This window comes from Phyllobates terribilis, unplaced genomic scaffold, assembly GCF_046119375.1.
Source record: "Phyllobates terribilis strain yellow unplaced genomic scaffold, ASM4611937v1 Scaffold_1__5_contigs__length_1240528914, whole genome shotgun sequence".
Classification (NCBI taxonomy): domain Eukaryota; kingdom Metazoa; phylum Chordata; class Amphibia; order Anura; family Dendrobatidae; genus Phyllobates; species Phyllobates terribilis.
Genome location: NW_027362761.1, coordinates 442,020,949 through 442,092,503, shown reverse-complemented (window position 1 = coordinate 442,092,503; position 71,555 = coordinate 442,020,949). Strand labels below are relative to the sequence as shown.

The 71,555-nt window shown below is 48.8% G+C and overlaps 1 protein-coding gene across 1 annotated transcript; it reads left to right on the top strand.

The window, feature by feature from the left end:
• The first annotated feature begins 31,347 nt into the window (after positions 1–31,347).
• Positions 31,348–61,709, top strand: LOC141267540 (uncharacterized). Its single transcript, XM_073680261.1, has 4 exons — positions 31,348–31,481; positions 39,072–39,286; positions 39,688–40,586; positions 61,641–61,709. Exons 1-4 carry the CDS (start codon positions 31,348–31,350, stop codon positions 61,707–61,709), a joined length of 1,317 nt encoding a protein of 438 aa, XP_073536362.1.
• The last annotated feature ends 9,846 nt before the right edge of the window (positions 61,710–71,555 follow it).

Sequence of the window (71,555 nt, the reverse complement as noted above, 5' to 3'; positions counted from 1 at the left end):
CCTGGCAGGAGGACATGAAGAGCGAGGACAGCAGCACACAGGGGGAGGGAGGCAGAGCACCCTAACAGGCAGGAAGAAGCAGTGTGGTGGCCGCAGACAGAAGGCTGGCAACCGTTCCCCGCTACACCAACACGAAGGGAGTTGCCAGTACAACTGTTAGGTCTTCCCGAGTCGGGTTGTTTTTAAAGACTCTGCTGATAACCCCAAAAAGGCCATTTGCACCACCTGCCAGGCCAGCATCAGCAGGGGTAGCAAAACTAGCAGCCTGGCCACCACCAGCATGATCAGGCACATGGCAGCAAAGCACCTGACTTTGTCGGCCGAACTCCAGGGTCCAGGAACAGTGTCTACAGGTGGCACCATTGCTTCTTCTGCTGTTGTGCATGCAAGCCAATCCCCTGTCCATGGTGCATGAGAAGATGCCTCTTGCCCTGCACTTGTCGTTGTGCACTCTCAAGTAGCAGCATCAGGAACCATGTCCATGTCCTTGTCTTAGCGCAGCGTTCAGTTGTCCATACCCCAGTCCTTGGAACACAAGCACAAATATGCAGCCAACACCGCACAGGCCACACTACTAAATTCTCACATTTCACAACTGCTTGCATTCGAAATGTTGCCTCTTAGGCTCGTGGAGACGGAAGCATTCCGCAACCTGATGGAGGCGGACATCCCTTGGTACTCAGTCCCCAGCCGCCACTATTTCTCCCGGTGTGCCGTCCCCGCATTACACAAGCACGTGTCCCAAAACATTAGCCATGCCCTCAACAACGCAGTTACCGGGAATGTCCACCTAACTACGGACACGTGGACAAGTGCTTGTGGGCAGGGACAGTACATCTCGCTGATGGCACACTGGGTTAACATAGTGGAAGCTGGGACCCAGTCGGACCTTGGGAGGGAACACTTCCTCCCGACGCCAAGGATTGCGGGCCCTAGGTCAATAAGCGTTGCTCCCACAGTCTACAGCTCCTGCACCTCATCCTCCTCAGCCTCCACCTACTCTTCAGCCTCCATCTCCGAAATGACCACATCAGTCACAAGCTGGAAGCACTGCATCACTGCCTCGGCCAAGCAGCAACAGGCTGTGCTGAAGATAATATGCTTAGGTGACAAACCACACAATGCTGAAGAGTTGTGGACAGCTCTGAAAGAGCAGGCAGATCTGTGGCTCAAACCGCTGAACCTACAGCCAGGCATGGTCGTGTGTGACAATGACCGGAACCTGGTGGCGGCTCTGAGGTGAGGCGAGCTCACCCACGTACCATGCCTGGCCCATGTGCTTAACCTCATGGTTCAGCGGTTTCTCAAATCCTACCAGGAGCTGCCGGATCTGCTTGTTAAAGTACGCCTCCTGTGTGCCCATTGTAGAAAGTCACCTACAGCTTTCGCCGCCCTTGCCGTGTTTCAGCAGCGTTTGCAGCTTCCGTCTCACAGACTGGTGTGTGATGTCCCCAAGCGTTGGAAATCTACACTGCAGATGTTGGGAAGGATTTGTGAGCAGAAGAGGGCATTTTTTGAGTAACAGCATCAACAAGGCCGTCGGTATTAAGTTCAGACTCCACACATAAGACCTCAGGAGTGGACATGGATGTCAGACATATGTACCATCCTTCAAAACTTTGAGGACTCCACCAAGATGGTGAGCGGCGATGATGCCATAATTAGCATCACCATCCCGCTTCTCTGTCTTCTGAAACACTCTCTGCTCACAATCAAAGAGGATGCATTGCAGGCGGAGCACGATGAGATGGAGCAAGGAACCATACAGGGTGATTACACACAGCCAAGCCTCATCTCATCCCAACATGTTTTGGGTGACAATGAGGAAGAGGAGGAGGAGGAAGTAGAGGAGATAGTTTAATGCACTATAGATGGTAATACCTGCACAGCTGTCATACCGTCTGCTCAGCGTGGATGGCCAGAAGACAGAGAGGAGGAGGAGAGCATGATCAGTCATCCTCTTGGTGAGGACACGGAAGGTTTGCCTGTTAGTAGTCTGGCACGCATGGCTGAGTTTATGTTACGCTGCCTTTCCCATAACCCTCTCGTTCACAAAATTTTGGGTGACAGTCATTACTGGTTGGTGACACTTCAAGACCCATGCTACAAGGAGAACTTTATATCTCTTATTCCTGAGGTGGACAGGTCTACAAAAATGGGGCTGTACCAGAAGGCCCTTGTTGAAGAACTGTTAAAAAAATTACCATCTGAAAACGCTGGCGGCAGAGGGCACACTTCTTTGGACAAGCAAGGAGTACAGGCGAGAGAGACACAACTTCCATCCAGCAGAGGCAGGGGAACACTGTCAAAGTACTGGGAGAATTTTCTCAGATCCTCCCATGACCCAGGCCATGAGGCGTGGGGTACTCTCACAAGGAGTGCAAAGTTTGGGAATATGCTGAAGGAGTACCTTGCCGACCGTAGCAACGTCCTCCGTGATTCCTCTGTGCCTTATAATTATTGGGTATCCAAGCTGGATACGTGGAATGAACTGGCTCTCTATGCCTTGGAGGTCCTGGCCTGCCCTGCCGCCAGCGTTTTATCAGAGCGGGTTTTAAGTGCCGTTGGTGGAATTATAACTGATAAGCGCATCCGCCTGTCAACTGAAAATGCTGACAGGCTGACTCTTATGAAAATGAAAAAGGGCTGGATTGGGCCAGACTTCTCAATACCACCGATGGATAGCAGCGTAACATAAACTCAAATCCAGTGTCTTTTTTTGGGAGGTGTATTCCCATGCACCTTTTCACACCCAGACCTGGGTATGCGCTTCCTGATTTTTGCTATTTGCTCTTGACCTCCTCCATCTCCTCATCCTCCACCACCATATCACCAGGGTGACCGTGGTCCGTGACGCAACACCCACATCATTTTTTTAAAGGGTGTTTATGATGCCGTAAAAAAAAAATTTATACAGTATGTTCATGTATACCCCCCAGGGGTAAATGTTTGTCAGCCCATACACTTAGTGCATGGGCATTACAAGTATAGGAGGCCCGCTCCTTTCTAATGGGAACATTTTTTTATGAGGCCCTCCTCCACGTCTCTTCCAAGGGGCATTGAAGTGCCTCCAAATTTTTAGCAGCCCTTGCATTCACTGCATAGGCCAACACTATGGGAGACTCTCTCCTATATAATGGGAATTTGTCGTTATTGTGGCCCTGTTCTGTGTGTCTTTAAATTCTTAGTTGGGTTTTTCCTAAAATTGGTCAGCCGTTGGACTCACTGCATACCCTATAACTGTATAGCAGACTCTCTCCTTTCTAATGGGAATTTGTCGTTACTGTGGCCCTGCTCTATGTGTCTTTAAATTCTTAATGGGGTTTTTCCTAAAATTGGTCAGCCATTGGATTCACTGCATACCCTATAACTGTATAGCAGACTCTCTCCTTTCTTATGGGAATTTGTCGTTACTGTGGCCCTGCTCTATGTGTCTTTAAATTCTTTGTGGGGTTTTTCCTAAAATTGGTCAGCAGTTGGACTCACTGCACACCCTATAACTGTATAGCAGAGTCTCTCCTTTCTAATGGGAATTTGTCTTTACTGTGGCCCTGCTCTATGTGTCTTTAAATTCTTAGTGGGGTTTTTCCCAAATTTTGTCAGCCCTTGCAGTCACAGCAAGGGCATTACCACTATAGGAGACCCGCTCCTTTATAATGGGAACATTTTTTTTACTGAGACCCTCCTCTATGTCTCTTCAAAGGGGTATTGGGTGGCGTCCAAATTTTGGCAGCCCTTGCAGTCACTGGATATGCATTAACAGTATAGGAGACCCACTTGTTAATAATGGGAACAACAAAGCATAGCCGTCTGATGGCTCTCTAACAATAGTGAGGGCCGACTGCTGGCCTTTTAAGAAAAGTAAGGGCCGTCTGATGGCCCTATAAAAATAGGCTTTATGACTTTCAGAGTCCCTCCATCATAAATAAAACAGGATGTGTCTGATGATGTGTCACACACCACATTGCCAGATAAGGTTGTAAAATGTTAAAATGACATTTCTCGGTGAATGCATTTGTCTTTAAAAATAACGTAAAAAAAACCAAAACAATAGGATCTTTCTTTAGTATAAAAAACAGCATCACCAATTAACCTCAATGTAATCACATTGTTCAGCTCCTGCACCTCCTCCTCCATCCCCGAAATGACCACATCAGTCACAAGCTGACAGCACTGCAGCACTGCCTTGGCCAAGCGGCAATAGGCTGTGCTGAAGATAACATGCTTAATGCTTAATTGACAAGCCGCTCAGTGCTGCAGAGTTGTTGAAAGCTGTAACACAGCAGCCTGATCTGTGGCTCTCACCGCTGAACATACAGCCAGGCATGGTCGTGTGTGACAATGGGGGGAACCTGGTGACAGAGAAATGACAGCCGGGGTAGATACGGTTTCCACATTCACGTGTCCATGTGTTTGTGGGTAGGCGGTCCTTCCCAGTAAGTGCGCTGGGGAGGGCATGGGTAATGTTGTGGGACCCGTGCTTGTAGAATGCGGAAACGACACTGGGAGAAACAGTGGTGGCTGGGGACCGAGTATGGACACCCAGTCGCCGCCGGCATGAGGTTATGAAAAGCTTCCGCCTCCGCGAGCCTAAAAGGCCACATTTCAAGTGAAAGCAGCTTTAGAGGACTTCCTGGGAGAAATGACAGCTGGGTAGATATGGTTTCCCAAGTCCTTTAACCAAGCTAAAGAATATGGCTGTGATGAAATACAACTCAGCAAAAAAAGCTATGGCCTTTCTCTATACCGTCCCTGGCCACATTCACCTGTCCACGTGTTTGTGGTTAGGTGGTCCTTCCCAGTAAGTGCACTGGGGAAGGCACGGGTAATGTGGGACCCATGCTTGTGGAAGGCGGAGACGACACCGGGAGAAACAGTGGCGGCTGGGGTCCGAGTATGGACACCTGGCCGCCGCCGGCATGAGGTTATGAAAAGCTTCCGCCTCCACGAGCCTAAAAGTACACATTTCAAGTGAAAGCAGCTTTAGGCTATGTGCCCATGATGCAGAAATGCCCGGGATTTTTCCTGAGCGTTTCTGCATCTCCCTGGCAGAAAAAAACACATGTGGATTGTACATGTGTTTTTCCTGCCAGGGACATGCGGATGTGAAGCGTTGTTCACATGCATTTCCGGTTGTCAAGCGCTTTCCAAGCGATTTTAGCATCACTTGGAAAGTGCTTGTCAGATTGGTCACACTATATAAATCCATGCAAACAGCATGGATTTATATAGTGTGACCGAAAGAATGGTCAAAAATAAAAAAATAAATCTATACTTACCTTCCGATGGCCCCCGGAGTCTTACTTCGCTCCGTCCTGGCTGCCGGCAGAACGCGGTACACTGAAGGACCTGCCGTCACATGACTATGATGTCAGCGCAGGTCCTTCAGTCCACTGCGATCTGCCAGCAAGGGAGGATGAGCGCCACGGGGGCCATCAGAAGGTAAATATAACATTTATTTTTTATTTTACTATTTTTTTCACAGGTTCTATGGTACCCGGGTCCGGAGGAGAGTCTCCTGTCCTCTAGACCCGGGTACCATCCGCACATTGAAAGGAGTGGAATGCGCATCTACATATGCAATGATGCCGGCATGAGGCTGTGAAAAGCTTCCGCCTCCATGAGCCTAAAAGGCCCCATTGCAAGTGCAAGCAGCTGCCCAGAAATCTGGCAGTTTAGTGTTGCAGCCTGCGGGTGGGTGGCTGGCTGCATACTTGCGCTTGCATTCCATGTAACAGAAAACTTAGCAGATGGTGGCCTCTATCATCATCATGGCCTCACCTTGGCACTATGAACTCTCCTGAAGGAGAAGCCAGGGCCCACCGGAGGAGTCTGCAGTTCTCTGGTGGGCCCGTCCAACCCTGCAGAGAAGCAGCCCTGGCTAAGAAAAGTATGGGGGAAGGTTCCCGGATACTCTGTGGCTGCTTTTTTAAAGTGGATCGGACATGCTTATCTTATTTCTTAAACCACATTGCAGATCAGGCCATTGTCCAACTCTGTATTCATGAAATTAAATTCGCAAAGAAAGATGTTTGTGTGTCAAAGCACCACCGACAAGTGCGAGTTGATGTTGGATGGGCTGCCATTGCTTCTGCAACAAGCTGCATTAGAGGACTTCCTGGGAGAAATGACACCCAGGGTAGATATGGTTTCCCTCTATGCCAGTCCTTTCACCAAGCTAAATACAACTCTCAGAAAAAATAGCTGTGGACTGTCTCCGTATCGTCCCTGGCCACATTCACCTGTCCACGTGTTTGTGGTTAGGCGGTCCTTCCCAGTAAGTGCACTAGGGAGGGCACATATTAAGTGAAAGCAGCGTTAGAGGACTTCCTGGGAAAAATGACAGCAGGGTAGATATGGTTTCCCAAGTCCTTTCACCGAGTGAAAAAATATGGCTGTGGTGAAATACAACTCAGCAAAAAAAGCTGTGGACTGGCTCCGTACCATCCCTGGTCACATTCACCTGTCCACGTGTTTGTGGTTAGGCGGTCCTTCCCAGTAAGTGCACTGGGGAGGGCACGGGTAATGTTGTGGGACCCGTGCTTGTGGAAGGCGGAGACGATACCGGGAGAAACAGTGGCGACTGGGGACCAAGTATGGACTCCCGGCCGCCGCCGGCATGAGGTTATGAAAAGCTTCCGCCTCCACGAGACTAAAAGGCCACATTTGAAGTGCAAGCAGCTGTCAAAAATTTGGCAGTATAGTATTGCAGCCTGTGGGTGGGTGGGTGGGTGGCTGGCTGCATACTTGCGTTTGCATTCCAAGGAATGGGGTAGGGACAACTGAATGCTGCACTGGGACAAGGACGTGGACAGTGATTGTTGCAAGTCTGCAACGACATGTGCATGGCGGGAGGCATCTTCGCATGCGCCAAGGATTACTTATGATGGGCACACTTTTAGGCAGTGACCTGGGAGTCAGAAATGCTTCCAGAGGTCTTCCCCATGCTGTTCCCATGTCTTTTCAGCACTGTATGCATGTGTCTGATGATGTGTCACACACCACATGGCCAGATAAGGTTGTAAAATGTTAAAATGAAATTTCCTGGTGAATGCATTTGTCTTGGTTGAAAGCAATACAAAAGTGCAAAAACGCATCAAAAACGCTACATGTGAACATAACCCAAGGTGTGGAGGAGCATTTTTGTTTGTGACTATTTATTTTGCCTTTTATACAAGTCATTACCCTGAAAAGGATGTTCCTTAACATATTTCCCAGGAAAATCCATTTTGGTTTCATTTTTGTATATTTTATTGTGAGTCCGTAAAAGTGGCGTAATACTCTGACAACATTGTTGACAGCAGTGACCTGGGAGTCAGAAATGCTTCCAGTGGTCTTCCCCATGCTGTTCCCATGTCATTTGAGCACTGTTCCCATCGATTTGGGCAATTTTTAGGCCCTCTGCAGACCGGCGGGGGGAGCCGCCTGAAAAATGCTCGGGTTTCCCATAGACTTACATTGGGCTCGTTGCTCAGGTCGAGCACCCGATTATTCCAATTGCTCGACCCGAGCAATGAGTACCCGAGCATTTTAGTGCTAGCTCATCACTAATGGGCACTACTGTTAGAATCTATGTTGTTTTACTTTTCGGCCATCTTTTTGTGATTTGCAGGCTTCTTGTCTTTTCCTCTGGTGCTGGGTGTCTTGGTCACGTGATCTCCTCACTCTTTATTACTCAGCACCTGTCTCCCATTCCCTGCTAAACATCAGGGTTGTTTCGCTTGTGCTCTGGCTAAGTTGTCTTGTTAGTTCTTTGTGCTTAGGACAATTGATATCCAGGGACTTCTTGTACCACCAGTTTTGTTTCCTTTTATCTTTGTTTCTGCAACTTATTCTTCTTTGAGGAGGTCCATACAGAGGTTTTTGGGGTTTGCCAATTATTACTGGAAATTCATAAAGAATTTCTCTGTCATCGCTAAACCCATTACTGATCTCACCAAGAAGGGTGCTAATACAGTCCAATGGTCCACTGAGGCTATTAAAGCTTTTGAGCAACTCAAGGAGAGGTTCAGCTCTGCTCCTGTTCTTATCCAGATGGATGAGACCAAGTCATTTTTGGTTGAGGTGGATGCCTCATCAATAGGCGTAGGGACAGTTCTGTCCCAGGAGGGGGAGGATGGGATGCATCCCTGTGCTTTCTTTTAAAAAAAAAATTCTGAGACAGAGCTCAACTATGATGTTGGGGATCGTGAGTTGTTGGCTATTAAACTCGGGTTCGAGCGTTGGCGACATTTTTTAGAGGGGGCTCGACATCCTATACAGGTTTTCACTGATCATAAGAATTTGATTTATCTGGACGCAGCTAAACGTTTGAATGCCCGTCAGGTTGGTTGGGCACTCCTTTTTGCCCGGTTCAATTTTTCCGTAACCTTTGTCCCGAGGACAAAGAATGTTAAGGCTGACGCTTTGTCTCATAGTTTTTCTCCAGCGGTGAATGCTGAGAGGGAGGAGTGTATTTTGCAGAGAGGGGTGGTGGTGGCCGCATTGGATTCTGAGTTAGAGAATTGCATCCTAGGAGCTCAGAGTGCGGCACCAACTAACACTCCGTGTGGTAAATTGTTTGTGCCTAGAGCCTTGAGGAGAGCGTTGTTTGTTGAATGTCATGAGTCTCGGTTAGCGGGTCACCCAGGGATTTCGGAAACTAGGAAGTCTATCAGTCTGAGTTTCTGGTGGCCAGGGTGGCAAAGGGAAGTCATCAAGTGGGTGCGTCAGTGTTCTGTGTGGGCTAGGTCGAAGGCCTCTCACGCTCTGGCTACGGGGTTGCTGTGCCTCTTGGAAGTTCCTAGTTCACCGTGGATGCACCTTGCCATGGATTTTATCACCAATCTGCCTGTATCGGAGGGTTTTTCTGTCATCTGGGTTGTTGTGGACCGGTTTAGTAAAATGTGGCATCTGGTTCCGTTCAACAAGTTACGTTGCGCCAAGACTCTTGCTAAGGCTTTTGTGAAGGAGATTGTCAGGCTCCATGGTGTTCCCAAGGTCATTGTTTCCGATAGAGAACCACAGTTTGTGGCTCGCTTTTGGCCTGCTTTTTGTGACGGATTGAAAATTAATTTGTCATTCTCGTCGGGATATCATCCAGAGTCCAATGGACAGACTGAAAGGAAGAATCAGGATGTCGAGCAGTTTTTGAGATGTTTTGTGGCAGACAATCAGGAAATGTGGTCAGAATTTCTACGACTTGCAGAGTTTGCCCTTAATCATACTTCTTCCTCGGCTGGGTGTTCTCCTTTTTTTGTTGTACTGGCAGGCATCCATCTTTTGGTCCATTTTCCAAATTTGGGGCTGCTGTACCGGAGGAGGACAATTTTTCTGGTGATTTGGAGAGGGTTTGGACCAGTGTATGCATGAATCTTAAAGAGGCTAACAGGGGATCGAAAAGGTATTTTGACAAAAAAAGAAAGGAGTCCTTGTTTGCTGTTGAGGACATGGTTTGGTTGTCCTCTAGGAATCTTCATTTGAAAATTCCTTCTAAAAAACTGGGGCCTAAATATGTGGGTCCTTTCAAAGTGCTTCAGGTTGTCAACTGGGCAGCGGTGGAAGATTAATTCTGTGTTTCATGCGTTGTTACTTAAGAAGGCCGACATGCCTGATAAGCAGGCGAAGCCTACTGTTCCTCCTGTTGATGAGGACGGTGAATTTGAGATTTCTCGCATTTTCAATTCCAGGTGGCATAGAGGGAGATTACAGTATCTTATGTCCTGGAGAGGTTTTCGGCCCCGAGGATAATTCCTGGGTGAAGACCGAGGATGTCTCGGGCTCAAGGCTAATTAAAGCTTTTCACAGGAGATTTCCTGGTAAGGCTCGGCCTAGAGGATCCGGAGGATCCTCGTAAAAAGGGAGGTACTGTTAGAATCTATGTTGTTTTACTTTTCGGCCATCTTTTTGTGGTTTGCTGGCTTCTAGTCTATTCCTCTGGTGCTGGGTGTCTTGGTCACGTGATCTCCTCACTTTTTATTACTCAGCACCTGTCTCCCATTCCCCGCTGGACATCAGTGTTGTTTCGCTTGTGCTCTGGCTAAGTTGCCTTGTTAGTTCTTTGTGCTCAGGACAATTGATATCCCGGGACTTACTTTTCTTTGAGGAGGTCTCCTGTTTTTGCTCCCAGTCCTTAGATCTTTTATTGACACCCTTTCCCCTTCTTTCAGGTCTTCGTTTGTGTTCAGTATAGGAGTGTCGGTGGGGCTATTCACAAGAAATAGAGCACCCATCCCAGCATAGGGTTTAAGCTGAGTTTCAGTGCAGGGACAGCTTTTCCCTCCTAATCCTTAGTTCTAAGTTGCAGAACATAGCAGTATGTCCAGCACCGTTTAAAAAAGGAAAAAAAAAAACGTTTTTTTTTTTTCTCCTCCCCTCTTCCTGGGTTTTCTTCAGTATGAGTACCATCCAGGAGCTTGCTCAATGCTTGCAAGGGTTGACTCTGGAGGTTACCGGTCTTCAGCAGTACGTGAGTAAATACCCTGCAGAACGCTATGAAGAACCTAAGGTAGGATTACCTGAGTGTTTCTCGGGGAAACGACAGGATTTTTTTTCATTTAAAAATGCTTGCTTGTATTTTCGGCTCAGACCTAGATCTTCTGGGAGTGAACTACAGCATGTAGGGATTATTATGTCTCTCTTGCGTAAAGAACCTAAAATCTGGGTGTTTTCCTTGTCTCCTGATGATCTTTGTTTGAGGTCTGTGGAGGCATTTTTTGATGCCATGGGTTTGCTGTATGATGATCCTGATCGGGTTACATCAGCTGAGGCAGAGCTCAGTCGTCTCAAACAGGGTTCTCTTGATGCTGAGAGTTATTGCACCCTGTTCAGATGATGGTCTGCAGAGGTCAGGTGGAATGACCCTCAAGTTTCAGTTTCTGGCAGGCTTGAGTGAAAGGGTTAAAGATTTGCTCATTGCATTCCCTGCACCTGATACTTTGCAAGTTGCCATGCAGTTAGCTATCCATGTGGATAGAAGGTTGAGGGCCAGACAGAATGAGGAGAAGTTCCCTGTATTGCTGGATTCTGTTTCTCAAGTATTCCTGCCGACAATGCGGAACCTATGCAGGTGGGGGCAATGTCATCCCGTTCCAAGGAGAGGGACAGGAGGTTCTCTGAGGGACTTTGCTTGTAGTGCGGAAAGGCTGATCATTTTTTTAAGCAATGCGAGGTTTGCTTAAGGAAAGAAAAAAAAGTGGTCAGTAGAAATAACCCTCCCGTTCGAATTGCGTTTATACGTTCTGCTGGGGTGTTTTTTCCTGGTAATACCACCTGTCAGGGTCGTTCGATTGAGTTTCAGGTGGATTGTGGTTCTGCACTTAATTTGATTGATCAACAATTTCTTGAAAAGTATAAGTTCGGTTCTGAAACTTTGTCGTCTCCTTTTCCTGTGGTGGCGATTGATAATACTGCCCTGGAGCATGGCAGCATTCTTCGAAAGGTCACTGGGTTTCTGCTTACTATGAATATGGAACATCAGGAGCAGATTGACTTATTTGTACTTGCTAAATTGCCTTTCCCGGTCGTCCTGGGGTTGCCCTGGTTAAAAGTGCATAATCCTTTGCTGGACTAGTCGTCTGGTTCCATAAGATCCTGGGGTCAGGGGTGTTATGGTAAGTGTTGTAATGTTCACATTGCGGCTGTTGTGAAGGGGGAGTTACCTGAACCCATTCAGAATTTTTGGAGGGTTTTTTCGGAGGTGGAGGCGAAAGCTTTACCACCTCATAGAGATTACGATTGTGCTATTGACTTCGTTCCTGATGCTAAACTCCCTAAGAGTCGGTTGTTTAATCTGACAATTCCCGAGAGGGAGGCTTTGAAAGAATACCTTCAGACTAGTTTAGCTGCAGGTCACATAAGACCCTCTAAGTCTCATGTGGCGGTTGGGTTCTTTTTTGTCAAAAAGAAGGATGGGGGTCTTAGGCCATGTCTGGAATTCGTGAGATTAATAAGATCACTGTGCGCATTCCTTACCCGTTACCACTTATTCCGGATTTGTCTAACCAATTGACCAGAGCTAAATGGTTTTCTAAGATTGACCTCCGTGGGCCATATAATTTCCTGTGGGTGAAGGACGGAGATGAATGGAATACAGCTTTTAACACCCCGGAAGGTCATTTTGAGTGTTTGGTGATGCCTTTTGGGCTTACTAACGCTCCTAAATTTTTTCAAAATTTCATCAATGACATTCTGAGGCCCCTGATCGGTAGGAGTGTTATTGTTTATCTGGATGACATTTTGATTTATTCATCGGATCTTGAGTCTCATTGGCAGAGAGTCCGCGAAGTTCTTCAGATACTGAGAGATAACACACTCTTTGCTAAATTGGAGAAGTGTCAGTTTGCTGTCCAGAAAATTCGTTTTTTGGGTTACTTTGTCTCTTGTGATGGTTTTGAGATGGACCCGGTGAAAGTTCAGGCTGTGCTGGAGTGGCCGAGGCCTGAGGGTTTGAAGTACGTACAGAGGTTTTTGGGGTTTGCCAATTATTACTGGAAATTCCTAAAGAATTTCTCTGTCATCGCTAAACCCATTACTGATCTCACCAAGAAGGGTGCTAATACAGTCCAATGGTCCACTGAGGCTATTAAAGCGTTTGAGCATCTCAAGGAGAGGTTCGGCTCTGCTCCTGTTCTTGTCCAGATGGATGAGACCAAGTCATTTTTGGTTGAGGTGGATGCCTCATCAATAGGCGTAGGGGCAGTTCTGTCCAAGGAGGGGGAGGATGGAGTGCATCCCTGTGCTTTCTTTTAAAAAAAAAATTCTGAGACAGAGCTCAACTATGATGTTGGGGATCGTGAGTTGTTGGCTATTAAACTCGGGTTCGAGCATTGGCGACATTTTTTAGAGGGGGCTCGACATCCTATACAGGTTTTCACTGATCATAAGAATTTGATTTATCTGGACGCAGCTAATCGTTTGAATGCCCGTCAGGCTGGGTGGGCACTGTTTTTTGCCCGGTTCAATTTTTCCGTAACCTTTGTCCCGAGGACAAAGAATGTTAAGGCTGACGCTTTGTCTCATTGTTTTTCTCCAGCGGTGAATGCTGAGAGGGAGGAGTGTATTTTGCAGAGAGGGGTGGTGGTGGCCGCATTGGATTCTGAGTTAGAGAATAGCATCCTAGGAGCTCAGAGTGCGGCACCAACTAACACTTCGTGTGGTAAATTGTTTGTGCCTAGAGCCTTGAGGAGAGCGTTGTTTGTAGTGTTGAGCCACCTCCGTAGTGTTCGGGTTCGGTTCGGTTCGTCGAACACCGGGATGTTCGAGGAACTGTTCGTCGAACTGTTCGTCGAACACCTTAGAACACCGTCGAACACCGTTAAAACCAACGGCAGGCAAACAAAAACACATAGAAACACATAGAAAACACATTCAAACGTGTCCAAAAGCTGACAAACTGCTCAGAAGACGCTCTCTTTAAAAAAGCCGGCCGGCAATTCAGCAGCGGCATACACCGGTACCCGACAATTTAGACAAGAAGGAATAGAGCATCACACATAGATTAGATAGATATAAACATGTCAGTCACACAAATAAGAAGCACAGTGACAGTGTTGCTTACTGTACTTGTCATTTAGTGTAAAGGATTTATTAAAAAAAATAATAGTGTTTTCATGCACCGTCTCTTTAAAAAATCCGGCCGGCAATTCAGCAGCGGTACCCGACAATTTATAACAGAAAGAATAGAGCATCACACATAGATAGATATAAACATGCCAATCACATATATAATAAGTACAGTGACAGTGTTGGTTACTGTACTTGTCAATTAGTGTAAAGGATTTCTTTAAAAAAATAATAGTGTTTTCATGCACCGTCTCTTTAAAAAAGCCGGCCGGCAATTCAGCCTCGGTACCCGACAATTTAGAACAGAAAGATAGAGCATCACACATAGATTAGATAGATAGAAACATGTCAGTCACATATATAAGAAGTACAGTGATAGTGTTGATCACTGTACTTGTCATTTAGTGTTAAAATAAAGGATTTATTAAAAAAAAATTGGCGTGGGGTTCCCCGTAATTTTAGTCTCTAGCGGAGGTTAAGCAGACGGCTGGGGCAGATGTTTGAAGCCTGGGAAGGGGGTAATACCCACGGAGCTTCCCAGGCTACTAATATCAGCCCCCAGCTGAATACCTAGCCTTTACTAGCTATTAAAATGGGGGACCCCCCAAAAAAAATGACATGGGGTCCCCCCTATTTAAATAGCTAGCAAAGGCTAAGCAGACAGCTGGGGGCTGATATTAATAGCCCAGGAAGGGTGCCATGAATATTGGCCCCCTCCCAGGCTAGAAGCACCAGCCGTCAGCTGTCCCAGAAATGGCGCATCCGTAGGATGCGCCAATTCTGGCACTTAGCCTCGCTCTTCCCACTGCCCTGTAGCGGTGGCAGTGGGGTAATAGGGCTGGGGTTGATGTCAGCTTATAATGCCAGCTGACATCAAGCCCAGGTTAGCAATGGAGAGGCGTCTATAAGACACCCCCATTACTAACCCCATAGTCAAAGTTAAAAGAAAACACAAACACCCAGAATAAAGTCCTTTAATTGAAATAAACACACAATTCTTTATTGTTCTAAATTAAACCATACATACCATCACGCCCATTCCAGCTGAAGCCAACGATCTCCTGCAATAAAAGTAAAATAATAAACCAACATCATCCTTACCTCTCCATGGTTCCCACCACAGCTTCAGCTCTGCTACATCGAGATGACAGGCTGGACCACAGCAGAACGCTGCCATCCAGCCTGTCATCCCGCAGACACTGAGAAGCGCAGGCTTGCTTGCGCTCCTCAGTGTCTGGCTGTGACGGCATAAAGATGAGCCGAGGTCATGTCCAATGAGCTCGGCTCACCTCATGCACGTCACTGACAGTGTGGGAGAATTCTCACGCTGAAGCGCTGAGTGCAGGAGAATTTTCCCACGCTGTCAGTGACGTGCATGAGGCTGATATTTAAATTTGGCGCACAAATCGGTGATTGGTCGCGGGCAGCGTCCGCAACCAATCAGCACAGTAGTGTTTAACTTTGGCGGCAAGATCAGTGATTGGTCGCGGTCAAGACGGCGACCAATCACCGATTTGTGCGGCACATTTAAATAGCGGCCGCGACCAATTGGATGTCAGCGCCGCTCCCCGGTCCTCCCTTCACGCCCTAGCCGCATGGATGTCAGCGGCGCTGCCTGTGCGGATACTTCCGCTGCGAGAACCCAGGACATGAGCGGGCGCTCGGAGCAGAAGTATCCCGACCCGCAGCGCCGCTCCCCGGTCCTCCCTTCACACCCTAGCCGCTGATGTCCCCACAGTATCCGCATGGTGTTACAAAGGTCCGGACATTTGTGTTAAAAATCGCTGATTGGTCGCAGGCGCTGCCCGCGACCAATCACCGATTTGGGCGCCAAATTTAAATATCGGCCGCGATCAATCACCCATCTTGGCTCCACATTTAAACACCGCTGTACTGATTGGTCGTGGACGCTATTTAAATGTGGCGTCAAAATCGGTGATTGGTCGCGCCCAGCGTCGGCGACCAATCAGCACAGCGGTGTTTAAATGTGGAGCCAAGATCGGTGATTGGTTGCGGCCGATATTTAAATTTGGCGCCCAAATCGGTGATTGGTCGCGGGCAGCGCCAGCGACCAATCACCGATTTTTAACACAAATGTCCGGATCTTTGTAACACCATGCGGATACTGTGGGGAGATCAGCGGCTAGGGTGTCAAGGGAGGACCGGGGAGCGGAGCTGCGGGTCGGGATACATCTGCTGCGAGCAGTCGCTCATCTCCCGGCTTCTCGCAGCGGAAGTATCCGACCAGGCAGCGGCGCTCCCCGGTCCTCACCAATACGATTCGCTGATTGGTCGCGCTCTCCGCACGCGACCAATCAGTGATCTTGGCACTAAAGTTAAACACCGCTCTGCTGATTGGTCGCGGAAACTGCCCGCGACCAATCACCGACTTGGGCGCCACATTTAAATAGCGGACGCGACCAATCAGTGAGATTGGCGCCAAATTTAAACAACGCTCTGCTGATTGGTCGCGGACTCCAGCCGCGACTAATCAGCGAGATTGGCACCAAATTTAAACCCCGCTCTGCTAATTGGTCGCGGATGCCGGCCGCGACTAATCAGCATTATTGGCGCCAAATTTAAACACCGCTCTGCTGATTGATCGCGGTCGCCGTCCGCAACCAATCAGCACTATTGGCGCCAAATTTAAACCCTGCTCGGCTGATTGGTCACGGTTGCCGGCCGCGACCAATCAGCAGTATTGGCGCCAAATTTAAACCCCGCTCTGCTGATGGGTCACGGTTGCCGGCCGCAACCAATCAGCGATTTTGGCGCCAAATTGAAACACCGCTCTGCTGATTGGTCGCGGCCGGCGATTGCGACCAATCAGCATTATTGGCGCCAAATTTAAACCCCGCTCTGCTGATTGGTCGCGACCGCCGGCCGCGACTAATCAACATTGTTGCCGCCAAATTTAAACACCGCCCTGCTGAATGGTCGCTGTCGTGACCAATCACCGTTATTGGCGCCAAATTTAAACACCGCTTTGCTGATTGGTCGCAACCGCAACCAATCAGCATTATTGGCGCAAAATTTAAACACCGCTTTGCTGATTGGTCGCGACCGCGACCAATCAGCATTATTGGCGCAAAATTTAAACCCCGCTCTGCTGATTAGTCGCAACCGCCGGCCGTGACCAATCAGCGATATAGTCGCCAAATTTCAACACCGCTTTGCTGATTGGTCGCGGTTGCTGGCCGCGACCAGTCAGCGATTTTGGCGCCAAATTTAAACACCGCTCTGCTGATTGCGCCGGGTCTGCCGCATACATATTCTAGAATACCCGATGCGTTAGAATCGGGCCACCATCTGATTTCATGAAATAATTTAAAAAAAAATTGACGTGGGGCTTCGCACTATATTTGTGTCCAGCCAGGTACAGCAGGCAGGAACGGGCTGCCCCCAACCACCAGCTGCCTATTTGTACCTGGTTGGACACAACAATATAGGGAAGCCCTTTTTTTCTTAATTATTTCATGAATTTCATGAAATAATTAAAAAAAAAAATACGTGGGGCTTCGCCCTATTTTTGTGTCCAGCCAGGTACAACTAGGCAGCTGGGGGCTGGAATCTGCAGCGCAGGGAGGCCCAAGCTTTCTGGGTCCCCCCCCGCTGCAAATTGCAGTCCGCAGCCACCCCGGAAAATGGCGCGTTCATAGAAGCGCCATCTTCTGGCGCTGTACCCAACTCATCCAGGGCCCTGGTGCGGTGGCTCACTGGGTAATAAAGGGGTTAGGGCCAGCTTGGCATTATAAGCTGGCCCTAAGCCCGAAATTCATGGGGTCACGCCAATATTAGACATGACCGCCATGAATTTCTAGTAAAGTATTTAAAAAAAACACAACACCCATAATAAAGTCCTTTAATTGAAATAAACACACAATTCTTTATTGTTCTAAATTAAACCATACTTACCGTCACGCCCATTCCAGCTGAAGCCAATGTCTTCTGCAATAAAAGTAAAATAATAAAGCAACCTCATCCTTACCTTTCCATGGTTCCCACGACAGCTTCAGCTCTGCTACATCGAGATGACAGGCTGGACCACAGCAGAACGCTGCCATTCAGCCTGTCATCCCGCAGACACTGAGAAGGGCAGGCATGCTTGCGCTCCTCAGTGTCTCGCTGTGACGGCATAAAGATGAGACGAGTTCATGTCCAATGATCTCAGCTCACCTCATGCACGTCACTGACAGCGTGGGAAAATTCTCCTGCACTCAGCGCTACAGCGTGAGAATTCTCCCACGCTGTCAGTGACGTGCATGAGGTGAGCTGAGATCATTGGACATGAATGAGCTCACCTCATGCACGTCACTGACAGCGTGGGAAAATTCTCACGCTGTAGCGCTGAGTGCAGGAGAATTTTCCAACGCTGTCAGTGACGTGCATGAGGTGAGCTGAGTTCATTGGACATGAACTCGTCTCATCTTTATGCCGTCACAGCGAGACACTGAGGAGCGCAAGCATACCTGCGCTTCTCAGTGTCCGCGGCATGGCAAGCTGGATGGCAGCGTTCTGCTGCGATCCAGCCTGTCATCTCGATGTAGCAGAGCTGAGGCTGTCGTGGGAACCATGGAAAGGTAAGGATGATGTTGCTTTATTATTTTACTTTTATTGCAGGAGATCGTTGGCTTCAGCTGGAATGGGCGTGGTGGTAAGTATGGTTTAATTTAGAACAATAAAGGAATGTGTCTTTATTTCAATTAAAGGAGTTTATTCTGGGTGTTTGTGTTTTCTTTTAACTTTGACTATGGGATTAGTAATGGGGGTGTCTTATAGACGCCTCTCCATTACTAACCTGGGCTTATAAGCAGACATCAACCCCAGCCCTATTACCCCACTGCCACCGCTACAGGGCAGTGGGAAGAGCGAGGCTAAGTGCCAGAATTAGCGCATCCTATGGATGCGCCAGTTCTGGGGCGGCTAACGGCTGGTGTTTCTAGCCTGGGAGGGGGCCAATATTCATGGCACCCTTCCTGGGCTATTAATATCAGCCCCCAGCTGTCTGCCTAGCCTTTGCTAGCTATTAAAATAGGGGGGACCCCACGTCATTTTTTTGGGGGGGTCCCCCATTTTAATATCTAGTAAAGGCTAGGTATTCAGCTGGGGGCTGATATTAGTAGCCTGGGAAGCTCCATGGGTATTACCCCCTTCCCAGGCTTCAAACATCTGCCCCAGCCATCTGCTTAACCTCCGTTAGAGACTAAAATTACGGGGACCCCCACGCCAATTTTTTTTTAAATAAATCCTTTATTTTAACACTAAATGACAAGTACAGTAAGCAACACTGTCACTGTACTTCATATATATGTGACTGACATGTTTCTATCTATCTAATCTATGTGTGATGCTCTATTCCTTCTATTCTAAATTGTCGGGTACAGATGCTGAATTGCCGGCCGGCTTTTTTAAAGAGACAGTGCATGAAAACACTATTATTTTTTTTAATAAATCCTTTACACTAAATGACAAGTACAGTAAGCAACACTGTCACTGTACTTCATATATGTGACTGACATGTTTCTATCTATCTAATCTATGTGTGATTCTCTATTCTTTCTATTCTAAATTGTCGGGTACCGCTGCTGAATTGCCGGCCGGCTTTTTTAAAGAGACGGTGCATGAAAACACTGTTATTTTTTTTGATAAATCCTTTACACTAAATGACAAGTACAGTAAGCAACACTGTCACTGTACTTCATATATGTGACTGACATGTTTCTATCTATCTAATCTATGTGTGATTCTCTATTCTTTCTATTCTAAATTGTCGGGTACCGCTGCTGAATTGCCGGCCGGCTTTTTTAAAGAGATGGTGCATGAGAACACTATTATTTTTTTTGATAAATCCTTTACACTAAATGACAAGTACAGTAAGCAACACTGTCACTGTACTTCGTATATATGTGGCTGACTTGTTTCTATCTATCTAATCTATGTGTGATGCTCTATTCTTTCTGTTCTAAATTGTCGGGTACCGGTCTATGCCGCTGCTGAATTGCCGCTTTTCATGTTTCACTGTTGGCACTGTTCCCATCGATTTGGGCAATCACTGTAATGCCACAACCACCATGGCTGTGGCATTACAGTGAGTGGCAGGCAATCCCTGCATGATTGGTGCTCAAAATAGCGCCAGACATGCAGGACACGCTTTTGGTGCACGAACAGTTATCGAACATAACCTCGAACAGCCGAATTTTTTGCAAGTCGTTCGGGTTCGTCAAACAACTCGAACACCGCCCAAAACAGCTCGAATTTGAGATTGGCGAACAGTTCTAGTCGAACACCGCTCATCTCTAGTTGTTTGTTGAATGTCATGAGTCTCGGTTAGCGGGTCACCCAGGGATTTCGGAAACTAGGAAGTCTATCAGTCTGAGTTTCTGGTGGCCAGGGTGGCAAAGGGATGTCATCAAGTGGGTGCGTCAGTGTTCTGTGCGTGCTAGGTCGAAGGCCTCTCACGCTCTGGCTACGGGGTTGCTGTGCCTCTTGGAAGTTCCTAGTTCACCGTGGATGCACCTTGCCATGGATTATATCACCAATCTGCCTGTATCGGAGGGTTTTTCTGTCATCTGGGTTGTTGTGGACCGGTTTAGTAAAATGTGGCATCTGGTTCCGTTCAACAAGTTACGTTGCGCCAAGACTCTTGCTAAGGCTTTTGTGAAGGAGATTGTCAGGCTCCATGGTGTTCCAAGGTCATTGTTTCCGATAGAGAACCACAGTTTGTGGCTCGCTTTTGGCCTGCTTTTTGTGACGGATTGAAAATTCATTTGTCATTCTCGTCGGGATATCATCCAGAGTCCAATGGACAGACTGAAAGGAAGAATCAGGATGTCGAGCAGTTTTTGAGATGTTTTGTGGCAGACAATCAGGAAATGTGGTCAGAATTTCTACGACTTGCAGAGTTTGCCCTTAATCATACTTCTTCCTCGGCTGGGTGTTCTCCTTTCTTTGTTGTGCTGGCAGGCATCCATCTTTTGGTCTATTTTCCAAAGTTGGGGCTGCTGTACCGGAGGAGGGCAATTTTTCTGGTGATTTGGAGAGGGTTTGGACCAGTGTATGCATGAATCTTAAAGAGGCTAACAGGGGATCAAAAAGGTATTTTGACAAAAAAAGAAAGGAGTCCTTGTTTGCTGTTGAGGACATGGTTTGGTTGTCCTCTAGGAATCTTCATTTGAAAATTCCTTCTAAAAAACTGGGGCCTAAATTTGTGGGTCCTTTCAAAGTGCTTCAGGTTGTCAACTGGGCAGCGGTGAGGTTGGGCATTCTCTCATCCTGGAAGATTAATTCTGTGTTTCATGCGTTGTTACTTAAGAAGGCCGACATGCCTGATAAGCAGGTGAAGCCTACTGTTCCTCCTGTTGATGAGGACGGTGAATTTGTGATTTCTCGCATTTTGGATTCCAGGTGGCATAGAGGGAGATTACAGTATCTTGTGTCCTGCAGAGGTTTTCGGCCCCGAGGATAATCCCTGGGTGAAGACCGAGGATGTCTCGGGCTCAAGGCTAATTAAGGCTTTTCACAGGAGATTTCCTGGTAAGGCTCGGCCTAGAGGATCCGGAGGATCCTTGTAAAAAGGGAGGTACTGTTAGAATCTATGTTGTTTTACTTTTCGCCCATCTTTTTGTGGTTTGCTGGCTTCTAGTCTATTCCTCTGGTGCTGGGTGTCTTGGTCACGTGATCTCCTCACTTTTTATTACTCAGCACCTGTCTCCCATTCCCCGCTGGACATCAGTGTTGTTTCGCTTGTGCTCTGGCTAAGTTGCCTTGTTAGTTCTTTGTGCTTAGGACAATTGATATCCTGGGACTTACTTTTCTTTGAGGAGGTCTCCTGTTTTTGCTCCCAGTCCTTAGATCTTTTAGTGACACCCTTTCCCCTTCTTTCAGGTCTTCGTTTGAGTTCAGTGCAGGAGTGTCGGTGGGGCTATTCACAAGGAATAGGGCACCCATTCCAGCGTAGGGTTTAAGCTGAGTCTCAGTGCAGAGACAGCTTTTCCCTCCTATTCCTTAGTTCTAAGTTGCAGAACATAACAAATACAATATACTGGGCACTATGATTTACTGAACACTACAATGTCATCTTTGCATTTTCTGCTCGTTTCTGGAAAACACTTATAGAGTCAAAATCGTCACCTGTTAATGAATTCCCAAAAGGGTATAATTTCCAAATTGGAGTAGATTGAGGAAGAATTCTGCTCTAATGGCACGTTGGGGGCTTTGTATATGGAGTCCACAAACTATTCTGCAAAAATTTACTCCCCAAGGTTCAAATAGAGCTCTTTCCCTCCTGAGTCTCGCTGTGTGGCCAAACAGCCACATATGAGGTATTGCCACGTTCACGAGAAATTGAGTAACAAATTAAGCAGTCATTTTAATCTATTTCCCCTTGTGAAAATGTAAAATCTTTGGCTAAAACAACATTATAGTGGTAAAAATTTATTTATTTTTCTTCACCATTTTCTTCACCACTCATATAACATTCGGTGAAACACATGTGTTGTCAATATGCTCACTGCACCACTAAATGATTTAATTAAGAGGAGAAGTTTATAAAATAGGATCACTTATGAGGGTATTGCTGTCTTTATACCACAGAGGCTCTGCCAATGTGACATGGCACCCACAAACCATTCCAGGCAAAATGCACAATGATATGGCGCTCCTTCCTTTCTGAGCTTTGTAGTTTTTGACAACAAGTGGGGTATTGCCGTACTCAGGAGACATTGCTTAACAAATTTTGTGGTCCATTTTCTCATATAATCCATTTTGAAAATTAAAAACTTGTTGCTAAAACAACATTTTAGTGGAAAAAATTTAACTTTTCATTTTCACAGCCCAATGTTACACAATTCTGAGATGTACCTGTGGGTTTAAAATGCCCACTACAACCCTGGAGGAATTCTTTCAGAGGTGTAGCTTCAAAAGTGGGGTCATTTGTGGTGGTTTTTGCTGTTATGGAACTTTGGCAGTTCTCCAAATGTGATATGGCGTCTACAAACTATTCCAGACAATTTTGGACTTCAGAAATCAAATAGCACTTCTTCCCTTGCAAGCCCTGCTGTTTGCCTAAACAAGAGTTTCTGAGCACATATTGGGTACCCCTATAGTCTGGAGAAAGTGCACAACACATTATGATGTCCATTTTCTCGTGTTAAAAAAAAAAAAATTTGCGGCCAAAACAACATTTCTGGGTAAAAAATGTCATTTTTTCATTTTCACGGTCCAATATTTTAAAATTCCACGAAGTGCTTGGGGGTTCACGATGCTCACCTCTAAATAATTTCCTTGAGGGGTTTAGTTCCCCAAAAAGTTGGGGCTAAAGCAAAAGTTTTGTGGGAAAAAGTAAAATTTTAATTTTTTCCTTCCTCATTGTTTTAATTCCTGTGATGGAAATAAAGGGTTAATACACTTCTTGAATGTGGTTTTGAGTTTTTAAAATTATGTCACTTTTTGGTATTTTCTGTCATATAGCCCTTTAAAGTCAATTCGAATGTGCTGTGGTCCCTAAAAATATAGGTTTTAAAAATTTTGTTGGAAAAATGGAAAATTGCTGATAAACTTTTAACCCTTCTAACTTCCTAGCAAAAATATTATGTTTAAAAAATTATGCTAATGTAAAATAGACATGTGGGATATGTTATTTATTAACTACTAGATGGTGGCCCGATTCTAACACATCGGGTATTCTAGAATATGTATGCGGCCAACCGGGCACGACTAATCAGCGAAGCAGTGTTTAAATCTCCCGACGGCAAGTGTGAAGGGAGGACTGGGGAGCGAGGCCGCCGGTCGGGGTACTTCTGCTGCGAGCAGCCGGGAGATGACCGGCTAGCACCGGTCATCTCCCGGCTGCGTCGCCGCTAATATCCCGACGGTGGCCTGCGTGTTTCAAATCCGGCGCCAATTCGCAGTCGGGCTGCGCCAGTCGCTGATTGGTCGCGACCAGTCAGAGTAGCGGTGTTTTAAATTTCACACCAATATCGCTGATTGGTCGCGGCCGGACGGGTGCGACCAATCAGCGAAGCGTGTTTCAAATCCGGCGCCAATTCGCGGCTGGACTGTGCTTGTTGCTGATTGGTGGCGGCCGCCGGCCGCGACCAATCGGGACAGCGGTGTTTTAAATTTCGCACCAATATCGCTGATTGGTCGCGGCCTGTGCGGGCACTTCCACTGCGAGCAGCCGGGAGATGACCGGCTGGCGCCGGTCATCTCCCGGCTGCATCGCCGCTGACCTCCATGCGGCTACCATCGGGAGATCAGTGGCTAGGGCCGCTGATCTCCCGAGGGCAAGTGTGAAGGGAGGACCGGGGAGCGGCGCCGCCTAGGCCGCTTGTCAGGGAGATGACCGGCTGCATCGCCGCTGACCTCCGTGCGGCAGATGAGCCGCTAACGGCCGCCATCTTGTTCTGAAATCCCACGTCGCTGATTGGTCGCGGCCGGACTAATCAGCGACGCGGGATTTCCTGGACGGACAGACAGATGGGATAAGCCGATTATATAGTAGATTTTGTGTGGTATAACTATCTGGTTTAAGGGCATTAAAATGTAAAGCTTGAATTTTTTGTCCAATTTTTGATATTTTCATAAATAAACGCAAATCATATCTACCAAAATTTTCCATTTGCATGAAGTACAACCTGTCACAAATAAGAGAATTACTGGGATATGTTGAAGTATTCCAGAGTTATTACCACATAAATTGATACTGGTCATATTTGAAAAAAGAAGGGTCAGACATTAACGTATAAAGTGGCTCGGACATTAAAGGTTAAATTGCTGTAACCGGCAATTTGGATTAAAATGTGTATGTGTGCATAACTCCATTGGTAGACTAGTTATTCACTAGGTGATCATTTGTTCAATAATTGTTCAACCGTCAGCCTACTTCTATTAAATGTGTGTGGTCAACTTTAGCTTTGTTAACCTACAGTATGTTTATATCTCGCTCTAAATATATTGGATGTCTTTGACAAACTCAATCTAGGGTATTGTTATAAATTATTTATGACTGATTACTTCACTTACTTCATTAATGATTATTTCAAACATTCTCTTGTACATTTATTAAATTGTTTTTTATGATAGTATATACTATTACGTATTCTTACACCAGTTGTCCTACCAATTCTATTTTTGCCTCTTTTTTTAATCTAACTATAATGTGATTAGGATGGGAAAGTGAGAATGGAGAAGTTGTGTAAAATTCCCATCCACTTATCCCCACAGAAGCCCTTTTAAATACATTATGGGGCCAAATCATCAAAGCTATTATGTAAGAAAAATGGTGTCAAAGCTTTGAAAAATGGCAAAATGTTTGCGCAACATGGATATGGGTAGAAATGTAGTGACTTTTGCAATTTTCACGCCACTTTTAATCATCTCCGCCAAAATGGGCTGAGCTGGAGAGGAGCCCATTCAAATAATTAAAAGTGATAGCGTTTTTTTTCACCAGAAATGCTACACCAGTCCTTGACTGGAGTATCCATTTCTGGTGCGGCACACAGATGCACACTCCATTTAGAAGATGTACCGAATTTATTATGTGGAATGTTCATCTTAATGAATTTAGCACCTCTATCAAGACTGCCATAGCATAAGTGGGCACTACGCCAGTCTTGATGAATGGACCTCTATAGCTTCATTTTTTTCTTTTTACAAAATAAAGCTTGTGTATATGTGTATGTATAGAAATGCTAAGTTACATACATAGTAAATACAAGACTTTTATATATGAAATTGCTAAAAAATTATGTGTACAGTAATTATGAATAGATGGCTATGTCCTATTGCACAATAATTGTATATTAGGTGGCGCGACATCACAGCTAGAAAAGTAATTTTTTGTTAATTTGTGGAAGTATCTTTGGATCTACTTGTAACAAATAACGCGGTCACTGTGATGACTTTCTCAGTTGGAGACAATTATATGGTGACATTTGCAGCTGTGCTTTTTTAAACGGCACCTTCAATGACAAGTGTTTGTTATTTCATGAAGTTTTCAAGCCTCATGTTGCGTTTCTTTGGAATACTTCTGAAGATACTCTTATGACATGTCTAATAATTATGAGCTTGGCAGTCTTTTACATTATTTTGAGGTATTTTCTTTTCTCTTTTTTGTTGGTCATCAAGTTTTGAGGTAGTTTTACTTTGTAATGTTAAAGAATTTGCCAAAAATATGACATACAGTAAATGCTGAAAAGGCCTTAAGTCGAGAATGAAAAGATAGCTCACAATTTACTAATGAATGTACATGACAAAAAATGTCACAACCATTTGTGTATAGCTATTATTAATTCTATTCTACTTTATTGGGTATCCTTTCTTTAGAAATCTATGTTGTGTAGTCTTATTCTGCTCTTTGAATTCAGGTGTATATGCTATCTACTCTGGTTATATACTGTAAAAGCACAACACAAAATGACACTTGTAATGACTACTGCTGCCTTAGGATTGTTCAACCCCTTTATGACAAGCATCTTTAGTACTAATTGGAGAATCCTTTGGTTGTAAGACTGGGTGTCAACGAGCACTGATGTTTCTGTTTACACAGTAAGTCACTTAAAGGGAACCTGTTATGTAATTTCATGCATCTAAACTGCCCCCAGTGCGTCGTTAGTGATGCAATGTGCATCACTAACACGTTATTTTCATTAAAAACGGTGCTCTAATCATGTCCCAAAAGCACTTTATATAGTTGTATCGTACCGGCTCGTTTAGACATAGGGTGTGCTTAATTTTCGTTCAGACATGGGAGTCACCGCCCACTCAATTTGATTGATTGTCCCGGAAGAGCCGACGTTACTGGAAATCGCTGTAAAATCCCATGATTGTGCAGAGTGGAGTTTTAAGTTGCGCTTGTGCAGTGTTGAGCTCGGGCAGCAGCGCTTGCGCAGTGTGTAGCTTGGAGCTGTGCTTGCACAGTGTCGAGCAGGGAGCTGCAGGTAATGGCGCAAGCGAGGGGAGCTGCTCATCACGGCGCATGCGCAGCTCCCTGACCGACACTGCGAAAGTGCGGCTTCACACTACGCAGGGCGCAAGCGCGGCTACCCGATCTCAACACTGCGCAAGCGAGGCTTCACGCTCCACACTGCTCAAGTGTGGGATTTTACAATGGTTTTGAGTGACAGCGACGCTTCCAGGACAATCAATCAAATTGAGTTGGTGGTGACGCTCATGACTGAACAAAAATTAAGCACACCCCTATGACCAAACGAACAGGTGCGATATAACTATGTAAAGTCTATACACAGTGCTTTTGGACATGATTAGAGTGCCGTTTTTAACTAAAATAACGTGTTAGTGATGCACATTAGCTCATTAACAACGCACTGGGGGACAGTTTAGATTCTTGAAATGACATGACATTTTCCCTTTAGGCTATGTGCACACTATGCATTTTTGATGCATTTTTGCAGCGTTTTATCTGCTCAGAAATGCACCAAAAATGCAAAGTAATCCGTCTGCCATCTAATGCATTGACAATCATAGTGTGCTGTCCACATGATGTAAAAATTTTCGCTCAGGATTGTCATCGCATTAAAATACGCAACATGTCCATTCTTTTTAGCGTTTATGCAGTGCAAAAACGCACAAAGAATGGTACCCGGGCCAGGGAAGAAGACTGCTTCTCCCATCATCTGACAGCCGCTCCTGCTTATAACAGCGAGAGTGGCGCGGCTGAAGGGAGAAGTAGTCTCCTCAGCCGAGCTGGGGCTGTGCACGGTGTAAAAAAAAAAAGTAAAAATCTATTTAAAATAAAAAATCACCTTTCTCGCCTGTCCCCTGGCGACCCGATCATCCCTGCGCCCAGCGGTACACTGACAGGAGTGCGCTCGATCCCGGCAGTGTAGCTAACTGTGTTGCCAGCTGAGGTCAGGTGAGTTCATCAGCGAATGTTCCCACGCAGTACTGATGCAGTATGAGGTCACCAGGGCTGATCAGCTGATCTTCAGCTGATAAACTCACGTGACCTCATCCAGCAGCACAGCAATGTACACTGACAGGCGTTATTACACTTCTGTCTGTGTACAGTGCTGTCTTCTACAGCAGTCACATCAGTGATTGATGTGGCTGCTGTCGAAGTGACCCGGTTCGCCGTGGGACAATCTGGATTATATCGTGAGGGCGGACAGGTGAGGGATATGGTTGTTTTTATTTTTGTTTTTTTTCAGCAGACGAGGGTGTCGGGGATTGGGAGAACAATAAAAAATTATTAAAACCATGTGTCATTTTATTTCAATATAAACTTTATTCTGGCTGTATCTTTATTGAAAAAGCGAACATGAACCCCAGTCCTATTACCCTACTCGCCACTGCTACACGGCAGCGGAAAGAGCAGAGGCTAAGCGCCAGATTTGGCGCATCTTAAGGATGCGTCATTTCTGTGACTGCTGAGGTTGTGATATTATTAGCCTTGAAGGGGGCTAGTATCCATGGCCACTTCCCTGGCTATTAACATCAGCCTGCAGCTGTCTGTTTAGCCTTTTCTGGTTAGATATTATAGGGGGACCCTACATAAATTTTTTTCTGGGGTCCCCTTGTAATCTAGCACGTAAGGGCTAAGCAAACAGTTGTGAGCTCTTATTAATAGCCAGGAAACGTTTATGGCTAATGGCCCGTTTCCCGGCTACTAGTATTAGCTTCCAGCGGTCGGCTTTCCCTCTGCTTGTTATAAAAATGATGTGGGAGCCCATGCCATTTTTTTTTTAAACTTTAGGCTATGTGTCCATGATCCGGACGTAGCAGCGCTTTGGTCACAGCATATATTTGCTGCGTCCAAAACGTTGCATTCTATTGCACGCAGGTAAATCCACGTGCTCACTGAACCATGCGTATTTACCACATTCAATACATTCTAGTGATCAAATTTCTGTTGCAGAGACTAGCAACTCTGCAAGAGAATTTGACATGCTGTGGTCCTGAAAGATGCGCAGCTTGTCAGTGTCCGTGGGTGATCCACAGCCTCAAATGCACTCATAGTGGACATGGAATTTCTAGACATACCATCCACTATGCTGTAACATCTGGACACTGTAGGTTTGACGCTGCAGAAACATGCAGTTTCAAACCTGCAGTGGCTCCTGATCGTGGTCACATACCCAAACTCACCCACAGCATGTCAATTTCTGTAGCGGAGACGCTAGTCTCCACTGCAGATTTTGACCGATTGAAGTGTCATTATATTCGATTGATCCGCATGCATTGATAACAAAAGTGTGGCATTAGAACACAGCAAAAATACGCTGCTTCCAAAGCGCTGCTTGCAGCTGATCATGGAGAAGTTGTGGCTAACAAAACAGATGTGAGCTGTTATTAATAGCCAGGGAACATGTTTGCCTAATGGCAGCTTCCTAGGCTAAAAATAGCATCTCTCAGCTGTCCTAGAAATTACATGAATGGAAATGCTAATGAGATCGGGTGTATGGGATTAGCTGACACCTAGCCCTTTTGTTTGGTTATGACAAGGTGTCAATTAGACTCTTTCATTACTAAAAGCTAATTAAAGTAAAGAGTTAAATAAACATACAAAGAGTAAACACTTTATTTGAAATACAACAGACACATTCATTTAATCATTTAAATTAACCAATTTACTGAGCCCAGGCCTGATGGTAATCCAAGGGTTAAAGCAATGTCCCAAGTTTCTTTTCTCAAATATCTTTATTTAGCTCCAAAAAGCATTCATTGATGTACAAAAATGCATCTAAAAAACGCATTAAAAAACGCATCGAAAAACACATCAAAAATGCGTCAAAATCGTGGCAAAATGTGCTTTTGTTCCACAGCATTTTTCCTGCCAAGAGATGCAGAAATGCTGCAGAAATTTTTGCAATCAAATCCTGAACGTGCGCACATAGCCTTAAAGTCTCCAAGTTCAATCTCCAAAATGTACACAATTACTGATACAAAAGTACAAGAAAAGTCAGCTCCAGTAAGATCAAAAACATTTAAATAAGCCACAGAAATTTGGGGAATCTGTTCTGTGGAGCAATGAAACAAACTTTTCTAGCTTTTAGATCAGAGGTATGTTTGGAGCAGGAAGTATAATGCATACGCCAAACACTCTGTCTACAAAGAAGCAGGATGGTGGTTCAGTGATGCTCTGGGGGTTTTGCTTCTACTGGCATTGGAAACCCTCAGCTAGTGGAAGGCAAGATGGATTCAATTAAGTACCAGGAGAACTTATGAGAAAACTGCATGCCTTCTGTAAGGAAGCTGAAACCTAGCTACATTGGACTTTCCAACAGGACAATAATCTCAGGCATAGCTCAAGGTCAACAAGTGGCTCTCACAGTTGCCTGACATGAATCCCATAAAATGTCTTTGGTGAGATTTGAAGATGGTGGTTGCAGCACACAGGCACAATAATATTAGTGAACTGTACATAAGGCTGTCATCAAGGCGGGGGAGGGGGACTGGACTATTGGTAAGGGCCTCTATCCTCAGAGAGGCACCCTGCCAAACCCTACACAGCTGCAGGATTAATAGGCTGTTCAGCCAATGGGCTGCCTGACATTGCAAACCAGAAGCTGCACTGTTAATGGTAGTTTTGCCTTATTAGTGCAGTTTCTGATGTTAGAAGGGAGGAAGAACTTCTGGTGACATCATAGTTACTTGACCAGAGGTCCTTCACCCAGCAAGTCTGCAGAGGAACTAAAGAGGAGAAGAGTGCCTGGGGTAGCTGAAGAAGAGCAGACAGCCTGGTGTGTTCTCAAAAGTGAAGACTAGAATGGAGTTGCTAGAAATAGGGTCTCAGTTTGAAGTCAGTATTCTATCCTGTTCAATACAGCAACTTCATTATAGCATCTAACATGTCCTCTACACCCACCCGGTGTGTATGTGTGTGAGTGTGTGTATGTGTGTGTGTATTTGTAAGGGGGTAGACCAGGGTGTAAGTACTTTCAGAACAAGGGATCTGGAACTGCTGGGGCCATGCCTCTGGTTGCAGGGGGAAGACAGACTGCGAGCACAGGAGTCAGGTGACCGGAAAGCTGGAGGCATGTACAGAGACAGAGCTCAGGGGTCAGGTGACCGGGGAGCTGGGGGGGTGTCTAGGAAGAGGGAGAAAAAGGAGTTTTGCTCGGGAAAGCAGGGAATTGACAGTTGGAGTCAAGCCCAACTAAAGGGAGAAGAGAGGCAGGGTCTGTGGAGCCAAGCAAGTGAGGTGCAGTGTTATGGACTAGGGGCTCAACGGGTCAAACCGGAGACTGCCCGTTGCCGCCAGGAGACGGAGCATTATTTAGGCGGGGAAGCCATAAGAAAACAACACCGGGGTGAATGGTCCAGTCTCAAGAAGACCCCTGCACTGACACCAGAGATACCCGGATCAATTGCCCCAGTTAGGGAAAGAATTGAATTCAGGCCCCACCCTGCAGGAGAGTTCCATAGAGAAGTGAGGCAGCCCCACACAGACAGAGACACGACCTGCTGGAAGTGTGGAGGCGCAGGACATTACGCCAGGGACTGTGCTAGCCAAGGGCGGCCCCTGTCGCAGCAGCTGTTAAACTAACAGGCTCCGTGTTTGGGGGACACAGCCCAGAGCCTAAGTAAGGGGAAAGAAATAGAGGAAGTCCCAAGGACCTAGTTTCCACCAGACCGACTGTTTGGGCTGAAATAAGTGGTCGGGCTGTTTACTGCCTGATTGACATGGGATCCCAGGTGACTACGATGACAGAAGCCTACTTTAAACATCGATTTCCAGAGATAGTCGGCCTGAATGGGGACCAGTAATTATACTCACAGCAGCTAATCAATTATCCATCCCGATCGCAGGGGTGGTATGGATGAAGATCCGAGAGTGTGGAAAAGATGTGGGACAAAAAAGGGGTCATCTTGGTCACAGGGGGAAATGGAAGTGGACCCCCAGTGACCCTCAGAATGAATGTGCTGAAAGAGATCTGGCAAATCCTGATTAATGAGCTGAAGGAGATTCCTCTAGACCGGTGGGACCCACGAACCTCCCAAAGGAGGCTCAGGAGACGTCGAGTGAAGGGAAGGTCTTGGGGAAAATAATAGTACCAGCAGCTACGGCGCTCACCTTACTGCCAGGACAAACTGTACTCACGTTACCCGCACGGGCCTGCACATGTCTTGAGGGGGTCGAAGTTCAGATAGAACCAACATTGATGGACAAAGTACCCCCCGGACTCCTGGTGGTTCGGACACTGGCCAAAGTCCAGGGAGGCAACGTTATAGTGCCGTGCGTTAACCTGGACGAAGGTCATCTCACACTCCCTCCCAGGGCGGAAATAGCCCAGATTCTTGGAATGCCAGAGAAGTTGGTGCGACCTGATGTGGTACAGCTGTCCGCTGTATGAGGAGACCCCTGGACTCTGCCGTGCTGCCGGAATCCCACCGTGCTAGTGCAAATGGGGGACGAAGAATCCTAGAACAAATGCGGGCTGAATTGACAGGACTTTCACCTCGACAGGTGCAGCAGGTTGAGGAGATACTGGAGCAGAAATAGGAAATCTTTGCTCGCCACGAAGATGATTTTGGTTGCACCAAAGCCATTACTCACAAGATTCCCACGCGGAGCGCTGCCCCAGAGCGGGAGAGATACCGGCAGATACCTCCCAGATGTATAACGAGGTTAAGGAGATGCTAGCCCATATGTTACAGAATGGTGTGATATGGGAGAGTCAGAGTCCGTGGGCAGCCCCTATTGTCCTGGCCAAGAAGAAATTTGGGACCCTACGGTTCTGTGTGGACTATAGATGACTGAATGCCTGGACAGTATGAGACTCTTACCCACTACCCCGAATCTAAGAGTCCCTGTCGGCCTTAGGGAAGGCAAGATGCTTCTCGTCCTTGGATCTGGTGAGCGGGTATTGGCAAGTGCCCGTGGCCGAACATGACCGTGCGAAGATGGCGTTCATATTACCCATAGGACTGTTCGAGTTCAATCGGATGCCCTTCGGCCTAACGCCCCCGGGACGTTCCAGCATGTGATGGAGAGGTGCTTGGGTGATTTGAACTTCGAGGCGACATGGATTTATCTTGACGACATAATTGTCTATGCCGCAACCTTCAAAGAGCACCTCCAGTGACTGGAGCAAGTACTGAGTCGCCTACAGAGTCATGGCCTAAAAGGTGAAGCCCCAGAAGTGCCACCTGTTCCGCAAACAGATTGAATATCTCGGTCATACTGTGTCCGGTGAAGGAGTCAGGCCCACCCGGGAAAAGGTGGCCGCTGTACAGGAGTGGCCTACCCCGAAGACAGTGAAGGACGTTCGGGCCTTCCTGGGACTTGTCGGGTACTACCGAAGATTCGTGAAGAACTTCACCCGCATAGCCAACCCATTGCTGGAGCTACTTAAGGGAGTGCCGGCAGGCTCCAAGAATCAGGTGATTCGGTGGGGAAGCAGCCAGGAAGAGGCCTTCTGTGCCCTAAAAATGGCCCTGACCGAGGCCCCAATACTTGCCTATGTGGATTTCTCCCAACCATTCATAGTCCACACTGATGGGAACCTACATGGTCTAGGAGCCGTGTTCAGGAGGAGAAAGAGCGCGTGATTGCGTACGCCAGTCTCTCCCTTCACGACTCTGAGAGGAACCCAGATAATTATAGCCAAAAGATGACTGGGTCCGTCTTCAACAGACTGACAACGAAGTTGCCCAATTACGTCAATGGGTGGCTTTGAGACAGGTCCCCAGTCGAGCGGAGAGGAGTACCGTGTCCCCGGGGGTGCTGAAAATGCTGGGACAATGGGAAAGACTTTGTTTGCAAGACGGGCAGCTGTACTGATGGGTACAGCTACCGCGAGAGTTCGGGATCACCTGGCAAGTGGTGATCCCAGAGAAGTTGGTCGGAGTAGTGGCTAAGGAGGCTCATGAACGAGGGGCTCACTTCGGACCAGAGAAGACATTTCAGTGGTTGCAGAGGCTGGTGTATCACCACCCGACTGCGAGCAACAATAGAAGACACTTGTCGAAAATGTCGCAGCTGTGAGCTGGTTAAGTCCCCGGAGCAGCGGGTCCACATACAAACCATTGTGACTTCTGCCCCCTTGGAGGTGCTGATGATTGACTATTTGACTGTTGGACCGGCACATCTCGGGTATGAACATTGCCTGGTGATGACAGACCACTTCACAAAGTTTGCGGTGGTGACCCCGACCAGAGACCAGACCGCCGAATCAGCCACGCAGGCCATCTGCCGAGACTTCATTCGGGTGTACGGCTGCCCAAAGGGGATCCATTCCGATCAAGGCGCCTGCTTCCAGGGCCGGGTGATGGAAGAGCTGCAACGGTTGTACAGGATTGAGAAGTCACAGACTACTCCTTACCACCCTCAAGGAAATGGGGCCTGTGAACGCTTTAATCGGACATTGATCCAAATGCTCCGCACGTTGGAGGAAGATCGGCAGGTACGATGGCCTGAGTTTGTGGTCGAGCTGGTGTGGGTCTACAACAACCGAGTGAATAGTACGACAGGGTTCACTCCTTATACCTTACTGTTCGGGCAAAAGGGGCGAGAGATTACCAAGTTAGAGCTGGAGCCAGAGGAGGACTACCCACAGACGAGGATGTCTTCCTGGGTCCGGGAACACCGGCATCGACTGCAGACCCTCCGACGGTTGGTACAACAAAAGTTTCGGGAGCTCAAACATCATGAGACATTGCCCCTTCGAGGGACAGCTCTGAGGGACGGGGAATGGGTGTTGGTTCGAGACAGGCGGCCCCGGGGCAAATTGAGTAGGCAGTGGGAACGGACCCTGCAACGAGTGAGGCGCAGTGTTGGCGCTGAAGGACCTGTGTATGAAGTTCAACCCGAGGGGGCTGAAGGAGAGTGGTTCATCATAGTATGCTGCACCCTGTCTGTCTAAAGATGACGAAGATGAAGAAGGATTACCTGCTTGTAGAGAGGGTCCTGTCACAGTTGCCCCAAGCCACGATGTGGATGAAGAAGAATTGTTGATTCTACCTCTGAGCCCCAGCACTCGAATATCTGCAGTCCCCAGTGCAGGCGGCGAGGGAACACCATCAGTTGAAGCCACCGGGCAGGCGGAGATTGGGAATCCAAGTGACCCTGCACCCCCCATCGGTCAAACTGAGTTACTCCAGTCAGAACAGACAACAGCAGGAGTGCCTCCTCACCGTTACCAACAAGATCAGTTTATATGGTAACGTATCACCCAGGAAGTCCAAGAATGTGAACATTTGGTGAAGCAACTCTCGCCCGTGGAATGGCGAGTTAAAGGAGAGCGGGAGTGTAAGGGGGAAGACCGGGGTGTAAGTAATTTCAGAACAAGGGATCCGGAACTGCCCGGGCCATGCCTCTGGTTGCAGGAGGAAGACAGACTGCGAGCACAGGAGTCAGGTGACCGGGAAGCTGGGGGCGTGTACAGAGCCAGAGCTCAGGGGTCAGGTGACCGGGGAGCTGGGGGACGTGTCTAGGAAGAGGGAGAAAAAGGAGTTTTGCTCGGGAAAGCAGGCAATTGACAGTTGGATTCAAGCCCGAATAGAGGGAGAAGAGACGTAGGGTCCGTGGAACCGAGCAAGTGAGGTGCAGTGTTATGGACTATGGCCTCAGCGGGTCAAACTGGAGACTGCCCACTCCCGCCAGAAGACGGAGCATTGTTTAGGTGGGGAATCAGCCGGCAACGGCCTTGTGGGGGACAAGAGTCAGCTAAGTGTAAAACTGCTGATTACAACCGTTTCGACTCTGCTACATCTAGCCAAACTGTGGATTGTCGGTTATAGCCTTTTACGTGCTACTTCCCTTGTTGTCCCCATATTTCCCCTGTTACTCCCTGCGTGGAGATTGACCCTGTTACAATAAATTCCCCCCTGTTTATTAACCCTGTACTGGCTGCTCTGTGCTTCTGTGTCACTGCATCTAAAGTACCTGTGTCACGTGTGTGTGTGTGTGTGTGTGTCTGTAAGAGAAGCAGTATGTAGTATGTCTGTAACAGAAGCAGTAGTTGTAGCTACTTTGAGGTCTGTAGAAGGAGTGCACCACTCCAGTTTGTTCCATTTTCCTTTTTCATGAATGCTGTGAACCTATAGAGGTTTCCCTTTTCACATGCATTTCAACTATTACCTGGAGTCACCCTATTTTTGCCTCAGTTATCTAATGATATATAGGTTAAAATGTGTTCCTGAGGACACTGTACAACATTTATGTGTAAAAATGCTGTCAGCACAGACAAGCTTTCGTAGGAGTGCTTATTCCAGATTATCTGCCAGTGTAAACATGGTACAATCACCCAACGATCAAGTAAAAGGCTTGTTAGTTCAGTGATTGGATCCTTTATGCCCTCATAATCATTTTTATTGTCAGTCCATTACCACATGTAAACAGGTTATGTGCTACATTTACTGTATGAGGACAGAATGACTGTATCAGCTTGTAAAATGAGGCCTCTAAATGAGCACCAAGCGACATGTATACATGTATATATTCTATTGGTGCTTGTGTAATATTCTGAAATCAGATGGTGTAAGTGCAGTATATATATTTTGGGGACCCACATTTACTTTTGGAGGCCATTGCCAATATGGAATGCTCAGAAACACTGCCAGACACTGGTGTCTGGCTATGCACCATGTTTACAGCAGGTCATAACAGCCAAAGGATGCTATACCAAGAACTAAAAACATTTGTCATGAAGGGGTTGAATAATTCTGAGACTGTAATAGTTGTTAGAAATTGCAATTTGAAACTACTTATTATATTAGATGTCTTGAGCTATTTACTGTATTTTTTGTACAGATGGGGGTCCATCTTATAGTCTGAATAAGTATGGTATCTTACATGGGGGGTGGTTGAGCGAGGGTCACAGGAGGCAGAGTCTTTCAGCGGGGAGTTGCAGTGGAGCAGGATTGCAAGGCCCTCCGTTCCCTCCCTCAGGAACCGGGCGGCTGCAGCCGAAAACATGAGATGCTATGGGATCTGTGCCTGGCTGGGGCTGGGGCCTGTGCCAGGGCCATTAGCCTGGCTGGTTTCTGTGTCAAGCCAGGGTCTGGCCAAGTTCCTGTGCAGGGTTAGGAGCCTGTGCAGGGCCGTTACCGTTAGCCTGGCTAGTTCCTGGGCTGGGGGGCCTGTGCAGGGCCAGGGGGCCTGTGCAGGTCTGGGAGGCCTGTGCCAGGCCTGTGCGAGGTTAAGTGGCTAGTGTAGGGCGGGGGGCTAGTGCCGGGCCTGTGCAAAGTTAAGGAGCCTGTGACGGGCCTAGGCAGGGCTGGGGAACTTGTGCTGAACCAGTGCAGTGCTGGGGGGCCTATGCCTGGCCTGTTCAGGGCTGGGGGGGCCTGTGCTGGGCCTGTGCAGGTCTGGGGGGCCTGTGCCAGGCCTGTGCAAGGTTAAGTGGCCAGTGCAGGGCTGGGGGGCTAGTGTCGAGCCTGTGCAAGGTTAAGGGGCCTGTGCCGGGCCTGGGCAGGCTTCGGGACTTGTGCTGGGCCTGTGCAGGGATGGGGTACTTGTGCCGAGCCTTTGCAGGGCTGGGGAACTTGTGACGAGCCTGTGCATGGCTGGGGGGCCTATGCCGGGACTGTTCAGGGCTGGGGGGGGCCTGTGCTGGGCCTGTGCAGGGCTAAGGGGGGCCGGTGCCGGGCCTGTGCGGGGCTGGGGGGGGCTGTTCCAGGCCTGTTCAGGACTTGGGGGCCTATGCCAGGCCTGTGCAGGTCTGGGGGGCCTGTGCCAGGCCTGTGCAAAGTTAAGTGGCCAGCGCAGGGCTGGGGGGCTAGTGCTGGGCCTGTGCAAGGTTAAGGGGCCTGTGCTGGGCCTGGGCAGGGCTGGGGGACTTCTGCTGGGCCTGTGCAGGGATGGGGAACTTGTGCCGAGCCTGTTCAAGGCTGGGGAGGGCCGTGCTGGGCCAGTGCAGGGCTGGGGGGGCCTTTGCCAGGCCTGTGCAGGGCTGGGGGGTTGTTATAGGCCTGTTCAGGACTGGGGGGCCTATGTCAGGCCTGTGCAGGGCTGGGGGGGCCTTTGCAGGCCTATGCAGGGCTAAGGGACCTATGCCAGGCCTTTTCAGTGCTGGGGGGCCTATGCCAGGCCTGTGCAGGGATGGGGAACTTGTGCCGAGCCGTGAAGGGCTGGGGGGCCTGTGCTGGGCCTGGGCGGGGCTGGGGGGGCCTGTGCCGGGCCTGTGCAGGGCTGTGGGGAGCTGTTCCAGGCCTGTTCAGACTAGGGGGCCTATGCCCGGCCTGTGCAGGTCTGGGGGGCCTGTGCCAGGCCTGTGCAAGGTTAAGTGGCCAGTGCAGGGCTGGGGGGCTAGTGCCGGGGCTGTGCAAGGTTAAGTGGCCAGTGCAGGGCTGGGGGGCTAGTGCCGGGGCTGTGCAAGGTTAAGGGGCCTGTGCCGGGCCTGGGCAGGGCTGGGGGACTTGTGCTGGGCCTGTGCAGGGATGGGAAACTTGTGCCGAGCCTTTGCTGGGCTGGGGAACTTGTGCCGAGCCTGTGCATGGCTGGGGGGCCTATGCCAAGCCTGTTCAGGGCTTGGGGGGGCCTGTGCAGGGCTGGGGGGGGCCTGTGCGGGGCTGGGGGGGCTGTTCCAGGCCTGTTCAGGACTGGGGGGCCTATGCCAGGCCTGTGCAGATCTGGGGGGCCTGTGCCAGGCCTGTGCAAGGTTAAGTGGCCAGTGCAGGGCTGGGGGGCTAGTGCTGGGCCTGTGCAAGGTTAAGGGGCCTGTGCTGGGCCTGGGCAGGGCTGGGGGACTTGTGCTGGGCCTGTGCAGGGATGGGGAACTTGTGCCGAGCCTGTGCAAGGCTGGGGGGGGGGCCTGTGCTGGGCCAGTGCAGGGCTGGGGGGGCCTGTGTCGGGCCTATGCGGGGCTGGGGGGAGCTGTTCCAGGCCTGTTCAGACTGGGGGGCCTATGCCCAGCCTGTGCAGGTCTGGGGGGCCTGTGCCAGGCCTGTGCAAGGTTAAAACACTAGAACTACTGATGGAGTCATTTTGACTCCTTTCGTTTTTTATTTCTCTTCTGTGACTACATTTTTCAGAATTCCGGCTTGAAACTCGGTGACTTTTCCTCAAATATGATGTGAAAAAAGATTTTGTGAGAATAAATAATTTTGGTGAAAAATTTGCGCGTTTTTTTCAAAATTTACCAAGAACTACTGAAGGGAGTCATTTTGACTCCCTACTATATTTTGAGGTCCTTTTGTCACTAAATGTTGCTATAAAGTTTTGTGCATAATTTTTTCACTCTGTCTTATTTACCCTGATGTTCATATAGATGTAGTTCAATTTACATGTCAACTTTTCACATTTTCCTTGTGTTTTACCTGCTTGTATTACTGTGTAATGCTGAACAAAATAGCTTGTTTACTCTAGGCTCTTATCTTATGCTAATGAAGGGTGGTGTTTTTCTAAGGTCCTAGCAGGAGACAGTATTCTGGATAGTAACTTTACTTTCAGTTCAGCTGAAGAGACAAAGAGAACAGACGCAGACATACGAGCTCTGAAGACTCATACAGGTATGAATTGTTATGAAATAGTTTAGCTGTCTGTCAACTGATTCAGCCCACCTACTTTTGAAGGTGGCAGAACAGTTATTATTTCTTTTAGTTTTCATTTCATTTCTATTTTTCAGCAGGGAACTATATAGAATTATGGAATTTGTGAGGAATATGGAGAGAAGACGTTTGATAAAGCCTCAGGATATTCTGGCTACTTTGCAATCCATACCGGAGGATGAATCGGAATCCGTATTGCAGGAACATGTATTTGATTCTGACAGTGATGAAGATTTCATTCCTCAGAACATATCAAGTGAATCTGAAGACTCAGAAGGAACAAATCCAGAAGGTAAGTAGTTATGTGTATTTATTTGTTCTTCCACACACTGAGTTAGGGCCTGTGCACACTAGCAGAATTCTGGCTGAATAGCCATCTGGATATTCTTGCCGCAATACAGGCCGTACCTGCCCGCTCATGCCTGAAGCTCCGCTCCGAACCCCGGGCTGGAGCCGCTGTCAGGGACAGAGCAGCGCTTGCTTACGCGCGAGCACGGCTCCGTCCCAGACAGCGGCTCCAGCCCGGGGTTCGGAGCGGAGCTTCAGGTATGAAACTCCGCTCTGTACCTGAGCGGGCAGGTACGGGCCGGATTGTGGTGAGAATATCCGGTCGGATATTCCGCCGCTAATCCAGCCAGTGTGCACGGACCCTTACAAAACAAAAATTCTAAATATTCATCAACTTTTTTACAGATATTCCAAGCACATCAACTGGGGATCGGGCTCATGCAGTTATGTTGCCTCGTGACCATCCTCCTGGTCGTGGACAGAAAAAATCAGCAAAACGTCCCAGAAATGAAAGAACAACAGATAACGATGGCGGCGAAGGTAATGCAACAACAAACACCAGAGAAGGCGAATCTGAAGGAATACTAGTTTCAGCGGATGGTATTCAATGGAAACCTGTTGAAATTGGAGAACACTTGCCTGGTAGGCGTGACAGCCAAAATATTCTTCGAGAAGCACCTGGCCCTACAGGATACGCCAGAAGAAATATCATTATCGATAGTCCTTTGAGCGCATGGCGTTTATTTTTTGATTCATATATACTGACACATATAAAGAACTGTATGCTTGCAGAAGCATGCAGGAACAATAATTTACAGTTTACTCTATCTGATGAGGAGCTAGATGCATTCATTGCGATATTCTATGCTCGTGGAATATCTGGCACGAACCGTCACTCGATTAGCAGTATTTGGTGTAATGACTGGGGAATACCGTTTTGCAAAGCGACAATGTCTAGGGACCGCTTTGTTGAAATTATGAGGTTTCTCAGATTTGATGAGAAATCTACTCGATCGGAGAGACTGCAAACGGACAAGTTTGCTCTATTTTCTACTGTGTGGGACAGGTTTATTGAAAATTGTATTGCGTGTTACAAACCTGGCCCATACATAACGGTGGATGAGCAACTTTTCCCAAGCAAAACTAGGTGTCCATTCACGCAGTACATGCCTTCCAAACCAGATAAATATGGCCACAAATATTGGCTAGCTGTTGATAAGAGGAGCAAATATCTGGCAAATGGCTTCCCTTATCTAGGCAAAGATGACACACGCCGTGCTGAGGACCGTTTAGCTGACCATGTGGTAATGAAGTTATTGGACCCGTTTTTGAAAAATTTTACTTCAGTAAAATTAGCTAAACAGCTAAAAAGCAAAGGAACAACCATCGTGGGAACACTGAACAAGATAAGGCGAGAAGTGCCTAAAGAAATAAAATCCATGAAAGAGGAATTGTACAACACTAAAGAGTTTAGAAATGAAGACAATTTTACACTTACAGTATATCAAGGAAAGCCCAACAAAAATGTTGTCATTTTGAGTTCCGTCCATCCAGATGTTGTTGTTGCGTCTGATTCCGCTAAAAAAACTCCAGAAACGGTAAAGTTTTACAATGAAACAAAATATGGAGTAGATGTAGTGGATCAGATGGCACGAAAATATACCACACGAACATGCACAAGGAGATGGCCTGTTCATGCATTTGAAAATGCCTTAGACTTTACGGGTATAAATGCATGGATAATATTCAAGGAGATTACCCACCAAAAAATGTCACGCAAGGCATTTTTGCAAACGCTTGTGAGAGAGTTGAGTGGTCCTTATGTCACAGATAGGGAAAAGGGTTCCACGTCCCAAGTTTCTACATGCTCAGAAGTGATGGTTCAAACAAAATTTTGCCAGATCAAAGAAAAGTGCAAGAAAAATAGATCTGTCGGAAATTGTAAGACTTGTGGTAAGTCTTTGTGTAGGCAATGTACTGCCATAAATCAAAGGCAATGCCTAAAATGCGAAACACCAAATGTTTAGAAGGTGAATTCTGCGCCATATTTTCATTTTTATGCTCCTCCACCTACATTTTCTCTGCTTTTTGTTCTTCAGTTGTTGTTTATATGTGTGCACTTGAATAAAAAAAAATGTTTGAAAAACGTCTATTATAATTATTGTTATTTTCTGTAGAAAAATAAGAAAAGCAAAAAAAAACAATCAAAAGCATTACTGTTGGATCTCACAATAATAATACATTACAAAAAATATAATTATTAATAAATAACCACAAATTAAACTCTAAAAATAAACGAAAACAAGCAAGGAGTCAAAATGACTCCTTTCAGTAGTTCTAGGCGGGGTCACGAGTCCAGTAGTCCTAGTGTTAAGTGGCCATTGCAGGGCTGGGGGGCTAGTGCCGGGGCTGTGCAAGGTTAAGGGGCCTGTGCCGGGCCTGGGCAGGGCTGGGGGACTTGTGCTGGGCCTGTGCAGGGAAGGCGAAACTTGTGCCGAGCCTTTGCTGGGCTGGGGAACTTGTGCCGAGCCTGTGCATTGCTGGGGGGCCTATGCCGAGCCTGTTCAGGGCTGGGGGGGCCTGTGCTGGGCCTATGCGGGGCTGGGGGGGGCTGTTCCAGGCCTGTTCAGGACTGGGGGGCCTATGCAAGAACTGTGCAGGTCTGGGGGGCCTGTGCCAGGCCTGTGCAAGGTTAAGGGGCCTGTGCCGGGCCTGGGCAGGGCTGGGGGACTTGTGCTGGGCCTGTGCAGGGATGGGGAACTTGTGCCGAGCCTTTGCTGGGCTGGGGAACTTGTGCCGAGCCAGTGCATGGCTGGGGAACTTGTGTCGAGCCTGTGCATGGCTGGGGGGCCTATGCCGGGCCTGTTCAGGGCTTGGGGGGCCTGTGCTGGGCCTGTGCAGGGCTGGGGGGGGGCCTGTGCCGTGCCTGTGAGGGGCTGGGGGGGCTGTTCCAGGCCTGTTCAGGACTGGGGGCCTATGCCAGGCCTGTGCAGGTCTGAGGGGCCTGTGCCAGGCCTGTGCAAGGTTAAGTGGCCAGTGCAGGGCTGGGGGGCTAGTGCTGGGCCTGTGCAGGGATGGGGAACTTGTGCCGAGCCTGTGCAGGGCAGGGGGGGCCTGTGCTGGGCCTGTGCAGGGCTGGGGGGGCCTGTGCCAGGCCTGTGCAGAGCTGGGGGGGGCTGTTCCAGGTCTGTTCAGACTGGGGGGCCTATGCCAGGCCTGTGCAGGTCTGGGGGGCCTGTGCCAGGCCTGTGCAAGGTTAAGTGGCCAGTGCAGGGCTGGGGGGCTAGTGCCGGGGCTGTGCAAAGTTAAGGGGCCTGTGCCGGGCCTGGGCAGGGCTGGGGGACTTGTGCTGGGCCTGTGCAGGGATGGGGAACTTGTGCCGAGCATTTGCAGGGCTGGGGAACTTGTGCCGAGCCTGGGCATGGCTGGGTAACTTGTGCCGAGCCTGTGCATGGCTGGGGGACCTATGCCGGGCCTGTTCAGGGCTGGGGAGGGCCTGTGCTGGGCCTGTGCAGGGCTTGGGGGGCCTGTGCCAGGCCTGTGCGGGGCTGGTGGGGGCTGTTACAGGCCTGTTCAGGATTGGAGGGCCTAAGCCAGGCCTGTGCAGGTCTGGGGGGCCTGTGCCTGGCCTGTGCAAGGTTAAGTGGCCAGTGCAGGGCTGGGGGGCTAGTGCCGGGCCTGTGCAAGGTTAAGGGGCCTGTGCCGGGCCTGGGCACGGCTGAGGGACTTGTGCTGAGCCTGTGCAGGGATGGGAAACTTGTGCCGAGCCTCTGCAGGGCTGGCGGGGCCCTGTGCTGGGCCAGTGCAGGGCTGGGGGGGCCTGTTCAGGCCTGTGCAGGGCTGGCGGGGGGCTGTTACAGGCCTTTTCAGGACTGGGGGGCCTATGCCAGGCCTGTGCAGGGCTGTGGGGGCTTTGAGGGCCTGTGCAGGGCTAAGGGACCTGTGCCAGGCATTTTCAGGGCTGGGGGGCCGATGCCAGGCCTGTGCAGGGATGGGTAACTTGTGCCGAGCCTGTGCAGGGCTGGAGGGGGCCTGTGCTGGGCTTGTGCGGGGCTGGGGGGGCCTGTGCCAGGCCTGTTCAGACTGGGGGGCCTATGCCAGGCCTGTGCAGGTCTGGGGACCCTGTGCCAGGCCTGTGCAAGGTTAAGTGGCCAGTGCAGGGCTGGGGGGCTAGTGCCGGGCGTATTCAAGGTTAAGGGGCCTGTGCTGGGCCTGGGCAGGGCTGGGGGACTTGTCCTGGGCCTGTGCAGTGATGGGGAACTTGTGCCGAGCATGTGCAGGGCTTGGGAACTTGTGCCGAGCCTGTGCAGGGCTGGTAGGCCTATGCCGGGTCTGTTTTCAGGGCTGGGGGGGTCTATGCTGGGCCTTTGCAGGGCTGGGGAGGCCTGTGCCAGGCCTGTGCGGGGCTGGGGGGGGGCTGTTCCAGGCCTGTTCAGGACTGGGGGGCCTATGCCAGGCCTGTGCAGGTCTGGGAGGCCTGTGCAAGGTTAAGTGGCCAGTGCAGGGCTGGGGGGCTAGTGCTGGGCCTGTGCAAGGTTACGGGGCCTGTGCGGGGCCTGGGCAGGGCTGGGGGACTTGTGCTGGGCCTGTGCAGGGATGGGGAACTTGTGCCGAGCCTGTGCAAGGCTGGGGGTGGGGCCTGTGCTGGGCCAGTGCAGGGCTGGGGGGGCCTGTGCCAGGCCTGTGCAAGGATAAGTGGCCAGTGCAGGGCTGAGGGGCTAGTGCCGGGGCTGTGCAAGGTTAAGGGGCCTGTGCCGGGCCTGGGCAGGGCTGGGGGACTTGTGCTGGGCCTGTGCAGGGATGGGAAACTTGTTCCGAGCCTTTGCTGGGCTGGGGAACTTGTGCCGAGCCTGTGCATGGCTGGGGAACTTGTGTCGAGCCTGTGAATGGCTGGGGGGCCTATGCCGGGCCTGTTCAGGGCTGGGGGGGGCCTGTGCTGGGCCTGTGCAGGGCTGGGGAGGCCTGTGCCGGGCCTGTGTGGGGCTGGGGGGGGCTGTTCCAGGCCTGTTCAGGACTGGGGGGCCTATGCCAGGCCTGTGCAGGTCTGGGGGGCCTGTGCCAGGCCTGTGCAAGGTTAAGTGGCCAGTGCAGGGCTGGGGGGCTAGTGCTGGGCCTGTGCAGGGATGGGGAACTTGTGCCGAGCCTGTGCAGGGCAGGGGGGGCCTGTGCTGGGCCTGTGCAGGGCTGGGGGGGCCTGTGCCGGGCCTCTGCAGAGCAGGGGGGGGCTGTTCCAGGTCTGTTCAGACTGGGGGGCCTATGCCAGGCCTGTGCAGGTCTGGGGGGCCTGTGCCAGGCCTGTGCAAGGTTAAGTGGCCAGTGCAGGGCTGGGGGGCTAGTGCCGGGGGTGTGCTAGGTTAAGGGGCCTGTGCCGGGCCTGGGCAGGGCTGGGGGACTTGTGCTGGGCCTGTGCAGTGAATGGGAACTTGTGCCGAGCCTTTGCAGGGCTGGGGAACTTGTGCCGAGCCTGGGCATGGCTTGGGAACTTGTGCCGAGCCTGTGCATGGCTGCGGGACATATGCCAGGCCTGTTCAGGGCTGGGGGGGGGGCCTGTGCTGGGCCTGTGCAGGGCTTGGGGGGCCTGTGCCGGGCCTGTGTGGGGCTGGGGGCGGCTGTTACAGGCCTGTTCAGGATTGGAGGGCCTATGCCAGGCCTGTGCAGGTCTGGGGGGCCTGTGCCAGGCCTGTGCAAGGTTAAGTGGCCAGTGCAGGGCTGGGGGGCTAGTGTCGGGCCTGTGCAAGGTTAAGGGGCCTGTGCCGGGCCTGGGCAGGGCTGAGGGACTTGTGCTGAGCCTGTGCAGGGATGGGAAACTTGTGCCGAGCCTGTGCAGGGCTGGGGCGGGCCTGTGCTGGGCCAGTGCAGGGCTGGGCGGGCCTGTTCAGGCCTGTGCAGGGTTGGGGGGGGCTGTTACAGGCCTGTTCAGGACTGGGGGTCCTATGCCAGGCCTGTGCAGGGCTGTGGGGGCTTTGAGGGCGTGTGCAGTGCTAAGGGACCTGTGCCAGGCATTTTCAGGGCTGGGGGGCCTATGCCAGGCCTGTGCAGGGATGGGTAACTTGTGCCGAGCCTGTGCAGGGCTGGGGGGGCTTGTGCTGGGCCTGTGCGGGGCTGGGGGGGCCTGTGCCAGGCCTGTGCAGGGCTGGGGGGGCTGTTCCAGGGATGTTCAGACTGGGAGGCCTATGCCAGGCCTGTGCAGGTCTGGGGACCCTGTGCCAGGCCTGTGCAAGGTTAAGTGGCCATTGCAGGGCTGGGGGGCTAGTGCCGGGGCTGTGCAAGGTTAAGGGGCCTGTGCCGGGCCTGGGCAGAGCTGGGGGACTTGTGCTGGGCCTGTGCAGGGATGGGAAACTTGTGCCGAGCCTTTGCTGGGCTGGGGAACTTGTGCCGAGCCAGTGCATGGCTGGGGAACTTGTGTCGAGCCTGTGCATGGCTGGGGGGGCCTATGCCGGGCCTGTTCAGGGCTGGGGGTCCTGTGCTGGGCCTGTGCAGGGCTGGGGGGGGGCCTGTGCCGGGCCTGTGCGGGGCTGGGGGGGCTGTTCCAGTCCTGTTCAGGACTGGGGGCCTATGCCAGGCCTGTGCAGGTCTGGGGGGCATGTGCCAGGCCTGTGCAAGGTTAAGTGGCCAGTGCAGGGCTGGGGGGCTAGTGCTGGGCCTCTGCAGGGATGGGGAACTTGTGCCGAGCCTGTGCAGGGCAGGGGGGGCCTGTGCTGGGCCTGTGCAGGGCTGGGGAGGCCTGTGCAGGCCTGAACAGAGCTGGGGGGGGCTGTTCCAGGTCTGTTCAGACTGGGGGGCCTATGCCAGGCCTGTGCAGGTCTGGGGGGCCTGTGCCAGGCCTGTGCAAGGATAAGTGGCCAGTGCAGGGCTGGGGGGCTAGTGCCGGGGCTGTGCAAGGTTAAGGGGCCTGTGCCGGGCCTGGGCAGGGCTGGGGGACTTGTGCTGGGCCTGTGCAGGGATGGGGAACTTGTGCCGAGCCTTTGCTGGGCTGGGGAACTTGTGCCGAGCCAGTGCATGGCTGGGGAACTTGTGTCGAGCCTGTGCATTGCTGGGGGGCCTATGCCGGGCCTGTTCAGGGCTTGGAGGGCCTGTGCTGGGCCTGTGCAGGGCTGGGGGGGGCCTGTGCCGGGCCTGTGAGGGGCTGGGGGGGCTGTTCCAGGCCTGTTCAGGACTGGGGGCCTATTCCAGGCCTGTGCAGGTCTGAGGGGCCTGTGCCAGGCCTGTGCAAGGTTAAGTGGCCAGTACAGGGCTGGGGGGCTAGTGCTGGGCCTGTGCAGGGATGGGGAACTTGTGCCGAGCCTGTGCAGGGCAGGGGGGGCCTGTGCTGGGCCTGTGCAGGGCTGGGGGTGCCTGTGCCGGGCCTGTGCAGAGCTGGGGGGGGCTGTTCCAGGTCTGTTCAGACTGGGGGGCCTATGCCAGGCCTGTGCAGGTCTGGGGGGCCTGTGCCAGGCCTGTGCAAGGTTAAGTGGCCAGTGCAGGGCTGGGGGGCTAGTGCCGGGGCTGTGCAAAGTTAAGGGGCCTGTGCCGGGCCTGGGCAGGGCTGGGGGACTTGTGCTGGGCCTGTGCAGGGATGGGGAACTTGTGCCGAGCATTTGCAGGGCTGAGGAACTTGTGCCGAGCCTGGGCATGGCTGGGTAACTTGTGCCGAGCCTGTGCATGGCTGGGGGACCTATGCCGGGCCTGTTCAGGGCTGGGGAGGGCCTGTGCTGGGCCTGTGCAGGGCTTGGGGGGCCTGTGCCAGGCCTGTGCGGGGCTGGTGGGGGCTGTTACAGGCCTGTTCAGGATTGGAGGGCCTAAGCCAGGCCTGTGCAGGTCTGGGGGGCCTGTGCCTGGCCTGTGCAAGGTTAAGTGGCCAGTGCAGGGCTGGGGGGCTAGTGCCGGGCCTGTGCAAGGTTAAGGGGCCTGTGCCGGGCCTGGGCACGGCTGAGGGACTTGTGCTGAGCCTGTGCAGGGATGGGAAACTTGTGCCGAGCCTGTGCAGGGCTGGGGGGGCCCTGTGCTGGGCCAGTGCAGGGCTGGGGGGGCCTGTTCAGGCCTGTGCAGGGCTGGCGGGGGGCTGTTACAGGCCTGTTCAGGACTGGGGGTCCTATGCCAGGCCTGTGCAGGGCTGTGGGGGTTTTGAGGGCCTGTGCAGGGCTAAGGGACCTGTGCCAGGCATTTTCAGGGCTGGGGGGCCGATGACAGGCCTGTGCAGGGATGGGTAACTTGTGCCGAGCCTGTGCAGGGCTGGAGGGGGCCTGTGCTGGGCTTGTGCGGGGCTGGGGGGGCCTGTGCCAGGCCTGTTCAGACTGGGGGGCCTATGCCAGGCCTGTGCAGGTCTGGGGACCCTGTGCCAGGCCTGTGCAAGGTTAAGTGGCCAGTGCAGGGCTGGGGGGCTAGTGCCGGGCCTATTCAAGGTTAAGGGGCCTGTGCCGAGCCTGGGCAGGGCTGGGGGACTTGTCCTGGGCCTGTGCAGTGATGGGGAACTTGTGCCGAGCATGTGCAGGGCTTGGGAACTTGTGCCGAGCCTGTGCAGGGCTGGTAGGCCTATGCCGGGCCTGTTTTCAGGGCTGGGGGGGTCTATGCTGGGCCTTTGCAGGGCTGGGGAGGCCTGTGCCAGGCCTGTGCGGGGCTGGGGGGGGGCTGTTCCAGGCCTGTTCAGGACTGGGGGGCCTATGCCAGGCCTGTGCAGGTCTGGGGGGCCTGTGCCAGCCTGTGCAAGGTTAAGTGGCCAGTGCAGGGCTGGTGGGCTAGTGCAGGGCCTGTGCAAGGTTAAGGGGCCTGTGCTGGGCCTGGGCAGGGCTGGGGGACTTGTACTGGGCCTGTGCAGGGATGGGGAACTTGTGCCGAGCCTGTGCAAGGCTGGGGGTGGGGCCTGTGCTGGGCCAGTGCAGGGCTGGGGGGGCCTGTGCCAGGCCTGTGCAAGGATAAGTGGCCAGTGCAGGGCTGAGGGGCTAGTGCCGGGGCTGTGCAAGGTTAAGGGGCCTGTGCCGGGCCTGGGCAGGGCTGGGGGACTTGTGCTGGGCCTGTGCAGGGATGGGAAACTTGTTCCGAGCCTTTGCTGGGCTGGGGAACTTGTGCCGAGCCTGTGCATGGCTGGGGAACTTGTGTCGAGCCTGTAAATGGCTGGGGGGCCTATGCCGGGCCTGTTCAGGGCTGGGGGGGGCCTTTGCTGGGCCTGTGCAGGGCTGGGGAGGCCTGTGCCGGGCCTGTGCGGGGCTGGGGGGGGCTGTTTCAGGCCTGTTCAGGACTAGGGGGCCTATGCTAGGCCTGTGCAGGTCTGGGGGGCCTGTGCCAGGCCTGTGCAAGGTTAAGTGGCCAGTGCAGGGCTGGGGGGCTAGTGCTGGGCCTGTGCAGGGATGGGGAACTTGTGCCGAGCCTGTGCAGGGCAGGGGGGGCCTGTGCTGGGCCTGTGCAGGGCTGGGGGGGCCTGTGCCGGGCCTCTGCAGAGCAAGGGGGGGCTGTTCCAGGTCTGTTCAGACTGGGGGGCCTATGCCAGGCCTGTGCAGGTCTGGGGGGCCTGTGCCAGGCCTGTGCAAGGTTAAGTGGCCAGTGCAGGGCTGGGGGGCTAGTGCCGGGGGTGTGCTAGGTTAAGAGGCCTGTGCCGGGCCTGGGCAGGGCTGGGGGACTTGTGCTGGGCCTGTGCAGTGAATGGGAACTTGTGCCGAGCCTTTGCAGGGCTGGGGAACTTGTGCCGAGCCTGGGCATGGCTGGGGAACTTGTGCCGAGCCTGTGCATGGCTGCGGGACATATGCCGGGCCTGTTCAGGGCTGGGGGGGGCCTGTGCTGGGCCTGTGCAGGGCTTGGGGGGCCTGTGCCGGGCCTGTGTGGGGCTGGGGGGGGCTGTTACAGGCCTGTTCAGGATTGGAGGGCCTATGCCAGGCCTGTGCAGGTCTGGGGGCCTGTGCCAGGCCTGTGCAAGGTTAAGTGGCCAGTGCAGGGCTGGGGGGCTAGTGTCGGGCCTGTGCAAGGTTAAGGGGCCTGTGCCGGGCCTGGGCAGGGCTGAGGGACTTGTGCTGAGCCTGTGCAGGGATGGGAAACTTGTGCCGAGCCTGTGCAGGGCTGGGGCGGGCCTGTGCTGGGCCAGTGCAGGGCTGGGCGGGCCTGTTCAGGCCTGTGCAGGGCTGGGGGGGGCTGTTACAGGCCTGTTCAGGACTGGGGTTCCTATGCCAGGCCTGTGCAGGGCTGTGGGGGCTTTGAGGGCCTGTGCAGGGCTAAGGGACCTGTGCCAGGCATTTTCAGGGCTGGGGGGCCTATGCCAGGCCTGTGCAGGGATGGGTAACTTGTGCCGAGCCTGTGCAGGGCTGGGGGGGCCTTTGCTGGGCCTGTGCGGGGCTGGGGGGGCCTGTGCCAGGCCTGTGCAGGGCTGGGGGGGCTGTTCCAGGCCTGTTCAGACTGGGGGGCATATGCCAGGCCTGTGCAGGTCTGGGGACCCTGTGCCAGGCCTGTGCAAGGTTAAGTGGCCATTGCAGGGCTGGGGGGCTAGTGCCGGGCCTGTTCAAGGTTAAGGGGCCTGTGCCGAGCCTGGGCAGGGCTGGGGGACGTGTGCTGGGCCTGTGCAGGGATGGGGAACTTGTGCCGAGCATGTGCAGGGCTTGGGAACTTGTGCCGAGCCTGTGCAGGGCTGGGGCGGGCCTGTGCTGGGCCAGTGCAGGGCTGGGCGGGCCTGTTCAGGCCTGTGCAGGGCTGGGGGGTGCTGTTACAGGCCTGTTCAGGACTGGGGGTCCTATGCCAGGCCTGTGCAGGGCTGTGGGGGCTTTGAGGGCCTGTGCAGGGCTAAGGGACCTGTGCCAGGCATTTTCAGGGCTGGGGGGCCTATGCCAGGCCTGTGCAGGGATGGGTAACTTGTGCCGAGCCTGTGCAGGGCTGGGGGGGCCTGTGCTGGGCCTGTGCGGGGCTGGGGGGGCCTGTGCCAGGCCTGTGCAGGGCTGGGGGGGCTGTTCCAGGCCTGTTCAGATTGGGAGGCCTATGCCAGGACTGTGCAGGTCTGGGGACCCTGTGCCAGGCCTGTGCAAGGTTAAGTGGCCATTGCAGGGCTGGGGGGCTAGTGCCGGGCCTGTTCAAGGTTAAGGGGCCTGTGCCGAGCCTGGGCAGGGCTGGGGGACTTGTGCTGGGCCTGTGCAGGGATGGGGAACTTGTGCCGAGCATGTGCAGGGCTTTGGAACTTGTGCCGAGCCTGTGCAGGGCTGGGGGGCCTATGCCGGGCCTGTTCAGGGCTGGGGGGGTCTATGCTGGGCCTTTTCAGGGCTGGGGGGGCCTGTGCCGGGCCTGTGCAGGGCTGGGGGGGGCTGTTCCAGGGCTGTTCAGGACTGAGGGGCCTATGCCAGGCCTGTGCAGGTCTGGGGGGCCTGTGCCAGGCCTGTGCAAGGTTAAGTGGCCAGTGCAGGGCTGGGGGGCTAATGCCGGGCCTGTGCAAGGTTAAGGGGCCTGGGCAGGGCTGGGGGACTTGTGCTGGGCCTGTGCAGGGATGGGGAACTTGTGCCGAGCCTTTGCAGGGCTGCGGAACTTATGCCGGGCCTGTGCATGGCTGGGGGGCCTATGCCGGGCCTGTTCAGGGCTGGGTGGGGCATGTGCTGGGCCTTTGCAGTGCTGGGGGGGCCTGTGCCGGGCCTGTGCGTGGCTAAGGGACCTGTGCCAGGGCTGGAGGGTCTATGCCGGGCCTGTGCAGGGATGGGGGACTTGTGCCGGGCCTGTGCAGGGATGGGGGACCTTTGACGGGCCTGTGCAGGGCTGGGGGGCCTATGCCGGGCCTGTGCAGGGCTAAGGGACCAGTGCCAGGGCTGGAGGACCTATGCCGGGCCTGTGCAGGGATGGGGGACTTGTGCCGGGCCAGTGCAGGGATGGGGGACCTGTGCAGGGGTGGGGGACCTGTGCCGGGCCTGTGCAGGGCTGGGGGACCTGTGATGGGCCTGTTCAGGGCTGGGGGGCCTATGCCGGGCCTGTGCAGGGCTAAGAGACCTGTGCCAGGCCTGTTCAGGGCTGGAGGGCCTATGCCGGGCCTGTTCAGGGATGGGGGACTTGTGCCGAGCCTGTGCAGGGATGGGGGACCTGTGCAGGGGTGAGGGACCTGTGCCGGGTCTGTGCAGGGCTGAGGGACCTGTGACAGGCCTGTGCTGGGCTGGGGGCCTGTGCCAGGCTTGTACAGGGCCTATGCCGGGCCTGTACAGGGCTGAGACCTGTGCCATGCCTGTTCAGGGCTGGAAGGCCTATGCCCGGCCTGTTCAGGGATGGGGGACTTGTGCCGGGCCTGTGCAGGGATGGGGGACCTGTGCAGGGTTGAGGGACCTGTTCCGGCCTGTGCAGGGCTGGGGGGCCTATGTCGGGCCTGTGCAGGGCTGGGGGTCCTTTGCCGGGCCTGTGCAGGGCCAAGGGATTGTGCAGGACTGGGGGACCTGTGCTTGGGCTGGAGCTTGTGCTGGGCTGTGAGCGGCATCGGCGGTGAAGCAGAGCGGCCTGCATGGCTTTCCGGTGGCTGTGGCCATCTTCCTAAAGCTGTGATCTACAGTAAAATGGCCGCCGAAGCTACCGGTCTGAGCATGCGCCTGCTCGGGCGGCTATTTTCCTGTAGATCGCGGCCTCAGTAAGACACCGCCACACCGGAAAGCCGCACAGACCTCTCTGCTTCACCACCCGACGTAGCTGACAGCCTGACACCGGCCCCAGCCGCTCTGCATTACCGCCGCTGCCACCACCACCACCTTGTTCCCGAAGGAAGGAGGGCACCCCCGCTCCACCACCACCGCAAGTATCCATAACATTCGGACCAAAAGACGCACCCCCCCATTTTCCTCCCAATTTTTGGGGAAAAAAGTGCGTCTTATGGTCCGAAAAATATGGTTAATTGTTCTTCGATTGGTTTATTGCAAACAGGAAAAAATTTTGTCAATTTTGCTAATATTTTTAATTTACAATGGGAACTTAATAATTTTGACTGTATTGGAATAACGAGTTGTGATTTTAGCTTGGTTCAATTAAGTCATTACACTGTGTTCAAAATTACTATGCAAATAATATTTTCTCAGATTTTCCCAAATTACCTATATGAATTGCAGTCATTGTAATTTTCCAGTCAAATAACTATTAGAGTACAATTGAAAGGTTTTTGTACAAACTGCCTATGATAACAGTATATTTAAAAAAAAAATAAAAAACTCAAACTGCACTCAAAATGCATGTTCCAAATTATTATGCACAGCAGAGTTTTCAACCTTTTCATTTTAATAAAGAGCAAAAAAATGGTCATTTTTGAAATTATAAGCATTAGCAGGTTATTACAAACTGAAATCAAACAGTTTTCAACTCAAAACTTTATTCTAGGTGATGTTACATTTGCACATAGGACCCCTTGTTCGAAAGGAGCTTCTGAACTCTCTCGTCCATTGAATTTGTCAGGTTTTGGATGGTTTCTGCTTCAATTGTTTTGCATGAGGACAGAATACCCTCCCAGAGCTGTTGCTTAGATGTGAACTGCCTCCCGCCATCATAGACACTCCTTTTGATGATGCTCCAGAGGTTCTCAATGGGGTTGAGGTCAGGGGAGCATGGGTGCCACACCATAAGTTTGTCCCCTTTTATGCCCATAACAGCCAGAGATGCAGATGTGTTATGTGCAGCATGAGACGGGGCATTAGTTATTTGACTGGAAAATTACAATGACTGCAATTCATATAGGTAATTTGGGAAAATCTGAGAAAATATTATTTGCATAATAATTTGGAACACAGTGTAGATAATAGCAAACTCAATGCATACTGGAAAGTGAATAAAGGAAGGTTCCAGCACATATAGTATTGGCAAAATGCTGATGAAAAAGAATAGATAGCAAGTTATAAGGGATAACAATTGTGACAGTTCATGGACATACCGTGTTAAACTGATATGTGCAACTAAAGCAGTTTTAACTTGTGGAGGATGAAAGCAGCAAGATCATGCATTCACTTTTGGGGGAAAGGACAGGTACACCTTAGGGCTGTTTACTTAATAACTATTTTGTTATGTATTGTATCATAGTTAGTGATGAGCGAGTGTATTCGTTACTATTCGCTATTTACATGATAGTACAGTATTCGGGTTACTTGTTATCCTGCGAATATTGGTGTACTCGCCTCGCTATATTCGGATGTCCCGCCCTGCAGTTTTGGCACCTTCTTTGCAGCTACTAAACATGCTGGGCTTCTTAACCAATCACAGTAATGCCACAGACATCTTGGTTGTGGCATTACTGTGATTGGTTGGCCGCCCAGCATCATAGGGTCTATTTAAGCCCTGCCGCTGCCATTTTGTGTACATTGCATCTGGAGCCTGCATTGTAATAGCCTACGGACAACTTGCTGAGCTGCTAGGGAGAGTGTTTAGGCCTCTTGATAAAACAAAAGCATTTTTAAGGGCTACCTGCAGTGTATACTAGTTCTGTGTTTAAAGGAGCCGCTTACTAGCTCCATAATGCCCCCAAAAAATAGCTCTTTTCAGAGCTGAAGACAACAAAGTCAGAGTACAGGGAGGGAGAGATTGTGTATTAGGTAAGAAGAATATTAGGTAGTGTTCTTCCAGTGTCCATCTTAAAACAGCTCTTGTCAGAGGCAAAGCAATATTTTTCCAGCACACACAGAAGTGGCATTTTGTGCTGCCTTTTTTTAGCACCTGCTGTTTTAGGGGTCAGAGCCTGCCTTCTGCTGTCCATACTTGTCCACTTAAAAAGGCGTTTGGTGCCCTACGCAAAGCAGTAGTCCAAACATTTCCTACTGCCGGAACTGGGGCCAGCACCACCAAGACATATAAGGGGAGGTTGGGCAAAGTGTTCAGCTTAGACACCCAATAATTAAAGGGAACTGAAGCTTCAGAAAGGACGCATGTATGGTCACTTAAGTAGCCCTTGACCATGTTCTGCAACTTATCCCTCCTTGGCATTGTTACAGGCACAGATAGCCTTTACTGTTGTGCTGGTTTATTGAAAATTGGCCAATTTGTGCACATTTTCCCCCACCTCTGTTGGAGCTGCTGTTCTTGTCTCTCCCCATTATCCCTTGGTGTTGAAAAGAGCCGGTACCTCTGCCACCAGCATTGTCTGAGGGTGATGTTTTCAGCAACTGATCTACAAAGGCCCTCTTGAACAATTCAATTGTAAAACTCTTTGTTGACTCCAAAACGAGAGAAGGAAATTTCTCCTTGTACCATGGATCAAGAAAGATGCCAACCAGTATAGGTCGCTCTTGTCACCTGCACCTTAAAAACATCTCCAGAATCTGACCTTTTCTCAGCTTTGAAACTGCTAAAACTCCTACTGTCTGTCTTAATCACTCTCATCTGGACTACTGCAACTCTCTTCAGTTCGGTCTCCCTCTTACCAAACTTTCTTCACTTCAATCCATCCTGAATGCAGCAGCCAGGGTCGTATTTCTGTCCAGCCGCTTCACCGATGCCTCCATCTTGTGCCAGTCATTACACTGGTTGCCCATTTGCTACAGAGTCCAATATAAACTCATCACTCTCACCCACAAAGCTCTCCACAGTTCTGCACCACCTTATATCTCCTCTCTCATCTCTGTCTATCTACCTACACGTGCCGTCCATTCTATAAGACTAACATCCCCCATAATCTGAACCTCGCACCTCCGTCTCCAAGACTTCTCTCGTGCTGCACCAGTTCTCTGGAATGCTCTACCCCAGACGATCTGACTGATGCCTAGCCACCACGTCTTCAAGCGTGTTTTAAAAACCCATCTCTTTAAACAAGCCTACCACCTCAACTACTCAGTAAACAAACATTCCCCTGTTCCCTCCTTCTAAATATTATTCTGAATCTGCACCCTACTATTCATCTGTCTCTACACCCTCCATGCACACGATAACTACACTCGATACTTGATTATTGCACTTAAACATACTGGCTAATGACCGAATCATGCAGTCTTATATGAAAATCCCTACTTATTATAATTGCCTGACCTGAAATAACAAGCACTTTTCACCTTTTGTGTCCCCCCATTTCCTTGTTGAATGTAAGCTTGCAAGCAGGGATCTCACTCCTAATGTAACTGTTTAAACTGTCTTACCTTGTATTGTTGTATGTTGCCTCAGAATATTGGCTGGGCTTTGTAGTATAACCCATGGGGAAATCTGGCTAAATACCAACATGCTGGGCACTCAAAGCTTCCTCTATGAGATTATGCAGTGATTGTTTCAAGAGGCACAGCAGCGGGATGGTTACGCTGATAATAGCCTGATCACCGCTCATAAGGTTGGTGCAGTACTCAAAGTTCTCAAGAACCTCACAAATGTCAGCGATCCACACCCACTCGACAGTTGTTATGTATGTTGGCTGACTCTCAGTCTGACCGGCATGCTGAAGCTATTATTCAGCTACTGCCCTCTGCTGTTCACTAATCCTCAACAACATATGATAGGTGGAGTTGCAGGTCGCAAATGAGTCAATGACTTGGCAAATGCAAGCGCTTTTGCAGCGCTGTAAAAGCAGCAAAGGCAGTAGAGAATTGGCGGAAATGGGCGCTAATACGGCGCACCTTCTCAAGTAGGTACGGCAAGTCACGGTAAGTTTTCAGAAATTTCTGAACAACTAGATTCAGCACGTGAGCCATGCATGGCACGTGTACCAGCTTGCCGGTCTTTAAAGCCACCACCAGGTTACGCCCATTATCGCAGACGACCAGACCGGGTTGGAGGTGCAGCAGGGAGAGCCACTGATCGGTCTGTTAAAGCTTGGCACAGCTCTACTGCAGTGTGTGCTTTCTGACCTAAACAGATCAGCTTCAGCAGCGCGTCTTGCCTCTTTGCCGATGCGCTGCTGCACAGGTGCCAGCTTGGCAGTAATGGGGAGGGTAATTCAACAGAGGATGAGGAGCAGAAGAAGGGGAGAGATGAATTGGAATATGAAGAGGTGGAACCCCTGACAGAAGTTGGGCCTGATATTCTTAGCGTGGGTGGGATGTGTGATGTTCCAGTTTGCGCCTTTGTCCCACCTTCCACCAGGTTACCCCAGTGTGCCATGACAGAAATGTATCGTCCATGTACACAACAATTTGTCCAGGTGTCTGTTGTTAGGTGGACCTTCTGAGTTACGGCGTTGCTGAGAGCACGGTTCAGATTGTTTAACAAGTGCTTGTGTAACGCAGGGATGGCACACCAGGCAAAATAGTGGCGACTGGGAACACTGTATCATGGGGCAGCCACAGCCAAGAGATCACGGAAGACTGTGTTTCCACAAGCCTAAACAGCAACAATTCCACAGCTAGCAATTTGGCAATGTGCGAGTTTAATATTTGTGCCTGTGGGTGCGTGGCTGGGTATTTATGCATTCTTTCCAAGCTCTCAGGCACGGTCAATTGGACGCTTTGCTGGCACAAGGAAGTGAATGTGGTTGATGTTTGTTGTGTGTGAGCAACCGCAGCTTGTGGGCAGGATGTATGAGCGCCTGCTTCTTGAACAGCAGATTATGAAGGACATAGCCCAGGCGACAAGGCATAAGTTTCCACCGAACCCAAAAGCACTACAGATGCCGGCTGGTGATGAGCTCATGCAGCCTTTATCTATCCCTCATCCCCTCAAGATGGCTGGACCTTCATTGTAAAAAAAAACCTGTACTTTGTGTCACCCTCACCTCATTGTAGATTGTAAGCTCTTACGAGCAGGGTCGTCGTCATTATTTTTGCTTTAATTATTGTATTATCTTTAGCTGTGTTACTTATGACTGTTGAATATAAACCTCTGAATTGTAAAGCGCTGCGGAATAGGTAAATATAAATAGAGAGCATTATTATTATTATTATTATTGGTTTGACCCGCAGATGCAGATTTGGTACTCTGGTGTTCCGCCCACCTACTGGGCTGCTTAGCTGCCATGTGGTTTCTCATATTGGTGGCGCTCAGGTTGCCTTTGCCCTGGCCTCTTCTCAACTTGGTATATCAGATGCTACAGACAGCAATGTTTTTCTCTGAAGGATTTTCAGAAAAAAAAAATCCACACAGCAGCTGAACGCCCCCTAGCTCTGACTTGGCGCACAGCGGGGGTGCTTTTAGGAACAGTTGACCCAGTTCTCACTCTGGGCAAACCACGACCCCTTGGTGCCTGTGTTGGTGCTACATATCCATCTTGCTCTGTGTTGCTGTCATGGCTATGCGTGCCAACGGTCCAGGTCGGATCAGTGGACTCATCATCAACCACCTCGTCATCTCATCCTCCTTCCTAGTTGACATTGTAGGCTGACCTGATGGCAACTGTCTCATCATCATCAGCCTCCACCTCTGGAGATAGTAAATGACGTTCCTCAAAGTGGCTTTCTTCTGGCCGTAGGTCCTCAAAAACTTGAGCATCAACGCACACCCTCTCCTCTTGTCCCTCTTCAATGCTGCACTGTGATAGGCCAGAGCCAACCAAAGGATACGTACCAAACAGATCCTCAGAGTGGCCAAGCTTGGGATCATATGTCTCCTGTGACTGATAATGGCAGGAGGAAGGAGAACCAGCTTCAGGATTGGAAGGGCCAGGCTTCTGTGTATCCACAGTAGACTGTGGTCATGGAAGATTTGTTGCTGCTTGAAAAATGCGTAGAGGCCTTATCTGCTATCCAAGACAAAATCTGCTCTTGCTCTTCTGGCTTCCACACACTTTTACGTTCCAGACCAGGAACTTTTTCCAGGAACACAGTGGATGCATCGAGCTTCTTCTGACCTGACACAAACTGAGTGCCTTTTCGCACACCACTGACAACACCACGTCCACGTCCCTTAACGACAGACTTTTTTGGCATTTTGATTTTTGTTGACAGATTTTCAGATGTTGATGGCACAAGCCAAGCTAGCTGTCACAGGCACAGCCAAAATAGATAGTCAACTATGACACATCCCATAGGGCTAATTTTTACAACTTCTATGCACATTGTGCAGTGGAAAAACCAGGACAGTATTCCTACTCCAACCTAACTACTATTTGTGATTGGAGGCCCTTGGGATGGGAGCTTCCTGCTTCAACCATGACTCAGCCCATAGGGCTAATTTTCACAAACCCTATGCTCATTGTGCAGTGGACAAATCTGGAATGTACAGTAGTCCTACCAAACCAATATTTGTCATTGGAGGCCCTTGTCACAGATTGTGCCACATTGTGACTGAGATAGGGGATACATATTCAATAGAAATTTACACTGACTGTTGATGACCGATTGATGGCCCTCTGAAAACTTGAATTGAGGACCACAACTACTGCAATACTCCATCGTAGATAATGTTTGTCAAGGGAGGCCCTTGTCATGGAATCTTCCTGCACCTATGACACAACCCCCAGCCCCAGGAGTAATTTTTGGAAATACAATTCACATTCTGCACTGGACCAAGTAGTACAGTATCAAAAAGTCTTCTCTTGCTATATAATCTGGGGAATATTGATAATCAAAATCTCTAAGCCATTTGGAGAATCTTCAACACATCCTGGAGTGGGGGCACCATATATCCTTTGTCCATTGACTTGCACAAGTGATATATTTGAGCTCGCCATCCAGTTGACTAGTGCAGCTTTATTTTTCTGGTTCACAGAGTTCAGACATACCTGAGGATCGTAGGCCACACTCACTGCTACCTTCTTGTCTCTTGGTCATTTTCTCTGTAGTTCCTGCCCTTAAATGAGCTAAATAGTGAGGGCCCTACAATATGAATAAGTGAGGGCACTCTGAAATGTACACAAGAGGCACCTCCAACATTTCTAGATGAGGGCACTTCAAAATGTATGCTACAGGGCCACACGAGGGCTCTCACAAAACTCAGCTTTCCTGCCTACTGCAGGCCCTCTGAATATTTGAATTTAGTGCCGCAGTAGCACATGGTGGTGGAGAAGGAGGAGGAAGAGGGGGGTCAAGCTCAACGCTACAATGGGCACATTGTAAACTGCTATGGAATATGTATTCCACTATCTGAGTGTCAATGATGGAGGGACTGCCCAAATGTCTAAGTAACAGCTGTCCCTCCAAAACCCATGTTACAGAGCCACCTGAGGCCTCTCAGGTCAAATATCAACATACCTACTGGTGCGTGCCAGCTGTGCTTGTAAAGTGCTGGGGAATAGCGAACTAAAAATGATGTTTGACAGAGGGACCTACAAAATGTATAAATCAGGGCCCTCCCTATTGCAGAAGGCAAAAAAAAGCCACAACAAACGCTAGAAGGGATATTTTTTGGTGTCTCTGGTTTATTTAGCCTTATAAATAAGTGATTATGCAGTAAAACCTGTTTCTTAACTTTTTTGGCCTTTTAAATGCAATTTAGGTTAGGTTTGGTAGTTGTTCTGGTGTGTCTGTAAAAGTGACGTAACACTGCGACAAACTTATTCTCAGAAACCATATCTGAGTCAGAAATGCATGCAGGCACATTCTCCAGGCTCTTCCCATTCTGTTTCATCACTTTCCCATCCATTTCAGCCTTTTCCTCAGGCCCCCAGACCCTTTTGTAGGGTCCAGCAGAAAATTACTCGTATTTCCCATTGACTTACATTGTACTCGCTATTCAAAACGAATACGCGATTATTACAAAGTACTCGTTACGAGTATAGTGATTACGAATATTACGGTACTCACTCATCACTAATCATAGTGTAGACTATTAGGAAAGATGATGGTGAAATATATACAGTAAATTAGAACTCAAATCACCCACTGCTAAATCAAGCACAAAAAGTTTAGTCATGAGTTTTCAGTTATTCTAGTTTAACACATGAAGTATTTACATAAATTCTACAGCTACTTTGTAACATAAGAAAAATCTATAATTTTGTACATACATTATGTGTTCAGTATAACACTTCTCTAACCACGTTTTGTTATTTAACAATGAAAAGGAAGATTGAAGGCTAGAAATGCCGTGATTCCAGAGAAATGTGATAAAATGCATTATTTCCACTTGAATGCAGATTCTTTTATTGTCATTGCATATACAGTAAATTTTTCATTTAGAACTTCTTACTAAATGCCGTGAGACAAACTGAAATCATGATTGATATAACCACCACTTTACAAATCTGTAGAAATATTCACAAGCATGTACAGTATGTCTTGTGACCTGCAGTGCAAGCTTCTTCTAACATTAACACCCCATATATAAAAACAAATTGCAAGGTTGCTGATGTAAAAAGGAGAGACTCTTTAAAAATGTTATTTCAAATATTTCCCTTATCTTACCTTATCTATTTACAACATCCCTAAGAAAAAGAATATATGTCGTCTGATATACAGGACAATATTGTAAATGACCAAACTGTTCCCATAAAGTTAGAAGCATACAATTGTTCAAAATGTCTTGATCTTTTGAAACATTAACCCTTTACCAACATGTACAGTTACATCATATGCCAGATCCCCTACTTTGATGCAGGCTCAGAAGCTGAGCCAGTATATTTACCCACAGATAATGGCTGAGTTATTCTGCCATCATACAGTATGTCATAAAATAACAGCTGGGACCTGTCAACATTTATAGCATTGGCAGGGGGCATGCTGCTCTAACCGCTCATCGGCACCCCTGCGATGCAATCACTGGATGTCGATGGATCTGTCATTACGATACTTCTCTCAATGCCAGTTTCTGGCGAGTGTTCATGGGAGATCGTGATTTTTGCTACATAAAGCAGTACTATGGTTTTGCTGTATATAGCAAAAGCAATTAGATAATCGCAGGTTTAAGTGCACTAAGGGGACTAACAAATATAATAAACAGTTAAAAAATATGCGGGTTATTAACGTTTTGAAGCTTCCCGGCGCCTGTAATGAGAGCCCGCTGCTGGGTGGAAATTAACTTTATTCTTCCCGGCAGCCTCGGGCTTTCAGTCATAGGGGTGGGACTGCAAGGCTTTAGCCACTGCTCAGTGCAAAGTGAGTGGCGGCTGAAACCATACCCTGGCACTGACTGACAGCCGGCTCTATTGCACTAAGCAACAATTGACCCACCCTTATGAACTGAAAGTCCGAGGCTGCCAGGAGGAATAACGTTTATTTCCTCCTGGTAGCGAGACTCTCAGTAAGGGCGCCAGGCAGCTTCATAATGCTATTAACCTGCAGATTAACTGTATATCTGCAGATTAATATTGTTTCTTTCACTTCAGCAAGCCTTGATAGTCTTGAGATTTCATTGTACCTTGCACAGATTCAAGACACCATGTGCCAGATGCAGCAAAGCAGAAAACATATTCAACTTCCTCTATATTTCATAGTAAGTACAATGTTCTTTTCTTTGTATGTTTCATTTTTCTGTCTGTGAAACATAGAGCTGATTTGACTTGCCAAAAAGCTCCAGTTTTGTCTCATCTGTCCAAAAGACATTCTCCCAGAAGCTTTGTGGCTAGTCAGTATGCATTTTCTCAAATTCCAGTCTCAATTTTTTATGATTTCTTTCTACAGCGGTTTCCTCCTTGGTCATCTTCCATGAAGTCTACTTTGGCCAAGATATTGACTCGTAGTGCAATCTGAAAATGATGTACCATGACCTTGGAGTTCACCTCTAATCTCTTTGGAAGTCTTTTTGGGCTCTTTGGTTACCATTCGTATTATCAACTCTTCAATTTGTCATAAATTTTCGTCTACGATCAGGGAGGTTGGCTATAATTCCATAGACCTTAAACTTCTGAATAATATGTGCAACTGTAGTAAGCGGAAAATATCTCTCTCAAGGAATTCATCCAGTTAAGACTGTAGAAGAATCTACTTACCTCCTCTCCCCCAGGAAAGGGTCTGCAATCCCTCTCCAGGTAGAATTGGCAGGAAGGAACCATGGCTAGCTGTGTTAAGAACTCTACCAAAAAGAGCCATGAATAGTGGACAACCAGGAATACCCACCCCTCGGGGATTCCATTTCTGTCTCCAGCCAGGAGAAAGGTGCCAGAGGAGATGGAGGACGTAATTCTAAAGCAAAGCTATGTTGCTGGCTCTGCGAGCCATGGTGGTAAGGGAACTGGTAATGGTAGTCTGAGCCAGGGCAAATTTCGAGATGGGAATTAGACAGTAAGGAACTAACTCATGCCTTTCCCTATACAAAGGCAGCGGTAATCTAAATCTGGTATGACAGTGACAATGATGATGATTCTGTGGTGGACAATACCGGGGAACCAGACAATGATGCTAAGGAGGTGATGTTATATGAAGTGATGTCATACACAGTGAGAGGATGTGTGGCTAAAAGATTCTCTAAGGCAAAATCTGCTAATTCTTTGGTCTGCTCTGGAGAAGATGATGCCGCATGTCCTGTTGGTAGAGGAAGCTTAAAATTGCCTGAAAGATCTGTTTTCAGTGGTATGTGAGATGTACAGTACATGCAGTGTGGGAGTTCATTTTAACATTGCTGCCAGATGATTCTTTGGTCACATAGTCAATGAGTTATGGCTCACCAACAGCACAAGTGACATCACCTGCTCATTTGGGAAAAACAAGCCAGCCAGGAAGTAGAACAAGCCTCAAGTTGTACTTCTACCACTTTTCAACACACTTGTCCTTTTGACAGTCAGATCCCATCATCATCACCAAGACATGATTGTCATCCTCTACTTCTTATTGTCATACTCTGAATTCACCCCCTCCTCCTTCTCCATCACACCTGGAAATATCTATACCTGATTCTATTTTGAGAAAGGCATATAGTCCCAGTCATTCACCAATTTGCCAACTAAACTTTCACCTGGCAAAGTTGTTGGTTGTTGAGTCGTAACTATATTACCTTTTGGAGTCAGCTCCCTTTTTTGAAATGATGATGTGCGCTCAGCCTCACTGCAAGATACCTAGCCGCCATTATTGCTTGCAGAAAAGGGTGCCAGCTGTCTGCTCTCAAGTGCAGGAGACAGTAAGCCACTTTCTAGACTTATCTTTGAGCTCCAAAGTGCACTGCACAATAGACACCTGAAGCAACAACTATGAGCAAGGACAATAAATATGTTTCACAGCCCACTGGGTTAAATGTTTGTTGTGGCAGCGATGCACCACCGCAACCAGAAAAGATGGCGAAGCCTCTGTAACCGAGAGCTACATTTGTTTCCACCAACATGTGGCTGGTATCCATCTCCTGTTACACCTCTTCTGGATCCAATTCAACAGGCATGACTCAATCCCCAACAGGCACGGGTTATATCATTGACTCAACATATTGACATCACTTATTTCTCACATGCAAGGTAAAGTAATGTTTTTCAACTATAAAGCCTATGGGACAAAGTCATACAGCAGACAAGTTTCTACTTGCTGTGTATTAGTGAAAACTCTCATACTAGCTGGCTCCAATCAACTACAGCATGAGTGAAAATGCCCACAACATTCTGGTTGCCTTACATTCATGCAAAGTAATGCACTCTCTGCATGTCTATGTCCTGAATTTAACAGTCAAGCATTTCTTTCAGAAATTTACCCCGTTGAGGAAAGTGATGGCTATGGCCAGCAAAGTATTATCTCATTTCAACCATTCTTAAGTGGTAAAACACCCCCTCCTGCCTTTGCAAAAATCGAATGGTCTAACAGAGTGCTGCCTGATTTGCGAAATCACGACCCGCTGGAATTAATCTCTGTATGTGTTGGAGCATCTGTACAAGCAGTGTAAAGCTGTACCATATCATGCAGCAGCCAAACTGCAGCAATGGATTATCCACAATTTGCAGCTGATAAGTGAGGTGTGTTACCTACTGAAGTCCTTTGAGGAGGTAACCAAATTTGTTTGTAGAGACAAATGTGGAATCAACGATGTCACCCCCCTCATACTTAACCATCTTGTGTTTGTTGAGGACTATCAAAGGTCCATGGTACATGCAGCAGAATTTGGTGGAGGAGGAGAAGCAGCAGCGGGTGGATGTGGAAGGGAACATAGCTGCCAGTATAGGCAGGGAAGGAGCCTGACAGAATGAAAACAACAACTATACTGGCCATGAAATTCAACTGTCATAGCAGGGTGATGAACATGAACCAGCAAGGCCCTTGGTTGGGCTGGCCTGTATGGCAAATTTATGCTGGCATGCTTGTGGTATGAAATGCTTATTGTTACTATTAAGCAAAGATATGGCTATTGGATAGCCATGCTTATAGACCCTCACTATTAATGGGGGAATTTTTTTCCAGCTTCTGACAGGGAGTTCAAATACACTTATTACCAGGATAAAAAAAACTAAAGAAATGAACTGGGATATAAGTTTGTGGTGCATGCAGCATGTAAGTGCATGTTCACACTGGCCACTAAACAGAAAAAAAGAAAGATAGAAACATAATAAGCAACTACCCTGTAGTAATTAAATAAACAGCAATAGTACATGAAAATAATACAAGGCACTTAATAGTGATGGGTGAGCGTGCTCGGCACTGCTCGATACCCTATCGAGCATCAGGGTGCTCGATCGAGTATTGAGCAGTGCCGAATATCACGTGGGGCTTGAGTGCTCAAGTCCCTGTAATAAGCTCATTTGATTCTGAATCAGCTGAGAGAGTAGAGACGCTTCTGTCAGCCGGACTCTTTGTGAGTTGAAGAGCTCCGGGGGCATGTTCTCTCTCTCAGATATATTTATCTCTCTCTCTCCAGTATCTATCTCTATCTACCACCAGTATCTCTTTCTACAGTATCTCTCTCTAGCTTTGTACAGTATCTTTCTCTAGCTCCCCACAGTATTTCTCTCTAACTCTATCTATCTATCATAGAGATAGAGACAGAGAGATATAGATAGATATAGAGATAGATATGGAGATAAATATACATGGCTTCAGTGCGGCACATGGCTCAGATGATTCAAGCGAGCTTTTATTCAAGCAAGCTTTTTACTGCAGATAGAGAGAACAAGCCCCAGCGCTCTTCACCTCACAAAGAGTCCTGCTGACAGAGGAGTCCATGTTCTCCCAGCAGGGGAAACCCTGGCTTCAGTGCGTGCATGGCTCAGCTGATTCAGATTCAAATGAGCTCACTCTTTGCTAATAAACCTCTCTGCTCTCTCTCTCATCATCCACCTACCTGGCCGTCAAGTGCAGTTCTCCCGGAAAAATGCTTGAGTCCTTCATTGACTTACATGATGCTCGGTACTCGAGTTGAGCAGGTCCGAGTGTCCAACCTGCTCGATTTGAGTACCGAGCACTCATCACTAGTACTTAGTAAACATAATTTTGATCAAAAAAAGGAAAAAGCCATCCCACCACTTCATGATAACCCTAATTGGGGTGGTCTTAATCCTCTAATTTTTAAAACTTTACCATTTGTCAAGTGACATGCATGTGGATAAGGGCTGAGAAGAACTGAACCTGGCTAGTAGACACACAGCCATGGGGAATCACATGAATATAATGTCCAGTTCAAAGAAAATGCAGGCCACACCTTTATATGGCCAGGGATCAAACAAACTGAAAAAAAAAACAAAATAAGTGAACTGGGATATAGGTTGGTATGCATGCAGCATGTACATGCATATTCACACTGGCCACTAAACAGAAAAAACTAAAGATAGAAACATAATAGGCAAATACTCTGCAGTAAATAAACACCAGTAGAGCATGGAAATAATATAGGGCACTTAGTTAAAATAGATTTGATTAAAAAAATGCAAAAGCCATCCCACCACTTCATGGTGACTCTAATCAGGATAATCCTAACCTCTAATATTTAAAACCTTACCGTTTGTCAAGTGACATGCATGTGCATAAGGACTGAGAAGGACTGAACCCGGCTAGTAGACACACAGTCATGGGGAACCACATGAATATAATGTCCAGTTCAAAGAAAATGCAGGCCACACCTTTATATGCTCAGGGTGTAATCAAGCTGAAGAAACTAAAGAAGCTCACTGGGATATAAGTTGGTTTGCATGTAAGTGCTTGTTCACACTGGCCGCTGAAGAGGAAAAAAAAAACAAAGAGAGAAACATAATAGGCAAATATCCTGCAGTAAATAAATAAACAACAATAAATACAAAGGTTTTAAATATTAGAGGTTAAAACCATTCTGATTAGGGTCACTGTGAAGTGGTGGGATGGCTATTGCATTTTTTTTATAAAAATTATGTTAACTAAGTACCCTTTATTATTTTCATGCACTATTGCCGTTTATTTATTTACTGCAGGATATTTGCCTATTATGTTTCTATCTTTGTTTTTGTTTTTTTCAATTACCAGGTTAAGCTGAGTTACTTGCTCTGAGAAGCTTTCACTGACCGCATAACTAACCAGCAGAACCAATGCTCCCCTGCCTGTTCCAGCCTTAGGTCTACAACAAGCAGCCAAGTCGGCAGCAGAAGCAACAGCTAGAGTATCTTTGACGTAATGAACCAAATGTTGTATCTGCTTTTGCAACAATCTGATACATTTCAGCAAACAGAGACACATTAGCTGAACAACCAAATTCAGTCATACCTAGACTGTCTTTCCTCAGATAGATACCTTGCGCCACATCCCCATGAACTTTTGAGTCAGCAGAATGGACTAGTGGCAAGAACTGGCTTCATTTGGGCATTTGTTATGTCCAGAATTTCGTGTAATGTCAAAGAGAATATTCAGTGCGGCCGATTGCTTTGTCACACCTAAATGGACTAGGTTATGTGACGCAAGCTTGGAAAACCTTACATTTGTCAAAATGAATAAGGCATGGCAACTTTCATTAACCTATGGCTGGTGCCAACTATAGACAATACAAAGATTGTCGTCAGGGAATAGTCTATTCTTTGTTTTGCTCTGAGTTACATGACCAGGTACAAAATGTTACATACTGTACATACAAGGGCAAATATAACTTTTTTTTTCAGTGGTTTTTATACATTAAAATTGGCACATTTGATGTCCCTTTAATGGTTTTCTATAAATATGTAGAATGCTTTTGTGCAGCTATTGGATAGATGGATAGAGAAGTAAGAACGTTTTCAGCTCAAAGTACGCTTGATTAAGCTACAGATTGATGATTAACAACACACTGCCTTGCAGAATCAATGGCAGACTCAAGTCAATTCATGGTGGAATGCCAGAAGCAGAGTATCGTTTTGTGCTAATGTTTATCAGCCCAGATAGAGATTTTCATTTTGGGTAGGTTGTTGTTTTAAAATAATGACAATGCAAAGGGAAAAGTTAAGAAAGACTTGGAAAAAAATATCTAAAAGTTCTTATATGCATAGGTAATCACTTTTATCTGAAATTTGGAGTGCTACTCATCTTTTCTTCATCTCTTCTTTTTCTTACAGTTTTTATTACATAATGTTGCTTTTCTTCCGTATAAAATGTATAAAATAATCAAATTAAGTCCAGATGTTAGGGTAGATAAAATAAATGTTTTTTGAAAAACAAAACAGAACAGATAGATAGATAAATAGATAGATACAGTGGAGCAAAAAGTATTTAGTCAGACACCAATTGTGCAAGTTCTCTCACTTAAAAAAAATGAGAGAGGCCTGTAATTGACATTATAGGTAGACCTCAATTATGAGAAGCAAAATGAGAAAACAAATCCTGAAAATCACATTGTCTGATTTGGAAAGAAATTTTTTTCAAATTTTGGTGGAAAATAAGTATTTGGTCAATTACAAACAAGCAAGATTTCTGGCTCTCACAGACCTGTAACTTCTACTTTTATGTATTTATTTATTTTAAAAGGCTCCTCTGTCCTGCACTCATTACCTGTAGTACTGGCACCTGTTTGAAATTGTTATCAGTATAACAGATAACAAGTATAGACTTGTTATCTGCTCTGCACCTAGAGCAGAGATCTGCATGGAGGAATGGGTCAACATACCAGCAACAGTGTGTGCCAACCCTGTGAAGACTTACAGAAAACGTTTGACCTCTGTCATTGCCACCAAAGGATATATAACAAAATATTGAGATGAACTTTTGTAATTGACCAAATACTTATTTTCCACCAAAATTTGAAAAAAAATTTCTTTCCAAATCAGACAATGTGATTTTCAGGATTTATTTTTTCATATTGTATCTTATAGTTGAGGTCTAACTATGATGTCAATTACAGCCCTCTCTCATCTTTTTAAGTGGGAGAACTTGCACAATTGGTGGCTGACTAAATAATTTTTTTCCCTACGATAGATAGATAGATAGATAGATAGATAGATAGATAGATAGATAGATAGATAGATAGCGAATAAGTATGGAAGCAGCACACCCTAATCCATGAAAACAGAACTAGTTTAATAGTCCACTGGCGACGTTTCGGCTACAAAAAAGCCTTCCTCATATTTTGGAGCCGAAACGTTGCCAATTGGCTACTAAATTATTATGGTGTGCTACTTCCATACTTTCTTGCTACAGTTGTGGACTGGTAGGTACCTGGGAGGCTTTGCACCCAATTTTTCTAGTGCTGCTCTTATCTTTTTCTTTAGATAGATAGATACTGTACAGGGTGAGCCATTAATATGGATACATTAAATTAAATGGGAATTTTTTTTCAGTCAACCCATCTTGACTGAAAAAAAATAGAAATGAAGAAATGTTTGCAAATTTATTATAAAAGAAAAACTTGAATATCACATGGTCATAAGTATTCAGACCCTTTGCTCAGACACTCATATTTAAGTCATATGCTGTCCATTTCTTTGTGATCCTCCTTGAGATGGTTCTACTCCTTCATTGGAGTCCAGCTGCGTTTAATTAAACTGAAAGGACTTAATTTGGAAAGGCACACACCTGTTTATATAAGACCTCACAGCTCACAGTGCATGTCAGACCCAATGAGAATCATGAGCTCCAAAGAACTCCCAATGAGCTCAGAGACAGGATTGTGGCAAGGTACAGATCTGGCCAAGGTTACAAAAGAATTTTTGCATTACTCAAGGTTTCTAAGAGCACAGGGGCCTCCATAATCCTTAAATGGAAGAAGTTTGTGACCACCCGAAGTCTTCCTAGACCTGAGCATCCAGCCAAACTGAGTAATCGTGGGAGAAGAGCCTTGGTGAGCGAAGTAAAGAAGAACCCCAAGATCACTGTAGCTGAGCTCCAGAGATGTAATAGGGAGATGGGAGAAAGTTCCACAAAGTCAACTATCACTGCAGCCCTCGACCAGTCGGGCCTTTATGGCAGAGTGGCCTGACGGAAGCCTCTCCTCAGTGCAAGACATATGAAAACCCACATAGAGTTTGCTCAAAAACACATGAAGGACTCCCAGACTATGAGAAATAAGATTCTCTGGTCTGATGAGACAAAGATAGAACTTTTTGGTGATAATTCTAAGAGGTACAGTACAGACCAAAAGTTTGGACACACCTTCTCTTTTATAGATTTTTCTGTATTTTCATGACTATGAAAATTGTACATTCACACTGAAGGCATCAAAACTATGAATTAACACATGTGGAATTATATTCTTAACAAAAAAGTGTGAAACAACTGAAAATATGTCTTATATTCTAGGTTCTTCAAAGTAGCCACCTTTTCCTTTGATGACTGCTTTGCACACTCTTGGCATTCTCTTGATGAGCTTCAAGTGATAGTCACCGTAAATGATCTTCCAACAATCTTGAAGGAGTTCCCAGAGATGCGTAGCACTTGTTGGCCCTTTTGCCTTCACTCTGTGGTCCAGCTCACCCCAAACCATCTCGATTGGATTCTGGTCTGGTGACTGTGGAGGCCAGGTCATCTGGCGTAGCACCCCATCACTCTCCTCCTTGGTCAAATAGCCCTTACACAGCCTGGAGGTGTGTTTGGGGTCATTGTCCAGTTGAAAAATAAATGATGGTCGAACTAAACGCAAACCGGATGGAATAGCATGCCGATGCAAGATGCTGTGGTAGCCATGCTGGTTCAGTATGCCTTCAATTTTGAATAAATCCCAACAGTGTCACCAGCAAAGCACCCCCACACCATCACACCTCCTCCTCCATGCTTCACGGTGGGAACTAGGCATGTAGAGTCCATCTGTTTACCTTTTCTGTGTCGCACAAAGACAGGGTGGTTGGAACCAAAGATCTCAAATTTGGACTCATCAGACCAAAGCACAGATTTCCACTGGTCTAATGTCCATTCCTTGTGTTCTTTAGCCCAAATAAGTCTCTTCAGCTTGTTGCCTGTCCTTAGCAGTGGTTTCCTAGCAGCTATTTTACCATGAAGGCCTGCTGCAAAAAGTCTCCTCTTAACAGTTGTTGAAGAGATGTGTCTGCTGCTAGAACTCTTTGTGGCATTGACCTGGTCTCTAATCTCTGCTGCTGTTAACCTGCGATTTCTGAGGCTGGTGACTCAGATAAACTTATCTTCAGAAGTAGAGGTGACTCTTGGTCTTCCTTTCCTAGGGCGGTCCTCATGTGAGCCAGTTTCTTTGTAGCGCTTGATGGTTTTTGCAACTGCACTTGGGGACACTTTCAAAGTTTTCCCAATTTTTCGGACTGACTGACCTTCATTTCTTAAAGTAATGATGGCCACTCGTTTTTCTTTACTTAGCTGCTTTTTTCTTGCCATAATACAAATTCTAACAGTCTATTCAGTAGGACTATCAGCTGTGTATCCACCAGACTTCTGCACAACACAACTGATGGTCCCAACCCCATTTATAAGGCAAGAAATCCCACTTATTAAACCTGACAGGGGACACCTGTGAAGTGAAAATCATTTCCGGTGACTACCACTTGAAGGTCATCAAGAGAATGCCAAGAGTGTGCAAAGCAGTCATCAAAGCAAAAGGTGGCTACTTTGAAGAACCTAGAATATAAGACATATTTTCAGCTGTTTCACACTTTTTTGTTAAGTATATAATTCCACATGTGTTAATTCATAGTTTTGATGCCTTCAGTGTGAATGTACAATTTTCATAGTCATGAAAATACAGAAAAATCTTTAAATGAGAAGGTGTGTCCAAACTTTTGATCTGTACTGTATGTGTGGGGAAAACCAAACACTGCTCATCACCTTCCTAATACAATCCCAACAGTGAAACATGGTGGTTGCAACATCATGGTATGGGGGTGTTTTTCAGCTGCAGGGACAGGACGACTGGTTGAAATTGAAGGAAACATGAATGCGGCCAAGTACAGAGATATCCTGGATGAAAACCTCTTTCAGAGTGCTCTGGACCTCAGACTTGGCCGAAGGTTCATCTTTCAACAAGACAATGACCCTAAGCACACAGCTAAAATAACAAAGGAGTGGCTTCAGAACAACTCTATGACAATTCTTGACTGACCCAGCCAGAGCCCTGACCTAAACCCAATTGAGCATCTCTGGAGAGACCTGAAAATGGCTGTCCACCAACGTTCACCATCCAACCTGACGGAACTGGAGAGGATCTGCAAGGAAGAATGGCAGATGATCCCCAAATCCAGGTGTGAATAACTTGTTGCATCATTCCCAAGAAGACTCATGGCTGTACTAGCTCTAAAGGGCGCT

Excerpts from the sequence above, each read along its gene's own strand:
- LOC141267540 (XM_073680261.1), top strand. The coding sequence starts at position 31,348 with ATGTGGGACAAAAAAGGGGTCATCTTGGTCACAGGGGGAAATGGAAGT. Across the intron at positions 31,482-39,071 it reads AAGGAGATTCCTCTAGACCG|CAGGGAACTATATAGAATTA; the intron begins GTGGGACCCACG and ends TCTATTTTTCAG. Across the intron at positions 39,287-39,687 it reads AGAAGGAACAAATCCAGAAG|ATATTCCAAGCACATCAACT; the intron begins GTAAGTAGTTAT and ends ACTTTTTTACAG.